At 38.1% G+C, this 72089-nt stretch overlaps 1 protein-coding gene across 1 annotated transcript; it reads left to right on the top strand.

Moving 5' to 3' along the window:
- Positions 1-28607: 28607 nt before the first annotated feature.
- On the top strand, positions 28608-56252 carry LOC143661752 (sulfotransferase 1C3-like). The gene is given in 9 exon segments (XM_077135127.1): positions 28608-29164; positions 31290-31489; positions 49032-49160; positions 49809-49906; positions 51892-52018; positions 54212-54306; positions 54516-54696; positions 56010-56039; positions 56042-56252. Coding segments are annotated over 8 exon segments (807 nt in total). The 5' UTR covers positions 28608-29164; positions 31290-31419; the 3' UTR covers positions 56119-56252.
- Positions 56253-72089: the final 15837 nt, after the last annotated feature.

Below are 72089 nucleotides of genomic sequence, written 5' to 3' on the forward strand. Positions count from 1 at the left end.
ATGCAGCTGACGTGATCATGATCTAATTCTATGAAATGTCCTCATCGCAACAGACAGGCTAGCACTTGCCCAACCAGACAAACAGGTACCACAGCTTGGCCAAGTTGACACATGAACCTGACCATGACAGCACCAAACAAAAGTAGTGGCTTCTACGCATAACAGCCAATCCATGACATGGGGGATTCAAAAAGAGAAAGAGTTTAACACTTGGTGTGAAGCAGGAGAGCAAATGCCTATCCGCCCAAAAGTTTATCTCCCCAATTCTAAGGAGTTCAGGGTTTGTATGGATTCCAACAAGGGGGCATGGAGTTGTCAGCATTACAATAGTAAGAATACACAAGTCTGAGACTAAGCTATAGTAACCATTACAGTAGTAAATATAAACAGGGCTAAGACTAGCCACAGATAACCATTACAAAAGTATAAACAGGGCCGAGACTAATGAGTTTCAGTAATTTCAGGTATTAACTTCTGCCTGTTCTACAATACAGAGAGAAAAACATCTATATAAATGATTCAATAATCATAATCTTTGTTAATTTTTAATTTCTCAGCTACAGTTTAACCTCATGTAATTAGAGAAAATGCTGCAAAGAAAAATTGGGAACAGACCAAACTTTGGGGCTTGACTGCTCCTACAGACTTTATCTACAGGCCACAGAGAACACTTGAAGTTCCGGGGACAGAAAATGAATGAATAGCTGATATCTTGGAAGTTCATTATTCACAGATTTCAAATTTGCAAGTCGGTCTATTTGCTAAAGTTTATTTGTAATCCCCAAATCAAAACCAGGGTACGTTCGTGGTCATTCAAATATGTATAGAGCAGTGAAAAAGGTAGTTGCCTGATGCTCACGTTCCTCATGAGGTCAAACAAGGCAGTGCTCTGACTTCTGGGTTTAGCTCTCATACTATCAAGTGCACCTTTTGCAAACTTCATAGCGATGCTGCCTCTCCTCTCCCAGCGCATTTCCAAGGGCCTTGGTGGATAGTGTGTCCTCTGGGCTCTCCTGCAGGTCATACTCTTCTGTCGGCCTCTGGCCTTCCCTAAAGCAGCTGTTCTACAAGCCCACTTTCCTTAGCCCCTTCATTTCTTCCTGTACCATCTGCCATGGCCACTCAGGCATTCCCACTCCATTCAACATGGGTGACACCGTTCTCTGGAGTTCCGAGTTTACCCCATTTCCTGCAGTCCTTGACAGGTAATAAATTCCTTCTTCTCCCCAAATCATCCTTGAGTCAACGAATTCTTGCTTATCCAGTCTTACATTCTGGACTCCCTGATCAAACACCCTCAAAATCCAATCCAAGAGCCCTACCAGTACATGCTGGCAAGTTCTTTCAACTTCATCATCGTGTGACCTCTTTCCCTCTCTTACCAGCCATTTACCAGTGGGCCATGCTCTGAGAATTTGACTCCGCAGAACCAAAACCCTCAAATAACTCCATCTAGATGTCCCCTTTCACATATTTCAGGGTCCCAGGTTTTAACCAGTAGCCCAACCTTAGCATGACAAACTTGCCTTGGCTGAGTATTTAAATGTATCTGGAGTTCTTGCAACTGTGTCAAAATTTCTGAGTCTGTTCCACAACTGTGTTCACGATTCCACTGCACAAGGTAAGGGCCCCCTTTGTAAGCTGCCAAGGAGACTCTCTGGCTCTCAGTGTTTGACACTTTGTCAAATCTTACTGTCCTTCTATAGGGCATTTTCAATGTCCAAAAGCCAAATTCCACCAATAGCACAGCTGCAGTTGAATAAGCTGAGTTTATTATTCTTCTCAGAGAAGAATGCATACCATGGAGTAAGAAAACGTTAGAAAACATTAGAAAAGATCAATCAGATTTGGCTTTTGTTGGGTGATTCTGAAGAGGGTTCAAGAAAGCAGGGGTTTGTTGTGCTTGGGGACGATCTAGAGAGCAGGATAATTTTATGATTGACTAATCTTATCTATATAGAGAGAAGACTAGATAAAATGATAAAACTGTAACTGCTAAAGAAGCCGTATTTCTATTATGAGAAATAGCCAGGAGAAAGCGATATTTGTAATTCTGGGGCTTGCACTGTGACCTTGTTTTTATCTGTGCTGAGAAAAATTTATGAAATGGCGTTAGCCTGGCTCACTTCATCATGGTCTCAGAACAACCATATCCGATGTTGGTGTTCTGTGAGATTACTTTTGTCCAACAAGAGAACAATGTGGCTTGAGCACCAGGTCAGCTTCTTGCAACACTGGGACCCAAATGAACATATCAGATCAGTGCCTGGGTATTAGGGCCTACATCAACACAATCTTCAGCCAACTCCACTGGACTCGTAGGCATTGTTCCCCTTCAATGTCTGAATCATCACACCCCAACTAAAGTATTTCCCCAGGTTACCCACAGCTTAGACAGTTAGTAGCTGTGTCATTATTAGGGTGACTGGCCGTCCCAGTGTGCCCAGGATTGAGGTGATTCCTGAGATGCCCCTGTAAGGGCTCATAAAGGAGAAAGTCTGGGCAAACCAGGACAAATGGTCACCCTTGTCACTACCTTGTGTCAGGGTCTATTTCTGACTCACATTCCACTCAGATAGGCTCCTCCTTGCTAGCCAGGTAGAGTATGAGAGCATTTCCAAATGCCATCCTACCACCTGTTTGTTCATATCAACTATATCAGTTCAAATCTTTTAAGAAGCAGACACCAAGATAGGTTTAGAGGTGTAAGAGACTAGCTGGGGAAAATGCCTAAGAAGGGTAAATGGGGTAAGGGAAGGAATAGGAAGGGAGAGACTCCATATCACGGAGAGGAACTGACATGCAGAAGGAGAATGGGAAGGAAAAATTGAATTAGAGCTCCTCAGACTACAGGGCAGTTCTGAGGTAGTCGTGATTATGCTGAAGGGATGACGTGAGCCAATTGCCCATTGGACCGGTCCTGTGTTAGAAATAGCGCAGTTTGTCCCTGAGTACACTCAGTTATGGAGTAGGAGCAGCCAGAGGAAAGTGTGACCTTGACTTGAGCCCTACAATTGACCCAAAGGTAAAAGAGCTCAAAGCTGTCAGTCAACTGTACACCCAAGAACAGGTTCATAAAGAACATCTGAGATACGCAATAGTTCACTATTTACCAAATTAACAAAACTGATAAAGCTAAAATACTATCCTGCAAAGATGGCATGGTACATTCTGAAGAAGGTAAACCAGATACCCTACAAAAGTACATGCTGTTCTTTGTGACTCCAGCAAATGTATGTGGATTTTTCCCCTACTGTTTGTCTAAAAGTTGCTAAGCCTTTTTAAGTTTATTGAAAAGTTAAAAAACAAACAAGCTCAATACCATATCAAGGTTCGTTTTTTGTTTGTTTGTTAGGGCTTTTTTTAATCCAGTGTTGGCCAGTTATGGTAATAACTAGAAGAGGGGATAAAGGGTAAAATTTGAGAAGAGTAATACGAATGACAAAAATTCTAGATCTATCAAGGGTATCAAAATAAGCCCTCTAAGAAATGCATCCCATGGGGAAAAGCCACTACAGATATTTTTTTTCTAAAACTCAATTATACTATGAATTGTTTCTCATTGTTTGAAGGCAAAAGAAAGTCACTGATAAGAAAAAAAAACCCAAATCTTCACATGACAATGAGAGGGGAAATTATATTATTTGGCATGATTAAGATGCAGGATCTTTTAAAGCTTAATTTATAAATATGCCTGATGTTCCATCATGTTCTGTCGAGTCCTTGGGCATGGTAGGCGGCGAGCATTCTTGCCTGCTGAGCCACCATGGCCCGCCCTTAGGTGAATTTCTAATGACTGAAAAATGCCTGAGCTGACACTATGTTGAAAAGGAATAGCTTTGCATATGATGTTGACAGTTATGCTTTTAGAATTAGGAGGAAAGTCTATTTCTCGATTATTTGTCAATTTCCGCAGATTCCAATCAGAAATTAATATACCAACAAAACCATAAAATATAAACTTATCATGCTTTGGTACGTGTCTGAACAAAGTCAGTATGGCTGATAAAATTTATTTGATTGGGCGGGCCGCGGTGGCTCAGCGGGCAAGAGTGCTTGCCTGCCATGCCGGAGGACCCCGGTTCGATTCCCGGCCCCAGCCCATGTAAAAAACAAACAAACAAACAAAATATAATAAAAAAAAAAAAAACAAGAAAATGTTTAAAGATGTTTCCCTTCCTTCCTTCCATCCTTCCTTCCTTCTCTGTCTTTCCTTCCCTTCCTCCCTCTCTCAAAAAAAAAAAAAAAAAAAAAATTTATTTGATTCAACAGAAAAAAATGAGAGAATAATAAATTATTTCTCCAAATTTTCACATAACCTTTTAAAGCTTTGGGAGCCCGTGAAAAATAACCATGTTTTCAAAACTGAATTTGGATTAGAAATGCAGTAAGGTAGTAGTTCTCAAAGGCTAATTAAAGCACCAGTTTTAAAGATATTTCCACTGCCTTCAGAATAAGATTCAATTCCATTTTTCTACCTTAAAAGCTTTACTTACATCAGCAAAACACAAGTGTTGTGGAAAGTGAAGGCTTCACATGGTGTTTTAGGTGAATCTCTGAAAATAACTTTATTTTTATTTTTAAAGTAAAACCTTAAAAGGAGATTAAAAGCTAATTCCTTTTGTTTTCTTCTAATTTCAAGAAAATCTGACTAATCCGTTTATACACGTTGAGTAAATTAAAGCTATAGAGAATGATTTGACCCATGACTGACGGGTAAAATCAGCATCTCAAGAAGAATATAGCTTACAACTTTCAATGAATATACAGTTTTCTACAATTAATAATTCAACAAATGTAGTTTCCTATAACAAAGATATTCTAATAAATAAATGTTCATGACAAACATTCAAAACCAAGCGCACTGACTCATAACTCTCTCCCAAAGGAAAAACATCAAGATTAACAGCTACCTTCCATAAGGAAATGCTCTTTCCTTCTCGAGCAAGAGTTCTACAGAAATTCACTAAAATAATGACAAGATACAGAAAAGGTATAAGCACCATAGCATTTATTGTAGCTTATGTAGCTTATGTGGTTTACCTTTCTATCCAATAAGTTAACAACTAGCTCAGTATCTATCAACTCACAATCCCTATGTCAATAACTAGTCTAAGCTAAATCAGCTAACCTAAATAGCTATTAATAACTAACTGGGTAATGAGTGAAAGGATAGAAATGGAGACGTGCATCCTTCCTTAAAACCTTTGCAATGCCCTTAAAGCAGAGCACAAAAATGATTTGAAACATGAGGTATTAAGGAGAGAATGCACAGGACGCAGCATCTGTGGAATTATGGGTAAGTAATTGTAGATGTCTTAAGACATCAAATGTCACTTCTTGAACTTCAAGCACTTCAGGAAGGCTTTGGGTATGGATCTATAATATCAGTGGCCACAACAACACGCAACAGATAGAGTTTTGATAGCCTTACATCAGAACTCTTGACTTGTCCTCATTGGTGATGTAAGAAGCCAGTCAGTAGCCCTGACACCTCAAAACCATGAGGTGCTGGGGAGGGTGTTCTGGAAGCTAAATCAATGGAGTATATAGCTGGCAGGGTGGGGGGAGACATCCCCAGACCCTGCTCTATTCACAACTGGTAGATGGGAGAGTGACCTGGGCCTTTGTAATGTCATGAAAGAAATTATAACTCATGCCTCATCCCACCTGGATTAGTCATAAGGTTCCCTTTTGTGCAACCAACCCAATTAGCCCTGCCCGGGGCATGGCCACAACAAGAGAGGCCTGAATGAATGCCCATAAGGTCTGGATGATAACAGCTGCCCCTAGCTTCTCCCAACAGCCCCTGCCACATCTTTTCTGAATCACCTCTTGCCCTTCCGCCCTTTGACACTGCTTAGTTTACTAGCAAGACATGTATATCCATATGGCTTGAATGACAAGAAGATGTCCTCAGTTTCTCCCAAGGAAACTTGCTGCTTCTGCTTTTTGCATCATATTGTGTTAAACTGCCAATCCCCAGTACCTGCAGGAAAGCCCTGCCCTTTCCCTCTTGGGAACTTTGTGTCCCTCTGGCCCATGGTGTGCCATGCTATTCTGGTGAGAAATATTAGCTTATAAGCCAAGAACAGCCTGAAGGCATTTCCCTGGGCTCCTATCTGAAGCATCAAATCACCCTGCTCACTGAGCCAGTTGTTTTGGGTGTTTTGTGGAAGCCCTTTGGGTGATGAGATGCAACTACAGATAGCCAGCCAAGAATGCATGAAAAGACAGCATGATTGTCTTTTCATGCTGGGACCCACATGTGCTCCTCCTCCAAGGAACCCGGCAGGAACATAGGTTAGGTAAGCCCCATGCTCCTCCACCACCCTCATTCTCCCCTCTTGCCCCCCAGTACCTGTGAGCTACCAAAGCTGTCTTTTCATGCATTCTCGGCTGGCTATCTGTAGTTGCATCTCATCACCCAAAGGGCTTCCACAAAACACCCAAAACAATTGGCTCAGTGAGCAGGGTGATTTGATGCTTCAGATAGGAGCCCAGGGAAATGCCTTTAGGCTGTTCTTGGCTTATAAGCTAATATTTCTCACCAGAATAGCATGGCACACCATGGGCCAGAGGAACACAAAGTTCTGTGACTTGTATGTTGCTGCTGTCTTCACTGCTGGTACTTTTTGTTTCCTGACCCCATGGGTTATAAGGGCTCCAATCCTTGGCTGTGGACCCTAAATCCCTCTGAGGTCAATTGGGACAACTGAAGAGAGAGGTAGCAGAGTATGAGACAGGAAGGAGGGACTCCCCAAGCTTTTCCAGCAACAACTTACAAGGTCAAACAAATGCCAAAGAGGCAGGAAACTGGAACCCAAACCAGAAATTTTACCAGGTTAGAAATTCAAACCATTCTTAACAATTTCATTCAGCAGGAGGGAGAAAAGGCACTGGCTGGTTGCTAAGGGTATTCAACCCAGGGTCTGAGTCATTAGCACCCTTCCCAGGAGATGAGACAAATAGTAGGCACTGCCAAGGGCCAAATTACATAAATAATTCCAGGACTTCCCAGGGCTCATGATCGCCAGGATCCCACTATATTGAAAGAGAGTAGAGCTTACTCTGTACCTGGAGTAAAAAGGCTGATGCTATATAGAAAGTAAGGGACTTCCTGAATGAAATAGGAATGGTACAATGAGTTTATCTTTTCTTTTTTAATAAATCTTTTTTTTTTAATTAGAGAAGTTGTGGGTTCACAGAACAATCATGCATAAAATACGGAATTTCTCATATACCACCCTATCATTAACACCATGCCTTAGTGTGGAACATTTGTAAGAAGTCATGAAAGAACATTTTTATAATTGCACTATTAACTATACTCCATCATTTACAACAGGCTTCTCTGCGTGTGCAGTCCAATGGGTTTTTTTTAATTTTTATTTTAGTAACATTTATACAACCTAACATTTCTTTTGACCAAATTCACAAGCATCATTTAGCGTTATTAATCACCATCACCACCATCTATAAAATATCAGCTTTAACTCTCGTTCCCTACCCCCACCATGGCCCCTAGTAACCTATATTCTAGATGCTGACTCTAAGGTTCCTTATGCTAATATTTTAGTATCATTGAGAATATAAACAGTATTCGTCCTTTTGTGCCTGGCTTATTTCACCCAACATGATATCTTCAAGGTTCATCCTTGTTGCACGTATCAGAACTACATTCACTTTTATGGCTGAATAATATTTATATATGACTATTCATATTCATATATGAATATATATTCATATATATATACCACATTTTATTTACCCATTCATTGGCTGATGGTCATTGGGGTTGCATCCATCTTTTGGCAATCAGAATAGTTCTGCCATGAGCATTATTTTCCAAATATTTGTTTGAATCCCTGCTTACAATTTTTGAGGGTATATAGCTAGAAGTGGGACTGTGGGATTATACAGTAATTCTATACTTAACATTCCAAGGAAGGTCGAATTGTCTACTACAGCAGTTGCATCATTTTACATTCCCACCAGCAATGAATGCGTGTTCCTATTTCTTCACATCCTCTCTAACACCTGCAATTTTCTCTTTTTTTAATAGTAGTAATTCTTGATGAAATGAAATGGTGTATCATTCTGGTTTTGATTTGCATGTCCCTAACAGCTAATGATGTTGAGCATCTTGTCATGTGCTTTTTGGCAATCTGTATATCCTCTTTGAAGAAATGTTTATTCAAATCTTTTGTCCATATTATAATTCGGTTGCTTGTGTTTTTATTATTGAGCCGTAGGATTACTTTATATATTCTGGATATTTCACTCTTTTCAAAAAAGTGATTGCCAAATATTTTCTCTCAATGGGTATGTTTTCTTTTCACTTCCATGATGTTCTTTGATGCACAAATGTTTTTAATTTTTATTAGATTCCATTTATCTGTTTATTCTTTGGCTGCCTATACTTAAGGTATACAGTCTAAGAGACCATTCTCTAACATAAAATTTTCCAGATACTTCTCTACGTTTTCTGTTAGGAATTTTATAGTTCTAGCTCTTACATTTAAGTCTCAACCCATATTGAGTTAATTTTGTATACAGTGTAAGATGTGGGTCCCCTTTCCTTCTTTTGTATATGGATAACCATTTCTCTCAGCACCTTTTGATTAAGAAACTACTCTTTCCGGGCGGGCCGCGGTGGCTCAGCGGGCAAAGTGCTTGCCTGCTATGCCGGAGGACCTCGGTTCGATTCCCGGCCCCAGCCCATGTAACAAAAACGGAGAAACAGAATACAATAAAACAAGAAAATGTTTAAAGATGTTTCCCTTTCTTCCTTCCTTCCTTCCTTCTATCCTTCCTTCCTTCTCTCTGTCTTTCCTTTAAAAAAAAAAAAAAAAAAAAAAAAAAAGAAACTACTCTTTCCCAATTGACTGGCCATGGCCCTTTGTCAAAAATCAATTGGCTGTAGATATGATGGTCTATTTCTTTTTTTTCTTTTTTTCTTTTTTTTTTTTTCTTTTACATGGGCAGGCACCAGGAATCGAACCCGGGTCCTCTGGCATGGCAGGCAAGCATTCTTGCATTCTTGCCTGCTGAGCCACCGTGGCCTGCCCTGATGGTCTATTTCTGAACTTTTCAGTTGATACTCTAGTTCTATATAACTATTCTTGTGACAAACCATGCTATTTGACCAATTTAGCTTTGCAATAAGTTTTAAGGTCAGGAAGTATGAGCCCTCCAACTGTGTTTTTTTTTCAAGATGGTTTTGGCTATTTGCAGCCCTTTCTCTTCCAAATAAATTTGATGATTGACTTTTCCATTCCTGCAAAGACTGCTTTTGGAATGTGGATTTGGACTGCATTGAATCAGTAAATCATTTTGAATAGAATTGGTATCTTAACTATATTTCATACCCCAATCCATAAACATGGAATGCCCATCAATTTATTTAGATCCTTTGATTGTTTTCAGCAAAATTTTATAGTTTTCTATGTATAAGTCCATTACATCCTCGGTTAAATCTATTCCTAGGTATTTGATTCTTTTAGTTGCCATTGTAAATGGAATTTATTCTTGATTGCCTCCTCAGATTGCTCATTACTACTATTGATTTTTGCATATTGATTTTGTACCCTACCACTTTGCTGAGTTCATTTATTAGATCTAGTAGCTTTGTTCTACATTGTTCAGGACTCTATCTATACTATCATATCATATGTAAATAAAGGAAGTTTTACTTTTCCCTTTCCAATGTAGATAACTTTTATTTACTTTTCTTGCCTAATTGTCCTGGATAGCACTTCTAGTACAATGTTGCATAACAGTGATAACAGTGGGTGTCCTTAAATGACAGTGGGCATTCTTAACTTGTTCCAGGTCTTAGAGGGAAAGCTGTCTTTCCTCATACCACTGAGGATGATGTTTTAAGTGAGTTTTTCAAATATGTCCTTTATCCTGTTGAGGAAGTTTCCTACTATTCCTATTTTTCTAAGTGCTTTCATCAAGAAAGAGTGATTTTGTCAAATGTTTTTTCTGCCTTTTCCTTCATCTCCTTGATTTAGGAGATATGCTTGAACTTCTTTTATAAATTGTTCCAAAGTCTGCAATTCCTCTGAGGTTTTAATTTGTTCCCTTGACAGAGCCAAATCTTCCTGTTTCTCAGTACGGCTTGTAATTTTCTGCTGACATCTGGGCATCTGATTATCTTGATGTGCTAACTCTGAAAGTTAGTCTCTCCCTCTTGGATAGGGTTTTATTGTAGTCTGGCTCTGCATAAAGGCTCTTCTTTGATGCTTGGTCCAACTTATATAGGACGTTATACTGGCCTGTGTTTAACTGTTCAGATTTTCTTGGGTCTTCTGCACCTAATTCTTGCCATGAATGTAATATAACTTTTAAGATTGCCCTTTTATGTTTAAATGTTTCCACTCTGAGAGAAAGCTTCTTTTTCCTCTGTTCCATTTCTGGGAATCTTGATCTATTCTCTTTATTTCAGTGCAGAATTTTCTCTCCAGCTCCTACCATTTCTTTAACTTCTCTCCCTCACCTAGTACCCCCTTTTATTACATTTTTCAGTTCTCAGACCTGTCCTGCCTTACAGTAGTTTTTATTCCACCCCCACCCCTGACCCCAGTTTTTTCTGTGAGGCTTTTCTGCATCTGGTTACTGCCCTATTAGGGTATCCTACCCTGGAGAGCCAGAAGAGATCAATGTTCAAAAAAGACCATTTTTCATTAGGTGGTCCAGCAATCAGAGACTGGGTCGAGTGTGTATACTTTTTGCCAATAATTTTGCCAGTCTCTCTGATTTCCTTGGAGCCCTTTTGCACACAAGCACTCACATACCACTTGCTTTCTATCCTGGGTCTCTGCAGAATCTGTTCCCTGTGCCTGGATATGCATGGTGCTCTAACTCACTCCTGTGAGTTGCTCTATGGTCTGAATCTGTAGCAAGAAAGGCCCAAGCAGAGCTGCCTCTGTGCCACTCTTAAGCCTCTCAGGACCAAGTGTGGGGAAGGGATCCAGACTGGCAGGTCTGGGTTGTAGATCTCCTTCCTTTATTTTTTGTTGGTTTTGTTTGTTTGTTTTTCTCCAATTCAGCTTCTGTGGAGCCTTTCTCCAGTCTCTATCATTATCTAGAATTCTAAGCAAGTAGAATATGTCCTTTATTGATTGTTTCTAAGGAGATACTTTTCCAAGGGATGTCTTACATTGCTATGTTGATGATATCACTCCATGGATATATTATTTTGGTGCCCAATCTGATAAAGATTTTGTTCAAGGGGATGAGAAAAAAGGGGAAGATTAGTTGCTGATAATCTTGAATATGCAGTCCAAGTTTGTTCTCATCCCCAGAAAAGAAAAAAAAAAAAAAAAAAAGATGAGGCAACTGGATGTTGCCACTAAAGAATCCAAGCCCCTTCTCTCTCTATTGACTTACAAAAAAAAAAAAGGCCCACCTGTCCAGAGTGAGTATTATTGTCAAGGCAGATGCTCATTGACAAGCCCTGAGGCCTGACTATTACTTAGAAAGATTGAGATGATGCAATGGGCATGACATTTCTTTGAACATTCAGACAAAAGAGATCCAGAGGTTGGTTCCAGCTCCGAGGAGGACTACTTTGACACCAAGTCTTGGAAAATCATACTACAGGAAACCCTCAACAAATCAACTTTATCAGCGAGCTTAAAACACTCAGCCAAGCTGTGAACAGGATTGACAGGATGTGAAGGAAACTCACATCAGAGTCACAGATCCTGGTCTGTAAGGCTCTGGGGCCAGCCTTGCATATCAAAGGCCAAGTCCCCTGCCCACCTGGGAGATATGACTATTGGAACAATTCTGATTAAACAGCTCCCCCTAGTAGTAGTACTCTTATGTTCCTGACTATAGTTATTGATCCTTTAACTCATCTCTTGGAATAAGATCAAATCTTTGGCTCACTTGGTGAGCCATCCAAATGAAACTCCTTGGAGATGCCCTTGCCAGTCAAGGTGATAATGCTACATTATCACATGATACAGGTATTGTGGGGCTCTAGCCTATAATCCAAGATCTCCTGACCTCAAAGAGGGAGTTATTCATTATACCAACCATCTCCCCATACTGTAGTCCTATTAAGCCAGTTATTAAAGCCTCCACCCATGAAGGACAATTAGCCATCAATTATACCAATCTTGATGCACAAATCTGGCCAATAAAAGCTCCTGTTCCTATCATCTAATTAATAAAAAATATACCCAGGAGTACAGGCAATTGATTTGCTTTGACTGACTTGGCCAACATGTTTTACGCAGTGCCAATACTTAAAATTAAACAGACAAATCCCTAACCACTACTGCCAGGATCTTAACAAGTGTTCTTTCAAAAATTGCTAATACTGGCACTACATAGATATCACCTGATTAAGGGACAACTCTACAGAAGGCCTCTGAGAGGACCTCATCATACTCACACATCATTTACAAGGCTGGGCAATGGCATGCCATAAAATACAAGGGTCATTCAACTCTCTCAACTTCCTGGGTATCATCTGGTCCCCTAAGAGTAGACAGATTACCACCACCATCAAACACAAGCCTCAGACACTAACATACACAATACCTATAGAATTATTTATGTTCTGGAGGTAAAATATCCCACATCTCATTCTCATTACAGACCATATGCAAAATCACAGGTGTAAATGATGGTGACTAAAGGTACAAATTAAAAAATGTTTTTGCATGAGGTAAAACAAAGGAATGTCAATATTGCAGGGTATTGAAAATAGATGGTCACCCATATTTTAAAACTCCAACTTCTGTGTGAGACTAAGGGGAAAAATGTTTATTTGGTGCAAGATTTATATTTTGACTAGCACATTTCCTAATTTAACTTGTATGGTCAGTTTAATTGAACACCATAAGTACATGGAACCTTGAATAGGGCATGAGATTTTGTTGGTTTGTCCAGGTTAGTGTAATGCCCCTATAAATCCCAGAGTCACTTGAACAGTGACTGTGTGATTGTGAAAACCTTGTGTCTGATGCTGCTTTTATCTACGGTATGCACAGATGAGTAAAAACTATAGATTAAAAATAAATAATAAGGGGAACAAAGGTTAAAATAAGTTGAGTAGATTGAAATACTAGTGGTCAATGAGAGGAAGGGGTATGGGGTATGGTTTGTATGAGTTTTTTCTTTTTTATTCCTTTTGCCAGAGAGATGCAAATGTTCAAAAAAATGATCATGATGATGAATACACAACTATGTGATGATATTGTGAGCCACTGATTGTACACCATGTATAGAATATTTGTATGTCAAGAATGTTTGTATGTTTCTTTGTTAAGGGTTGACAATAAAAATATATATATTTTTAAATCAGATGTATACCTGCTGCTTTCCACTAGCAAAATCACCAATATGCCTTAGAATTGACACAATAGGTCATTTCCCAAGACATGCCCGTGTCCCATGGAAATGGATTTTGGAATAGAGGCCTTGCCTACTTCTGAATATGCCTGTTGGAGTTCTTGAACTAAGCATGGCAAATCCTGGCTGCTTCTTAGAAACTCTTCTAAAACTGGAGGTGTTTACAGGACCACAACGAGTCAGCCTGTGCTCACAGATTCCCATGCCATGGGTGAGAGAATTCTCAGTAGGAACTCAATAAGACCTTTGAAGCCTCACAGGTAAAAGGAAATGGAACCTATAGGGGAGGCTTAAACCTGACAAAACAAGGCTTTCCAAATTGCAGGAGCATGTGACCTCCCCTATGCTCACCCCATTGCCCACAGGTCTTGAGACCCTGGTAATGGTGCTCCCATTGTCCCCTCCTCTTCCCAAGTGGGGAGCCCCTTGGGACCAGCTGTCTGACATGGAGAAGAGTTGATGTATCTCACTAACTCAAATGCTATCATACATAATGCAGCTTGCTGGAGGGTTATGGCATATCACCCAGCCTCAAGAACTCTGTGTACCCGAGGTGGCTGTTGGGGTCTACAAAGTTAGCAGAGCTGGAAGTCATCAGATAGCTCTTCAGGACGTTCTGTGCCCCAATCTCCAAATTTTCACTGATACTTGGGCAGTGGCTAAAGTACTAGCAGAGTAGAGGGCCGCATTCAGAACAATGGAAAAAGATATTTTTCTCATTAAGAAAAAAAGGCTCTTATTGGGGGCTCCACATTTGGAAATAACTCACAGCCTCATCCATTTCCATAAACATTCAACTCACCATACCAGAGTCTCTGTTCAATGACACTGCCAATAAGCTACCTAAAATTCACTCCTCAACAGCATATCTGGCAGATATTTCAGACACTTTCCACTTAGATCCACCAAGCTTTGCCAACTGGCGTTCTGGGCCCATAGCAGATCAGGGCTCAGTGGCTCCTCTGACCTGGTGAAGTGGACACATAAAGGGAATTGGCTCTAGGCCCCTCACAGGCCAAACTAGTTACTAAAGGCTGGGACTTGTGCTCCAAAACCAAATATTGGCATCCCATAGTGGGGTGAAGTTAAACCCTTCTCCAATTGCCATATTAACTACATGGGACCACCTTCCTTCATTGGTGGAGCCACCAGAAAGCAGACATCATAGATAGACCTCAAATCAAGCAGAGGAAAGGTCTGGGCCACCTTTAGAGGTGAAACAAAGCTACGTCTGGTGGATACAGTCACATCAGAACATGACCCCCTTTGCCCTGTCATGAGTGCACATCACCCCACAAGGCACAGCACCAGGCTGGCAAACACCAGACTAGAGCAAGCCCTGAAGCATCCTGCCCCTCTCAGCAAGGGAGACACAGCACCAGGGCCGGCTGTTGGGACACAAGTAGCAGCCCCAGCAGCAGGTCCTTGCCCACTGGCATGATGTCAGTGTCTACTTTGGCTCTGGGTTGTAGTATTTTTGCTGGCTGCATGGGTCACAGGCTTACTTACTGACCCACCAGGCCTCGCCAGGCAGGCCTGGGAATGCACAAGCAATATTCAGCTAATCCTAAAATTGTACCAAGAGACGGAATGGAGGAGATTCCTGACTGCTGCTTCTCAGTCACCTGTGCCCAGCATGCTACCAAGCATGGCTAAGGACCCAAACCTCTCCAACCTATCTATCACATGGTCCACTGGCACCAGTGCCCAAATGATTCTCAACCCAAGTATGACCTAAATAAGATTCTCATGCAGCACCAATGGCCTCACCAGTGTAATTAAATCAAACCTGTAGGGCTAATTGTTCTCTACCCAAACCTGCCAGATATGCTTTCTTAAAACAGTGGCTTAGATTGCAGAGGGAGCCAACAAAAAATTGGCTCATATAAGTGTGAACAAAACTTGTTCTCCCTTTGGAGGGGCATGCAGGGGACCAGGGGGTAACACACAGCCAATGCCTTTGTAAAGTGCATCCTTGATGACCCCCTGTGCCAGTTTGAAACTTTTGTGTACCCCAGAAAAGCCATGCTCTTCAATCCTGATTCAGTATATTGGGTGGGATCTTTTTGATTAAGCTGTTTCCATGGCGATGTGGCCCACCCTTTCAAGTTGGTATTGTTTACTGGAATCTTTTAAGAGGAAACCATTTTGGAAAAAGCTTTAGAGCTGACAGAGTCAACTTGAGACCTAAATGTTTGGAGGTGCAGAAAGAAAACACCCCAGGGGAAGCTATTTGAAACCAGAGCCAAAGACTCCAGCAGAGCCCACCCACGTGCCTTCCTAGCTGACAGAGGTGATCCAGACCCCTCAGCCTTACTTGAGTCAATGTATCTGTCCCTGATACCTTAGTTTGGACATTTTTATAGCCCTAGAACTATAAACTTGCAACTTAAAAAAAAAATCCCTTTTTAAAAGCCACTCCCTTTCTGGTACATTGTATTCTGTCAGCTTTAGCAAACCAAAACAAATTCTGGTTCCAGAGAAGCAGGGTGCTGCAGCTTGCAAACACCAAACATGTTGGAACAGCTTTTTAAATGGATAAGAGGAAGATTCTGGAAGATTTCTGAGGAGCTTGATACAGAAGGCCTAGAATGTTTTGTGTTTGTAGAAATGTGAACTCTAAAGATATTTCTGATAAGGCCTTAGACAGAAACGATACACGTGTTATTGCAAACTGGAAGGAAGGCAATTTTTGTTTTAAAGTGGCAGAGAATTTAGACAAATTGTGTCCTGATTTTGCATGGAAGTTTGAATTAAAAAGTGGTGAATTTAAAAGCTGAAGAGTATTCCAGACTAACTGTGGAAAATGCAGATTGGCTTCTCCTTGTAGCATATAGTGAAATGTCACAGGAAAGAGATAAGCTGAGAACAGAACTCTTGGATACAAAGAAACTAGAAACTATGGTCTGGAAAATTCTGGGCTTCCAGAAAGGGAGATCCCAGAGCATAGTGCTCCTTGGGAGTATGTGACCAAATATGGAACCAGTCAGCCATTTCACAAAAGCCAGGATTGGAGATGGAGTTATCCAGAAAGGATTTGTGGAAAGCCCTATCGTCTGATGGGTATGATTCCATTATACTGCATAGAAAACCTAAAGAATGTTGTGTTATCTATAAAACAGAACCTCTGCCAGTCTGGACTAAGAGGGGAAAATTTAAGGAAAAATATCTTCAAAGGCAGAACCATGGAAGCTAAGATCTGAAACCAAGAAACCTCAGATCTGGAAAGTGGATGCACCCATGCACTTGGAGAGGGTGGAATGTGCCAGTTTGAAACATTATGTACCTCAGAAAAGCCATGTTTTAACCTTGATCCAATCTTGTGGGGCCAGACCTATTGTTTAGGGTGGGAAACTTTGATTGGATTGTTTCCATGGAGATGTGACAAACCTAGTTATTAGATGGAGATGTGACTCCACTCATTCAAGGTGGGTCTTGATTAGTTTACTAGAGTCCTTTAAAAGGATAAACACTTTGGAGAAAACTAAGATGCAGATGCTTGAAGAACAGTTGCTTCAGAGTTCACAGAGACATGGGTTTAGAAATACTTGGAGTAACAACACAGGGAGCAGATGCCTAGATAGAGGCAGAGCCCATCAGATGTCCTCATATGCCTTCCCATGAGATGCCAAACAAGCCAAATTCCAGAGTTGTGTCCCAGAGGAGCTAAGTGAAGGTCCACATACACTTAGAGAGGAAACCACTGGCATCAGAAGCTGGAAGCAATGGAACTGGAAACAAGGACCAGCAGACGTCAGCCATATACCATCCCATATGACAGACATCAGCCTTTCTTGTGTCAAGCTATCTTTTACTGGTTGCATTAGTTTGGACATTTTTCTGGCCTTAGAATTATAAACCTGCAATAAATTCCCTTTATAAAGGCCATTCCATTTCTAGTATATTGCATTATAGCAGATTGAGCAATCTAATACAACCCCTAAAAAAATCACAGAGCTCTGCGGCACGGCAACCTTCTACAAAACCTAGAGACACAACATGACCAGAGCTGCCCAATGATATTTAAAAGCCTATGACAAAATTCCCTATCATTTATACATTGCTACTTGAGAGGGATACCTGCCCCTGGGTTGGCTCCCTGTGATCATCACCTCAAACAACATACCCCCTGCCCATGACCTCATGACTGGAAAGAACTTCCCCTCTGGACAAATTCTGTAATCTGGAATTTGAGTATAGGACTTAAAGTACCACTTGCAGCCCTGTGATTCAGACGTGGAATCATACCCTACAGAGATTGCCAACTGCCTGCCCAGTAAGCCCATACTGTACCTTAAAGCCTGTAAAACTGTTAGCCACAATCCTACAAAAACAAAAAGATATTCTCTAATAGCGCAGCTATTACACCAATCCCTGGACCACATACAACCACAGCATAGCTCCTGAGCTCAAATGGTCTTTGACAATAGCCTAGCACTGGACTATCTGTTAAGGAGGGGGCAGTCTGTGCTATGACCCATATGGCCTATTGCATGTAAATCAACAACGCAGGAAAGTCCAATATAATTTACAAAAAAAATGCAGTGACAGGTACACATTATTAATAATAACAATAATAATATTGTTAAAAATATTTAACAATAACACCATTGTTAAAATGTATGATTCCTCCCTTCAAGCCTGCTCCCAGGAACTTTTCTGGTGGCTAAGCTCCACTATCTAGGGAGATTGGTTCTGCCAGGTGTTTCAGTTATCAGTCACAGGACTAGTTCTAACTATGGTTATGGTGTCTTTATTTAGGTTGATCATTTGAACTATCATGAACAGTTTAAATATGTCCTTAAATATCTTGACTACAAGTCATAGTCATCTTTAAAATTTATGCAACTCCATATTTCTCTTTCTCTCTGACTCTCTAGCCCTCTCTGTCTCTCTTGACCTTTTGGGAGAGTAGGAGGCGAGTTTAAAAAAAACAACAACAACATCAAACAAAAACAATGCCAAGACATCATAGGGTTGATTATAATATAATAAAAGAAATTATAATTGGTGCTTCATCATCCTGGCTTAATGATAGATAAGTTTCCCTTTGAGCAACCAACCCAAATAGTTCTACCCTGGACATAACCACAATTAGCAGGGCATGTAACTCATATAGTTTTGATGGTAAGAGCCACCTCTACCTTCTCTGAACAGCCCCTGCCACTAGTTCTCCAAATGGTCCTTGCCATTTCTTCTCTGAAAGCTCCTTTTGTACCACAAATGTACTAGCAAGGCATGTATCACTCTATGGCTTGGATAAAAAGATGTCCTCAGCTTCTCCAAATGGCCCTTGCTGCTTCTGCTTTTTGCGCTGGATATTGTGAAACTGCCAACCCCCAGTATCAACAGGAAAGCCCTAGCTTTCCCTCTTGATCACAATAAAGGCAAGTGCCTGGGTCCCAGATGTGCTCCTCCTCCCACGACCCTGGCAGGAGCATAGTTTAGGCAAACCCCCTGCCCCTCCACCAGCCTCATTCTCCCCTCTCCTCCTCCAGGGACTTTGATCTTCCAAAGCTGCCCTTTCATTCACTCTTGGCTGGCTATCTATCTGTATTTGTATCTCATCACCCAAAGAGCTTCAACAAAACATTCAAGAAAATCATCTCCTAAAGTTAGGACTTTCCTGTTGATACTGGGGGTTGGTAGTTTCACAATATCCAGTGCTTATAGTATCTGGATGGATAGGCTAACAATGATTATTTCAAAGCTAAATAATTTGCCAAAATACTTTTAGTTATGTTAGCATAGACATAAATAGTAGATTACAAACTGGAAAAAGCAGGCTATGTGGAAACCCCCAGGTACTGTTCTAATCATTTTGAAGTCAGAAAAATGCTAAAATTGATCAAAACAAGACAAAAGAAGATGCACAGATATTGAGTCATATTGTCAAATATGTGTAGTGAAAAGAAACCACAGGGAGGGATAAAGAGAAACAGGTAGATAAGGCACTGTCACACAGGGTTCCAAACAGGAGACAGGGAAAAAAATCAATGATGCATATGCAGATGTTTTGTGAAACGCACAAAATTCAGACTTTATTCAAGGCAAAGGGATTCCAACTACAAAAACATCCAAGTCTTCCACACATGTAAGAGCTATAGACCAATTATCAAAATTTTTCTTAGCCAGTTTAGTTATGATAGAGTGACCAGATGTCCCAATTTGACTAGACCTGTCTTTGTTTGACCAGAGCAGTCCCACTTTATATCTGATAGCCCCATATAATTAAACAACACCTCCTTCTGCTCTCACAATATTTCCTATTTCAATACATTCACCCTAAAAAAAAATAAAAAGCCCTTCAGGAAGAGTGGTCATCTTTTATGGCCAGAACATTCAAAATTATGTATACAAAAGGACACATAAGGGAGCATCTTGATCCCACTCCCAGGAGCTTTCAATGACAGATGTCATTAAAGCTTTCTATAAGACCATCAGCTCAGCAATCCAAAGTAAAAATAACATTGACCAGCACATCTATTGCTTACATTGGACGAGGCCCTATTCTAAATGTTCTGTGAGTATGAAGTCACTTATACAATCAGTTTACAAAAAAATAAACAAAAACAGTTTAAACCCTGGCAACAACCAGTGATAGGCAAGTACTAATATTACCATGCCCATTGGATATAAACATTTTGAAGTCACTTAAAATAGAATAATGCTAAAATTGATCAAAAGAAGGTACATAGATATTGAGTCATACTGTCAGATATGTATAGTGAAAAGAAACCACAGGGAGGGATAAAGGGCATTCTTAGAAAAACTAAGAAATCTCCCCCAACGTCTTAGCTAGTCAATGGAAGAGTGAGCTTTTGAACCCAGCTACTTGGCTTCAGAGGTCATGCTCTGAACGGTCATACTCAACTGCTTCTTATTTATAATCTAAATTTAAGAAAGAGAAAAAGAGCCATAACTTCATTCCAGAAGAATGATTAAAGTTGCAGTTTGGCAATGGTATTTGGGAGTTTTACTAAATGGAGAGCGGGTAAATGCAATCATATAGAATTTTAATAATGAGTTCTATAAATATTAATTTTTGTGTGTGTGCTGTATGGTGGGGGTCACATTTCATTCTTTCTCCATGTGACTATCCCATTATTGCAGCACCATTTGTTGAACTGCGGGGTGGGCAGTACACGAACATTAATTTTTTAAATATGGGACACGGGGTAGTACTATGTGTAAAGAGGAGAATAAATTCAGCAATTAAATAAACTGAATGAACTGAAATTTAATTAAGGACCAAGTGAGGGAGTACAAGGCTGGAAACCCTGGAGACTATGTTCTATTTTCATTACCTGATTAACAGCCATAGGGTTTCTCAACAAATTACTCCCCACTAATTCCAACATCCTTTCCATGAAAATAAAATAAAATGCACACACATTGGGAAATGGAAAACACTGATTGTTGTTTTTTTTTACAAGCCTTGTAACTTACAAAAAAATGGACTTTCTCCTCAACCAATTCTAAGGACAGAGGATTTTAAGGGGTAGCAGAGCATTTGGAAAAGAGAGACAGAGGCAGGGGTCATGAGAATGAACCGAAATAAATATGTAAAAATTCAGGTACTGGGTATCAAGTTCAGGTATTCAAAGTCCTTTGGAATTTGTGTGTGACTCCCACCTCAGGTAGTTACTGTGATGGTGAATGGATTACTGACTTTTATTCAGCCCTATTAGACATGCTCATACAGACTTTATAATTTTCAAAAGCCACAGGAACAAAGCCAAGCGGTTTCTCCACCCACCCTCTGGCTTTAAAAGCTCTGGGCCATCATATAGGCGCATTACTCACTTGTTCCTCATCTATCAACCCTCCAAATACATCTAACCCAAGTCAGACTTTTTGGTTCTAAACTTAGACCGCAATCAAGTTTGGACTTGCTATACTCCAGGATTTGACTCTGAATTTTCATGAACCAATTTTGATTGAGATCATTGTGCTGCTTCTTCAGCTTCCTGAATTCTTCAGGTAGGTATTGCCAGCTTTTGAAAATCTCACTCTAAGTAACCTGCTGACCACAAGGGTATGGGAAAGTGTTTGAGGTCTTCAGATGGCTGTCAGCACTTGAAGGCTCTAAATAAAATGGTTAATTTTGCACATAGTAGAAAAACCACATCAGACATGATCTGGAAAGCCTTGTGGCTTCAGGTCTTGGGTCCTTCTCACTAAGGAGAAACTTCTAAGCAGAAATGTAATCCTATTGAGGTGCTTATCTGAAAGCTGAAAGGATGGTTATGTTTTGTAATTCCACTTGGCTGTAGCAGCAGAGTGGAGAAGCTACTAACTGGAAGGTCATTTAGAACTTAACCTCAGGAGAGAGATAGACGAGCTTTATCACTTATCAGGTGAATGGCTTAAACTCCTTAAATCTTAGATTCCTTATCTTAAAAATGGGCACCAATTTCAGGTAGTTATTGTAAGAATTAAATATAAGAATTTCAGTAAACAATTTAACAGATTAAGCCCTTTAAAAGTTAGAGTGTTTGTGTTGTTAATAATATTTGAAAGCAAATCATCCTGAATTGAAGAAAAAATATCAGTGACTTAATGGTAATGTTCAATTACCAAGTCTTAGCGTCAGAGTAGGCTGGGACACCTGACAGGCAGAAAAGGAGTTGACTTCAGAGGTCAACTGAAGGCTCTCTCCAACACAAGTTACTGTGTATTATAATATCATCTGAAGTGGCATTAGAAAACTCATAGGAAAGAAATATCAGATTGGGGAAAATGCCTATTAAGCATAGCTGCATATTAATTTTGGAATGCAATTCTTCTGAATGGCTACTTCATAATTTGAGAACAAGTCTCAATAATCACATGTTATATCTATTAAAACAAACATGTAAACTTTGGCCTCCATTAGATATGAAATCTTCCTCTGAGGCCTGCTGGAGGGAAGTTCAGCAAACATCGCCTTGGGACAGGCTTGTACAGTGACTGAAACCAACACAACTGGGCTAGCGAGAGAGATCTGGCAGGTTCTCATTCCAACAGGGTTTGTTTCCCGAGAGAAGCTTTTTGTCTGGGAGCTCAGATTTACCCCGCTTAGCTTCTGGGCTTGTCCATCTGCCTGATACATACAGTTCCCTGATCTTCTAGCACCTTAAGTGGAACAGCGCTCAAGGGAAGAGATCCTCATTCATACCAGAGTTTGGGTCTGGGGTAAAACGGGAAGAGAGAAAGCGGAGGCAGAGTGATGGAATGGATCTGGTCCAGACCAGGAGAGGGCTCCACTGCCAGAGCCTGGGAGCTCCGGGTCTTTGAAGGTCTTCCCAACTGCTCCATTGGCAAGAGCAATGCTTCGGGATCCTCCAAGCCAGAAGATCTGCTTCTAACCCCAGGTTTAATAAGTCACTTATCCTGAAACTAAATTTATTTTAAGTCATTTTAAAAGATCTTATTTATAAATGAATTCGCGACCACAGGACCAGGAGTTGGGACCTGGACATGTGCTTATGGGAGACACGATTCAATCCCCAATAGGGAAACTAAAGTTAGTCCTTATCTTACAACTGCTATAAAATTCCAGGTTTTACTGAACACTCCTACTTTATGATCTTCTACCTCACTTAGTGTCATGATCCCACTTCACAGACACTACTTTTTCCAGCATTCTTCTTCCTGATTGTCCCAGGTTCAATTACTTCCTTGGACTCCTCTCCCTCTTTTTAAGCCCTCTTTGTTTTGCTGATTCCAGGAAGACTCCTGGCCATTTCATCCACCCCTACCCTGTCAGCTCTCACTTCAGCCCAAGTGACTCCCCAGTCAGTCTCACCCAGCCAAGTCAGCTTCCTAATATTCAGGAAATAACCATTAATGTGTCTGTTTGTCCTCCTGCAGGGCACTCAAAATGCCCAAAAGGGACCTCACCTCGAATCCCCATCCTGCCCCACCCTTTGCATAAACAAAGTCCTCTCCCACTGGACCACTGTCTCCTACTTTCTTTCAAGTCCCAGCTCAGGGATTACCACTGCTAAAAGTATATATATACAGTATATACAGAAAAGCATATACAGAAATTGCCACTGGGGACCACTCAGAGACAAAAATAAAACCAAAAACAAACCAAAACAAAAAAAACTGTCATAGATCCTCTTTGAACTCTCTATTGAGTTTCTTCTTGAAATCTTTTGAAATTTGAAATCCCTAACAAAGTGGTCAACCTCAGTAGCCGATCCAGCCATTAGTTAGTTAGGTTTGACCCAATACAAAATAAAGCCCTGTTTGCCTTAAACCTACCCCTATAAGATGGGCAAAACCCCACCCATTCAATATGATTTAAGCTAACTTCCTTTTTATGTTATAAAAAGCATTTGCCAACACTTAAATCCCAACACCACTTTTTTGGTAAGCAATCAGCTTCCTTGCTGCAGAACTTTTGGTGCCCCAAATAAAAATGCTATAATCCACACATTCAACTCTGATTTGTTTTTCAACACCACTTAGAGCCAACTTCCTTAAGTGCCCCTTGAATTTATTTCCACAGTACCATGTATATTCCTTTCTAATGCATGTCATTTTTATACTTGATTTTTGTGTGTTGGGTGCACTTTTGTCTTAACAGACCAAGAATATAAGAAAAAAAAATTTTTCACTAACCTTTGTTTGAAATTTAGCATATCCTCCCATTATGAGATTATGAGTGTGTTTTTAGCAGTGCCTGTGACTTTATCTCAAATAGAATAGAAATCATAGATTTTTCATATCACATCACAGTTGTAAAATACCATTTATGCTCATCACTATTTCTAAATTATGATCATTGTAATAGATATGCTGCTAGATATTGTTATTTAAAGTATTAATAAAGGAGCATTTTTAAATGTTTTGCATGTTTGATACATTTGGTTTTGTGATATTATGAAAACGTATTTCAGTTGGTTTCCTTTGAGATGTTGTACATTTTACATCAGGCATTTAAAAACATTATTGACCAGACCTGCCAAAGAGTTCTTTGGCACACAAAAATTAAGAAATTTTGTCCTGGAATCCTCCAGATTTGGAATTGGTTCCCTTCTTTAGGATAGGTTTTATTTTCGTTCTTTTCACTGAGTAAAATAAAAGTTTTATGATACGAAGCAGAGACCAAACATGGGACTTTTACTGTTGAACCATGAAAAAGACACTGTTTAGCAAAAGTTGGTCGTCTATTGCCCATGCTATTTATAATCCTTTGCCTGAGCTGGCTTAGACTGTTGGCAAGGCAAGGGGAGATACAGGGATAATACCCGGTATGTACAATTGAATAACTTTCCAAGGATGAGGATTTGAAGTGTTCTGACCTCTTCAGTCACTTGGCCAAAGCAAAGATTGGTGGTTTAAAGGCCCAATCACTATTCTGTTTACTAAACAAAAATAGAGAAAGCTATCTCAAAAAAATAAAGATCTTTAACAGAGATTTGCAAGCAATATCTGCTATACTACAATTTACTTTTTCCTTGAAAGGTACATAGACAATGATATACATTTATAGCCTTTCTAAAAAACCATTCTCACCATCCATAAACTCCATTTCTTTCCTATGAGAAATGAAAAATTACTACATACAAGAGTAGAGGGTTACAGAAAGCCTTACCCAGAGTCTCCTAACTGTCCTCTTCCTTACTAATTATATTCTCAGATGTTAACCCAGTGCCTGGCCAAATATAGATGTCCAGTAAATAAGCTGGTGAATGAATGGGAAAGAAATCCTTAGGAAAAAGGAAGGTAGACTTCTGGCTCCTCCAATTTGGCAATACAAATTATGTGAACAAGCTCTTGTTTGCAAATATCTAGAAATTCTGGGATTATCTCTATAATATCTTCATTTAAATATCTCTTTAAATGAATAGCTAAACTCAACAGAAAACAAAATCCCAAATTGCCAGTAACAAAGAAACAACCAAAACCCAGAATGGCAAAGGAGTAAAGGAGCGTGGGGTAGGGACTCTTCATTGGTGCTTATCTCACTCACCTAAAGCAACAGAACTCCTGAGGCATCTTGGTAAAATGCAGATTCTGATTTAGTAGATATGGGACAGGCCCAGGAAGATTCCTCATTTTCTAAGAATCTCCAGGTGGCCTGCCTTCAAGTAATAAGGATATAGGCTTGGTTAATTTGTTTGTTGTTGCTTTATGCCAATTTTTTTATTGTGAAAAATAACATATATACAAAAAAAGCAACAAATTTCAAAGCACACTGCAACAATTAGTTGTAGAACAGATATCAGAGTTTGGTATAGGTTACAACACCACAGTTTTAGATTTTTACTTCTAACTTCTCCAAGATACTAGAGACTAAAAGAAATATCAATCTAATAACTTAGCAGCTATATTCATTTGTTAAATCCTATCTTCTCTGTTATATCTCTACCTTCTCCTTTGATCCTTCTCCCAGTCTTTAGGGGCATTTGGGTGTTTTCCATTTAACTTTTCATTTGAACTTTCTCAGCCACTGATACCATATTTGTTACAAATTTTTCCTCCTTTTTGTCAGGAAGGCATTGTCAATCCCACAATACCAGGGCCAGGCTCATCCCTAGAAGTCATATCCCTCATTGCCAGGGAGACTTTCACCCCTAAGTGTCATGTCCCACATAGTGGGGAGGGCAATGATTTCACTTGCACAGTTTGGCTTAGAGAGGAAAAGGCCACATCTGAGCAACAAAAGGGGTTCTCTGGTTAAAAAGAAAGAAAAAAAAAGATTCTCTGGAAGTGACTCAGACCTAACTATAGATAAGCTTAGCTTTCCGGCTACATAAATAAGCATCACAAGAGCAAGCCTCAAGATCAAGGCTTGGCCGATTGACTTGGGAGTCCCTAATGTTTGAAACATTATCAGGTGTTTCCCCAGTGGTAAAGTTTAATATTTTTTCTCCTGTCCTTCAAGGGACTTTGCCAACACTTTTTAATTATCTGGTCAACATACTCTGGGATGTATCTGGGCATTGCATTAAGACATACAGAATTATAAGCCCTCATTTCCAATCTGGGATTCATGTGTTTGGGTTGTTTAAATGACTTATCCAGAAAATTTACGTTCTGGACAAAATAAACCTCTTTTCTTTTGGTCTCATAAAATAGGTGAAGTTGTAAAATACAGACTATGTCTTCCTTACCCCTGTATTGTGATTTACCTTAGTCCTGACCCAATCAGCTTTATTTTTATCTCTAATTGAAGCCTGATCTCTTTAGTTGTAGTATGTGGCAATGCTGACCTTCAGAATGGCAGAGCTTCTACTGAGTCTTAGATGTCACACAGGTACCAAAAATTTCAGGCAAATACCAGGTGTAGGCTTAAATTTTAAAGATGATGCAGACATGGGAGAAAAGACCTGAGGCCCAAGGAATTTATATAACATTAATTAATATAATTTTTATTTATATAATTTATTTATAATTTAATTTAGGAGTTAGAACTGGAAACCCTACATTTTGTTAGACCTGTCAAAAGATTTGCACCCTCAGTAAAAAGGTGAGTTAGAAAAAAAGTCATCTAGTCAGTGTATGGAGATGACAGACTCTCTACACTTGTTTCTTTCAGTACCTTCGCTTCTTGATATTCTCAACTTCAAATTTTATGTCAGTACTCTGTGATTAAATTCTGTACTTCTTAAAAGTTCCCCTTGAACTCTACCCTATTAATATAATAGCTATCCACTCTTCTATTTGCCTTTTCTATTGTTCCAGCTTATACGATCATTGAAGATGTTTTTTCTACACTTTGTCCCCCACTGTCTGGTTAAAATTAATATTATCAAAAACAACAATATTAGCAATTATTAAGTAAAAGGTAATATATTTAACATTTTCTATGTGCCAGTATTGTGCTCACTTCCTTATTTACTTATGCAATCTTTTTAGATTAACAGATGAGGTAAATTAGAAAAATTAAAAATGAATAGCTAAAATAAGTTAACCTGATATTTGAACCCAATTCTGGCTGACTTTATGCAAAAACCTGAATTAACAAGTGCCAGATTCTAACCCCTTTTCAAAAGTTTAACAGATAGAGTAATTCATTGGATGGCCACCCAAAAGGAGGGGATACAGCATGGAGCAATGGAAGGACCCCAGTGTCGGCAGCTTCCCTGGCTGCTACTTCTCTAAGTAGGTAGAGAGCTAGCAGGAGAGAGATAAATAGATAAATCACTTTATTCAACAACTATTTTAGTGAGCACCTACTCTGAGCTAGGCACAAGAGATGAGACATGGCAGAAAAGAAAACCAAGTCTCTATCTTTTAGTTCATCTTAACAATAAGCAAATTAACAAATAATTGTATCATATGTAAATGGTACTAAATACTATGAAGAAAATAGAAAGCAGAATACAGGGGGGGTTACTATTTTAGATAGTGTGGTGGTAGAAGAACTTTCTGGGAAAAAAAAGATGTTTGGTCAGAAACTAAAGAAGTGAGATTATTTGAGAGCAGTTTCAAGGAGGCCCACCTGGCTGGAGCAGACTAGGCAATGGGGGGATTTTTGCAAAATGAGGTCAGAACAGGCAGGCTTCAAAAGCACTGCAAGGACCTTGGAATCTACTCTCAGATTGGAAGATTTTAAGCAAACCATTGACATATGTTTCTTAATCCTCATTAGGAATATTCTGATTAATGTATGAAGAATACACTATAAGGGAGTAAGGGTGGGGGCAGGGCAATAAGTCTTGAGGCTATTCCACTAATATAGGGGAGAGATAACAGAGGTTTGATGGGAAGCAAGCAACCTGGTAGTAATATGTAAAAATATTCTGAATATATTTTTAGAAGGAAAGAGTACACAAGTGGACATTAATCATCCTTCAGCCAAAGAGGCACCTGCAGACCTGACCACTAGCCAAATTCCTTGTGACAGAAAGTTCAAGAAAGTATAGAACTCTATCATATCCCAGGCAAATGAGGGTTCTACTAAGGTCACTATGTACTATCAGGGCAGTCTATACCTGGTCTCAGAATTGTTTCATGTAAAACTGGTAATTCATGAAATGCAGCTGCAGTGAAGAATGGGGATAAATGACTAGCCAAGTACTGAAGCTAAGAGATCTCTTAGAACTGATGGTGTCACTGAGCTTTAGTGTTGCACACCTGCATTCTCAGTCCCATTTCTCATGAGCTTCACATGCCCACACATAATGTCAGGAACCTTAGAAGCCTCACAGAGAGGACACAAGCCCTCTACTGTGAGGTCGCTGATATATGCTGCATTACTTTTCCTGTGCTGTTTTTCAAAGGTAAAAAATCTCAGTGCTTGGAAAGACTATGTATCTGTGAGTTTTATTCTCAATCTAAGTCTAAGACCTTCTTTGGTTCTTGTGCCATTTTGAGGGATGGGTTAACAGAATTTGATGATGTATTGGATTTAAATGAACAAAAAAAAGGAGTCCGAATGACTCCAAATTTGTTGGCATGAGTACAAGTGAAAGTACGAGGTTGATACTTATCAACATGGAAAAGATGCAAAGGAATAGGTGAAGCAGGGCATGGAAATCAGTAGTTTGGATTTAACTATGTTAAACTTGAAATGCCTATTGCACATTCAAATAGTTTCCAAACAGGTGATTGAATATAAGAATCTGGATTTCAGTAGATAGAAGATATTTAGTACTGAATACCTAGTCACTTAAATGTTTAAAGATCAGGAAGGAGAAATTAGCAAAAAAAAAAAAAACAAAACTAAGAAGGAATGGCTGAGGAATGGGCATTAAAGCAGAAGAGAATGTTGCCCAAAAATCCAACTAAGCATAAATTTCAAGAAGAAAAGTGAGATCATCTCTGCCAAATACTGATGATACTACAGGTAAAGTAATAGTCATTAGCTTGTCATTAGAAATTGTTGGGTGAAGTCATAGACAAACTACCAGATTGGTGAGGATAGAATTTCTACAAAACATATTATATATATTTATTATTAAACTAAAATGAAACTAGAGTAAAAGTTCATCACCATGAATAATAATTATTCTCTAGATATCCAGTGAAGTTAAGAAACAAGGTCATAAGACACATTAAGCAGTTTGATGTTTCTTTTAAACTACACATTCGTTTTTGTTAGTTAAAAGTAGCTGGCAGGCCATGGTGGCTCAGCAGGTAACAGTGCTTGCCCGCCATGCCCGAGGACCCAGGTTCGATTCCCAGTGCCTGCCGATATAAAAAAAAAAAAGAAAAAAAAAAGTAGCTGGCTAAATCATTGGTTTTACAAAGTAAAAGGCATATAATTTTTTTTTCTTTTAATCATAATTCTTATAGCTATTTAGTCTTGAATCTATATTCAAATGGACTAATGCTTATCAACCCTTGTCCTTTCACCAGGGAGTCACCACACCCAACTTCAATGTGATTCATCTCTTACTGGCTAGATTTGATCATCAGATTTGTTTGTTTATTTGAGAAAGACCAGAGGATGAATTTCCTGAATTTTTATATGGTTCATCATTTTTGTTTGTTTCCTTATATTTGCAATGCAAGGAAACTATGTATAATATTCTTCAGCTGTACTTTCTTTTAAGTTTTGTAGACATTGCTCCATTGTCTTCTGGCACCAGGTATTGGATGAGAAAACCTATAAGCAGCCTAATTTCTCCTCTTCATAAAAGACTTGCTTTTCCTTGCTGGATCTACATAGGGTTTGTTCTTTATTTTTGACATTTGGTAACTTTATCAAGTTATTTCTTGGAATTGTTCATATCTGGCTCCTCCTATACTCTTCTCCAGACAATGCTATAGCCAGATCGAACAGTTTTTTTCCTTGAGCACTTGCCACATTTCCTGAGTAGAACCTACTTCCTCTTTCTCCCTCATCTGGATAAAACATATTCATTCTTCAAGTTTCACCCCAAATATCACTTCCTTCAGCAAAACTTCCATGACCCCATTCCCAGCCCTCACTTGATTTGCAATCTAGCTTTAAGCTTTGCTAACACATTGGATTTTAACCATTATGATATTCCTCTCACTTTATGTAATCATTTTAGTATTATTGTATAATTTAATATGTTATTTAGGATTTCTATGTTTGCATTTTTAAATGAAATTATGCTGATTTGGGAGCAAAATCTACCAGCCTTCTAAAAGGAGTCGTTACTATTTTTCAAATTGTTGAAACTTTATGAAATCAAGATTAACTGTTTCTTGATATTTAAGTATAACTCAACTATAAAATCATCAGACCTGGGGATTTTAAGGTGAAATCGTAATAAGAAGAAGAAATTAAGTCTTTGAAAATCATATAAATGTCCTTTAAAATCTTCAACTGTTCTCAGTTATAATATTATTGGAATTAAAACTAATATTGTCATTCTGAGTTTGTTGCATATGCACTGCAGGAAAAGCAAATGAGTGATTAAGCTAGAGTTATTAAAATCCATAACTTTTGGCATGAGAGTAAAATGTTACTACTATAAAACTGAGGGGGTTAAATTAAGCCCTGTAGTTATGGACTTGAAATGGCAGCATGAGTGTGAACTCCATGTATTTCTTATCATATTCTGAACTATGACCACTGGAAAGGCATATTTTTTTGAAGATTTACTCTAGAAACTACAACAAGAAAATCAATTCTAGAATGTCTTCAGAACCACTGCTTTGAATTTGCTTCCGATAACAGCCACATTTTTATATTATATTATAATTATACAAGATAACATTTTGAAAATTATGAGTCAATATATAATTATGAGAAATTAATATAATTTTAGCTACTAATACAAGAGGTAATATGGTTGGTAAGAACATGGATTTGGAAACAATTTGGGGTAATTTCCCTACTTTATGGGGTTGTTGTGAAGATTGAACTAAATAATATATAACATATCTTGTTAGTATTTTATAGGTTAGCTTTCATTAATTTATATTATCCCAATTAGCAGCAATAATTAAGATGTTAACCCTACCTATAAGCTATAACATATGTTTATTCTAAATAGGGTTGAAGATATCAATCTCAAATTCCCAGTGGCGCAGATTGAAAAGAATGCTCATAGTACGGAAAAGAAATCATTAGAATTCAGTATACTGGAAGTGGATGAGATCCGTTTGCCACTATTATCCAAAGAAATGTGGGATAAAATCTGTAATTTTCAAGCCAGGTCTGATGATCTTATTCTGGCAACTTTCCCGAAGTCAGGTAAGTATACAAAAACATAAAACTGTTCAAGATTAGAAATGAAACAACCAGGTACAATGTATTGATCAGTGAAGCATGATTGGCATTTTGGGTGGACCGATTATTTTGTAGACCTGAACTTAGTATTGCAGTATATTTAGCATCTCTGGTCCCTACAGCACAAATTATCAATATGTTTCTCATCAATGACCAGAAACACATTTCTAAATGCCTTGAATGTGGGGCTGATAATGTCTTCATTTGAGAACCAATAAGTTGAAATAGGTTTAGCTTTCCTTTCAACATACATCTTCATCCAGGGTAGCCTTCCCTTTAAAAGGTGCCATGCTCCAGATACTGCTCCATCATTCCAGCTACTCAAACATGGACTGTCAAACCCCCAAAGTTCATGAATTATGCCAACCAAGAACTTTCTATTCTGTCCCAACTAACGCTAATGCAAAAGAAACACAAAGATTTGACCCTAATTTTAAAATGACCTGAATTTCTAACTCTGTCTTCTGTAAAGTCCTAGAAACAAAAACATCCCAATGAGCATACCTAATGCCAAGGATTTGTTTTTCAAATACCAATTCTTGACCAAAGGGAACTTTGGATTTTGGAGAATAGTTGATCCCAGTCCTGGGCAGGGAATGCAAAAGGTGAGTCTGCTTTACTGGAAAGGAAGCAAATGTCCAAAAACTAATGAGTGTATTCAAAAAAAAAAAAAAACCACAAGGATCAGCTTAAAGGAGATCATATTGGCCAAGCCTGTGAGCATTCAAAAGAATAATATCTACAACTGACAGGTAAGAGTTTTTGAAATACCTACTTCCAGCTCTCATGGAGGGATTAGATTGGAGTTTCTCTCTAACCATAAGCAACTAGAAGGCTGGACAAAATATATGGCACAACTGTTATTAGACATTGAACAAAAATTGTCCCAGCTTCAATCTGGAGATACTTTCTGGACAAAGATGACAGCTTGGAGAACTTAAGGAAAACATGACAGTCTCACTGAGTTGAGAAACCAGATATAGGTGTTCTGGGAGGCTGAGATGGCTGGAATGTGCAGGGCAGAGTAACACAAAGAAGGAAACTGCACAAAGAAAGAGCTCCAGATATCTGTATAACTGACTCCTTGAGTCTATTGCTGAATAGTAAACTGCACTAGTATAGAGAAAAACTCTGTGGTGTCAGGCATGGAACTACTGGAAATTTGTCAGCCAAATAATTCCCCGAGATCATATTGGGTTGAGAGACTTTTGTGTTACAGCCAGCCTATCGTTGGCCCCAATGACTTTCGTCCTCTGGTGTCACGCCTGTGGTTATCTTATGTTATATGCCCAAAGGGATTTTGAAAATGTAATTAAAGTTACTAATTAGCTGACTTTAAGACAGGAAGACTATCCTGGTTGAGTAGGCCCAAATGGAATCACATGAGCCCTAAAAAGCAGAAGAGGTATTCAAGAAATATGGAAGAGAAGAAAGTCAGAGAGATTCAAAGGACAAGAAAGATTCAATGCATGATTGTTAGGTTGGAGAACAGAGCCATGTAGCAAGGAAATGAGTTCATCAGTCCTACAACCACCAGGAACTAAATTCTGATGACAACTAGTAAGTCTGGAAGAGGACCTTGAACCCCTGTGAGAAGGCCCCTAGATATCTTGACTTTAGCCTCGTGAGACCCTAATTAGAGAATCCAGCCACTCCTTGCCTGAATTCTGACCCACACTAACTGTGAGATACAAGCAAATATTGTTTTAAGCCATTAAGTCTGTGCTTATTCGTTATAGCAGTGCTAGACAGAGCTGCAAAATACATAAAGCAAAAACTTGCAAATTGAAAGAAGAAATAGATACAGTGACAGTTATAGTTAAAGATATCAATATTCCTCACTCAGTACTTCATAGAGCTACTGACAAGACAAGAAATCAGTGAGGCTAGAGAAGAATTTCACAATATTATCAACTAAATTGGATTAATTGGTAATCTTAAAACACTACAAAAAAACGACTGGAATCCACATTCTTTTCAAATGAACATGGAACACTAAAGACATAGACTATAAGATGGACTTCAACAAATTCTCAAATAAACCTGAAAGTATTGAAATTATATAGAACATGCTCTTGACCAAAATGAAATTACATTAGAGAGCAATGGAAAAAAGATATTTGGAAATCCACAAATATATGGAAATTAACACTATTTTAAATAGCATATTGCTCCAAGGGAAATTAGAAAATACTGTGAGTTAAATAATAATAAAAGTCCAGAATATCAAAACTTTGAGATTCAGCTAAGCCGTGCTTAGAGAGAAATATTTTTACATATGCTTTTACTTTTTTAAATTATGAAACATAACATACTTACAAAAAAGCAATAAATTTCAAATATATTTTAACAAGTAGTTATAGGACAGATTTTAAAGTTTGGTATGGGTTATAGTTCCATGATTTTTCATTCTTTTTTTCTAGCTTGCCTTCTAGGAGACCAAGAGAAATATCAGGGATCCAAGATGGCGTCTTAGTAAGGTACATGCGTCTTAGTTCCTCTGACTCCAAATCAACTAATAGGTGAACAGAAACAGTACAGAACAGCTCCCAGGGCTACAGCAGGGAATGGACACACAGCATAACCCAGTCTGGGCTGGTTAGTCTGACTGCGAAACTCGGCTGCGGTGAGTGAGATCCCCGAGCGGCGGGCGATTTCCCGAGCAGCCGCAGCTGCGGCGGTCCGAGCTAATCCCTCCCTCCTTCCCGGGCTGGCTGAGAGACTCAGAGAGACAAGCTTCCCAGCCAAGGCGGCCGGCGCCACACTTTTGCGGGCGGCTTCGAGTCTCGGCTTCGAGTCCACAGCTACGAGTCTCGGATCAGAGGGCTATCCAAAGTCTGGGCTGGCAAGTCTGACTGCGACTCTTGGCTGCGGCGATACCCCCGAGCAGCGCGTGATTTGCCGAGCAGCCGCAGCTGCGGCGGTCCGAGCTAATCCCTCCCTCCTTCCCGGGCCGGCTGAGATTATCGGAGAAGCAAGTTTCCCAAGCCGAGGCAGGCGGTGCCCTTCTTCTGCGGGCGGCTTCGAGTCTCGGCTTTGAGTCCGCGGCTACGAATCTCAGATCAGAGGGCTATCCAAAGTCTGGGCTGGCTAGACTGACTGCGAGACTCGGCTGCGGTGAGACCCCCGAGCGGCGCGTGATTTCCCGATCAGCGGCAGCTGCGGTGGTCCGAGCTACTCCCTCCCTCCTTTCCGGGCCGGCTGAGAGTATTGGAGAAGCAAGTTTCCCAAGCCGAGGCACGCGGCACCCCTCTTTTGTGGGCGGCTTCGAGTCTCTGCTTCGAGTCCGCGGATACGAGTCTCGGATAGGAGGGCTATCCAAGCAGCGGTAGCCCCCCCCCCACGGGAGGCTTCCTGGTCCGGTGGGGAATCCCCCAGGCCCGCTGCGACCCGCAACCAGTCACAGGGTCCCCTCAAGCCGAGGCAGCTGACGCCCCCACCACGTGCGGCCCCTGAACCAACGGAGAGAATTGGATCCGAAATCCCCAGGCCACGGAGATCGGTGACTGGGGGAGACCCATTCCAAACACTTGAGACAAACGTGTGCCACGTGCGCCACATACTGGGCAAGATAAGAAAAACAGATCCCAGAGATTTCACAGAAAAATATTACAACCTTGCTGGGTCCAACACCAAGAGAAATCTGAATAAATGCCCAGACGCCAGCAGCAGAAGATAACTGTCCACGCTCAAAAGATTGAGAATATGGCTCAGTCAAAGGAACAAACCAATAGCTCAAATGAGACACAAGAGCCGAGACAACTAATGCTGAATATACGAACAGAAATGGAAAACCTCTTCAAAAATGAAATCGATAAATTGAGGGAGGACATGAAGAGGACATGGGCTGAACATAAAGAAGAAATAGAAAAACTGAAAAAACAAATCACAGAACTTATGGAAGTGAAGGATAAAGTAGCAAACATAGAAAAAATAATGGATAGCTACAATGATAGATTTAAAGAGACAGAAGATAGAATTAGTGATTTGGAGGATGGAACATCTGAATTCCAAAAAGAAACAGAAACTATAGGGAAAAGAATGGAAAAATTTGAACAGGGTATCAGGGAACTCAAGGACAATATGAACCGCACAAATATACGTGTTGTGGGTGTCCCAGAAGGAGAAGAGAAGGGAAAAGGAGGAGAAAAACTAATGGAAGAAATTATCACTGAAAATTTCCCAACTCTTATGAAAGACCTAAAATTACAGATCCAAGAAGTGCAGCGCACCCCAAAGAGATTAGACCCAAATAGGCGTTCTCCAAGACACTTACTAGTTAGAATGTCAGAGGTCAAAGAGAAAGAGAAGATCTTGAAAGCAGCAAGAGAAAAACAATCCATTACATACAAGGGAAACCGAATAAGACTTTGTGTAGATTTCTCAGCAGAAACCATGGAAGCTAGAAGACAGTGGGATGATATATTTAAAATACTAAAAGAGAAAAACTGCCAACCAAGACTCCTATATCCAGCAAAATTATCCTTCAAAAATGAGGGAGAAATTAAAACATTCTCAGACAAAAAGTCACTGAAAGAATTTGTGACCAAGAGACCAGCTCTGCAAGAAATACTAAAGGGAGCACTAGAGTCAGATACAAAAAGACAGAAGAGAGAGATATGGAAAAGAGTGTAGAAAGAAGGAAAATCAGATATGATACATATAATACAAAAGGCAAAATGTTAGAGGAAAATATTATCCAAACAGTAATAACACTAAATGTCAATGGACTGAATTCCCCAATCAAAAGACATAGATTGGCAGAATGGATTAAAAAACAGGATCCTTCTATATGCTGTCTACAGGAAACACATCTTAGACCCAAAGATAAACATAGGTTGAAAGTGAAAGGTTGGGAAAAGATATTTCATGCAAATAACAACCAGAAAAGAGCAGGAGTGGCTATACTAATATCCAACAAGTTAGACTTCAAATGTAAAACAGTTAAAAGAGACAAAGAAGGACACTATATACTAATAAAAGGAACAATTAAACAAGAAGACATAACAATCATAAATATTTACGCACCGAATCAGAATGCCCCAAAATAAGTGAGGAATATACTGCAAACACTGAAAAGGGAAATAGACTCATATACCATAATAGTTGGAGACTTCAACTCACCACTCTCATCAATGGACAGAACATCTAGACAGAGGATCAACAAAGAAATAGAGAATCTGAATATTACTATAAATGAACTAGACTTAATAGACATTTATAGGACATTACATCCCACAACAGCAGGATACACCTTTTTCTCAAGTGCTCATGGATCATTCTCAAAGATAGACCATATGCTGGGTCACAAAGCAAGTCTCAACAAATTTAAAAAGATTGAAATCTTACACAACACTTTCTCGGACCATAAAGGAATGATGTTGGAAATCAATAATAGGCAGAGTGCCAGAAAATTCACAAATACGTGGAGGCTCAACAACACACTCCTAAACAACGACTGGGTCAAAGAAGAAATTGCTAGAGAAATTAGCAAATACCTCGAGGCGAACGAAAATGAAAACACAACATATCAAAACTTATGGGACGCAGCAAAGGCAGTGCTAAGAGGGAAATTTATTGCTCTAAATGCCTATATCAGAAAAGAAGAAAAGGCAAAAATTCAGGAATTAACTATCCATTTGGAGGAACTGGAGAAAGAACAGCAAGCTAACCCCAAAGCAAGCAAAAGGAAAGAAATAACAAAGATTAGAGCACAAATAAATGAAATTGAAAACATGAAAACAATAGAGAAAATCAATAAGGCCAGAAGTTGGTTCTATGAGAAAATCAATAAGATTGATGGGCCCTTAGCAAGATTGACAAAAAGAAGAAGAGAGAGGATGCAAATAAATAAGATCAGAAATGGAAGAGGAGACATAACTACTGACCTCACAGAAATAAAGGAGGTAATAACAGGATACTATGAACAACTTTACGCTAATAAATACAACAATTTAGAGGAAATGGACGGGTTCCTGGAAAGACATGAACAAACAACTTTGACTCAAGAAGACATAGATGACCTCAACAAACCAATCACAAGTAAAGAAATTGAAGCAGTCATTCAAAAGCTTCCTAAAAAGAAAAGTCCAGGACCAGACGGCTTCACATGTGAATTCTATCAAACATTCCAGAAAGAATTAGTACCAACTCTCCTCAAACTCTTCAAAAAAATCGAAGTGGAGGGAAAACTACCTAATTCATTCTATGACGCCAACATTACCCTCATACCAAAACCAGGCAAAGATATTACAAGAAAAGAAAACTACAGGCCGATCTCTCTAATGAATATAGATGCAAAAATCCTCAATAAAATTCTAGCAAATCGTATCCAACAACACATTAAAAGAATTATTCATCATGACCAAGTAGGATTCATCCCAGGTATGCAAGGATGGTTCAACATAAGAAAATCAATTAATGTAATACACCATATCAACAAATCAAAGCAGAAAAATCACATGATCATCTCAATTGATGCAGAGAAGGCATTTGACAAGATTCAACATCCTTTCCTGTTGAAAACACTTCAAAGGATAGGAATACAAGGGAACTTCCTTAAAATGATAGAGGGAATATATGAAAAACCCACAGCTAATATCATCCTTAATGGGGAAAAATTGAAAACGTTCCCCCTAAGATCAGGAACAAGACAAGGATGTCCCCTATCACCACTGTTATTCAACATTGTGTTGGAGGTTCTAGCCAGAGCAATTAGACAAGAAAAAGAAATACAAGGCATCAAAATTGGAAAGGAAGAAGTAAAACTATCACTGTTTGCAGATGATATGATAATATACGTCGAAAACCCGGAAAAATCCACAACAAAACTACTAGAGCTAATAAATGAGTACAGCAAAGTAGCAGGTTACAAGATCAACATTCAAAAATCTGTAGCATTTCTATACACTAGCAATGAACAAGCGGAGGGGGAAATCAAGAAACGAATCCCATTTACAATTGCAACTAAAAGAATAAAATACCTAGGAATAAATCTAACTAAAGAGACAAAAAGCCTATATAAAGAAAACTACAAAAAACTGCTAAAAGAAATCACAGAAGACCTAAACAGATGGAAGGGCATACCGTGTTCATGGATTGGAAGACTAAATATAGTTAAGATGTCAATCCTACCTAAATTGATTTACAGATTCAATGCAATACCAATCAAAATCCCAACAACTTATTTTTCAGAAATAGAAAAACCAATAAGCAAATTTATCTGGAAGGGCAGGGTGCCCCGAATTGCTAAAAACATCTTGAGGAAAAAAAACGAAGCTGGAGGTCTTGCACTGCCTGACTTTAAGGCATATTATGAAGCCACAGTGGTCAAAACAGCATGGCATTGTACATAAAGATAGATATATCGACCAATGGAATCGAATAGAGTGCTCAGATATAGACCCTCTCATCTATGGACATTTGATCTTTGATAAGGCAGTCAAGTCAACTCACCTGGGACAGAACAGTCTCTTCAATAAATGGTGCCTAGAGAACTGGATATCCATATGCAAAAGAATGAAAGAAGACCCATATCTCACACCCTACACAAAAGTTAACTCAAAATGGATCAAAGATCTAAACATCAGGTCGAAGACCATAGAACAGTTAGAGGAAAATGTCGGGAGATATCTTATGAATCTTACAATTGGAGGCGGTTTTATGGACCTTACACCTAAAGCAAGAGCACTGAAGAAGGAAATAAATAAATGGGAACTCCTCAAAATTAAACACTTTTGTGCATCAAAGAACTTCATCAAGAAAGTAGAAAGACAGCCTACACAATGGGAATCAATATTTGGAAACGACATATCAGATAAAGGTCTAGTATCCAGAATTTATAATGAAATTGTTCAACTCAACAACAAAAAGATAGCCAACCCAATTACAAAATGGGAAAAAGACTTGAATAGACACCTCTCAGAGGAGGAAATACAAATGGCCAAAAGACACATGAAGAGATGCTCAATGTCCCTGGCCATTAGAGAAATGCAAATCAAAACCACAATGAGATATCATCTCACACCCACCAGAATGGCCATTATCAACAAAACAGAAAATGACAAGTGCTGGAGAGGATGTGGTGAAAGAGGCACACTTATCCACTGTTGGTGGGAATGCCAAATGGTGCAACCACTGTGGAAAACAGTTTGGCGGTTCCTCAAAAAGCTGAATATAGAATTGCCATACGACCCAGCAATACCATTGCTGGGAATCTACTCAAAGGAATTAAGGGCAAAAACTCAAACAGACATTTGCACACCAATGTTTATAGCAGCGTTATTTACAATTGCAAAGAGATGGAAACAGCCAAAATGTCCATCAACAGACGAGTGGCTAAACAAACTGTGGTATATACATACGATGGAATATTATGCAGCTTTAAGGCAGGATAAACTTATGAAGCATGTAATAACATGGATGGACCTAGAGAACATTATGCTGAGTGAGTCTAGCCAAAAACTAAAAGACAAATACTGTATGGTCCCAATGATGTGAATCGACACTCGAGAATAAACTTGGAATATGTCATTGGTAACAGAGTTCAGCAGGAGTTAGAAACAGGGTAAGATAATGGGTAATTGGAGCTGATGGAATACAGACTGTGCAATAGGACTAGATACAAAAACTCAAAAATGGACAGCACAATAATACCTAATTGTAAAGTAATCATGTTAAAATACTGAACGAAGCTGCATCCGAGCGATAGGTTCTTGTTTTGTTTTGTTTTGTTTGTTTTGTTCTTATTATTATTACTTTTATTTTTTTTTCTCTATATTAACATTCTATATTTTTTTCTGTTATACTGCTAGTTCTTCTAAACCAATGCAAATGTACTAAGAAACGATGATCATGCATCTATGTGATGATGTTAAGAATTACTGATTGCATATGTAGAATGGTATGATGTCTAAAAAAAAAAAAATGGTCAGCACAATACTGCCTAACTGTAATGTAATTATGTTGGAACGCTGAATGAAGCTGCATCTGATCTATAGTTTTTTTTTGTTTTTTTTTTCTTTCTCTGATATATTTTTGTACTTTTTATTTTTATTTGTGTTTTCTCTGTGTTATCACTTTATTTCTTTTTCTGTTGTCGTGCTATTTCTTTCTCTAAATCGATGCATATGTACTGAGAAATGATGACCATACACCTATGTGATGATATTAAGAATTACTGATTGCATATGTAGAATGGATTGATTTCTAATGTTGTGTTAGTTAATTTTTTTAATTAATAAAAAAAAAAGAGAAATATCAATACAATGATTCAGCAGTCATAGTCATTTGTTAAATCCTATCTCCTCTGTATTACTTCTCCTCTTTTTTTTGTGAAAAATGGCATGTATACAAAAAAGCAATACATTTCAAAGTATATCACAACAATCAGTTGTAGAGCAGAACGGATTTCAAAGTTTGGTATGGGTTGCAATTCCATAATTTCAGGTCTTGACTTCTAGCTGCTCTAAGGTACTGGAGACTAAAAGAAATATCAATGTAATGATTCTGCAATCATACTCATTTGTTAAACCCCACCTTCTCTGTATAACTCTACCATCACCTGTGATCTTTCTCCCATTTTTTAGGGGTATCTGGGCTATGCCCATTCTAACTTTTTCATGATGAAGGGGGCTGTCAATAATATGGGATGGGGGATGGAACTTGTTGGTTTTCTGGAGAGGCTGGCCCCTCTGCATATTTTTCCTTATTTCTCAATTGTATGTGTTTGTATGTTTATATACGTGTGTAGATACATGAAAGAACTAAAATAAATGATCTAAGCTACCAACATAAGAAGTTCAGAAAAGTAGAGGAAATTAAATCCAAATTAGGAATGTCCTCTACCTAATAAGGGACATCTACGAAAAATCCACACCTAAAATAATCTGATGAAGGACTGAATGCTTTATTTTTTTAAATTTATTTATTAATTTTAAAAAAATCAACAAACGAAATAAAAATTAACATAGATAATCAGTAATTCACAATATCATCACTTAGTTGCATATTCATCATTTCTTAGAACATTTGCATCCATTCAGAAAAAGAAATAAAAAGACAATAGAAAAAGAAATAAAACAAAAACAGAATTAAAAAATTATACCTACCATACCCCTTACCCCTCGCTTTCACTGATCACTAGCATTTCAAATTAAATTTATTTTAACATTTGTTCCCCCTATTATTTATTTTTATTCCATATATTCTACTCGTCTGTTGACAAGGTAGATAAAAGGAGCATCAGACACAAGATTTTCACAATCACACAGTCACATTGTGAAAGCTATATCATTATTCAATCATCTTCAAGAAACATGGCTACTGGAACACAGCTCCATTTTCAGGCAGTTCCCTCTAGCCTCTCCCTTACATCTTGAATAACAAGGTGATATCTACCCAATGCATAAGAATAACCTCTAGGATAACCTCTCAACACTGTTTGGAAACTCTCAGCCATTGACATTTTGTCTCATTTCCCTCTTGCCCCTTTTGGTTGAGAAGGTTTTCTCAATCCCTTGATGCTCAATTTCAGCTCATTCTAGGATTTTTCTCAATCCCTTGATGCTGAGTCTCAGCTCTTTCTAGGATTTCTGTCCCACATTGCCTGGAAGGTTCACACCCCTGGGAGTCATTTCCCACGTAGACAGGGGGAGGGTGGTGAGATTGCTTGTTGTGTTGGCTGTGAATCCTTTATTTTTAAGATCAGAAACAAGGTAAGATGCTGGCTTTTACCACTTCTATTTGACAATTTAATGAAGATTCCAGCTAGTGCAACAAGGCAAGAAAAATAAATAAAAGGTCCACAGATTGGGGAAAAAAGTAAATTTTTTTTCAACAGAAAGCATAACAATGTATGTGGAAAATACTAAAAGAAATTAAACAGATAACTATTAGACCTAATACATTTAGTGAGGTCACAGGATAAACATTCAATATACAAAAAATCTATATTTAAATATCCTAGCGACAAAAAAATTGGAAAATGAAACTTTCCAAATGCCATTTACAATAAATAGCATAGAAAAAAAGAAGATAAAATACTTCATGGGCCATGGTGGCTCAGCAGGTAAGAATGCTTGCCTGCCATGCCCAAGGACCCGGGTTCGATTCCTGGTGCCTGCCCATGTAAAAAAAAAACTTCAGAATAAACTAACAAAGACATGCAAATATGGTGAAAACTACTGGAGAGATTTTTAAAGACCTAAATAATGGGGAGGCTTACCATTTCTCTAGATCATAAGATTCAATATTGCTAAGATATCAGTTCTTCTAAAATTGATCTCTATCAATGTGATCCCAATCGCAAATTGACAAATGAATTCTAAGATACATGAAAATAAAATTTTCACTGGAAAACCAAAATATATTTTGATGAAGAAAAACAGAGTTGAAGGAATTACATTATCCTATTTCAAGGCTTTCTGTTCAATTTCAGCAATCAAAACAACGTGGTGTTGGCATAAATAAAGACAGAGGATTGACCCTTACCTCATTAACTTACACAAAAAAAAACCAGCATGAAATGGATCAGAGGCTTAAACTTCAAAGCTAAATCTATAAAATGCTAGAAGTACATTTAGTAGAAAATCTTCGAAACTTAGGTTTAGGCAAACAATTTTTTGATAAAATACAGAAAGCACTAACCATAAAAAAAAAAAAAACTAATAAATTGAATGTCACCAAAGTTGAAATTTTTCTTCTAAAGACTCCACTAAGAAAATATAAATGATAAATGACACACTGACTAAGAACATATTCACAATACATAAAATGCCCATATCTAACAAAAATAAAGATCTCTTACAACGCAACAGGAAAGCAATGTAATTTTTAAAAGTAGGCAAAGGGCATGAAAATATACCTCATCAAGAAAGCTATACTAATGACCAATAAATACAGAAAATGATGTTCAATATTATTCAACATGAGAAAAAATACAATAAAAATTAAAATTTAATTTAATTAAAAATTAAAACCACAATAAAATATTGCTACCATGCAGGAGACCCAGATTCAATTCCCAGTCCATGCACTTCCCAAAAAAAAAAAAAAAAAAATACAAACAAACAGAAATTCAACAAATGGTGGTGCAATAATGGAATACTCTCACATGGAAAAATAATGAAATGTGACCCCGCCATACAGCATACTATATACACACACACACATACACACCACTACACACCTATTAGAATAGCTATAAGACTAAAAATACCAACGTTGGTGAGGAGGTGGAGCAAATGGAGCTGCTGATTTTTCAAAAAGTTTGGCAGTTTCTTAATAGTTAAATAAGCAACCATTTAACATATAACCCAGAAATTCCACTCCTAGGTATTACTCAAGAAATATAAAAACCTATGTTCACCTAAAATCTTATATATAAATGATCATAGGAGGTTTTCTCAAAATTGCCCCAAACTGGAAGCAATCCAAATGTCCATCAACATGAATGAAAAGAGAAATTGTAGCATATCCAAAAAACTGAGTAGTTCTCAGCAATATAAAGGAACAAACTACAGATGCACACAGTGTGGATGAATCTCAGACACATTACATTGTGTAAAAAAAGCCAGACACAAAAGAGTACAGTTCTATTTACATGAAACTCTAGAGTATACAAAACTAGTTTAGAGTGACAGGAAATATGTTAGCGACTGCCTAAGGCAACAGGTAGAGAAGGGCATGAATGCTTGTCAATAGACACAAATCTTTGTATTTTGACTGTGACAATGTTTCTGCCAAAACATGTATTTGTTAACATTCAAATTATTCATTTTAAATAGGTTCATTTTATTCTAAAGTAATTTATCTCACAATGAAGCTGATTTTGAAACACCCATGATTCCATCTTGAAGGTGAAAGAAAGAAAAACATTTATCCTCTTATTCTGAAATGGGCAATTAACAAAAAATTCAAAGGAGTTATACTTCCTCACCAGTTTAGAAGAGAAAGTTCTTCTTTACTTAAGATCCATCTAATAAATACGAGAAGAAATGATGGGATTAGAAAATAAGCAATTTGCAACCCACAATAATAACGAATTCAGGCATGCTCATCAACGCATCCTAAAATCACTAAATAAAAATTGGGAAAGCAGTATATTCACATGGTGCCACAGCATCAACGTACAGTTTAATTCCTATCTGTAGGTGGAAAGAGATACCTTTACAATGGTAGATCTGGTAGTCACTTACCTAACCAAATGATCAAACCAAATAACCTTAATAGTGGGAAGTCTAACATAATGTTCTCTTGGCATGATGTAAAACGAAGTTTAAAAACATCACTTGAGAAATCTTCTACCCAAAAAATACTTTTGCTTGAACCTAATCAAGACCAAATTTCCAGTCTACAGAAAATGCAGGGAATAGAGGAACAAATTAAACCCACCATGAGGAAACAATCAGATAAATTCTGAATGTGAAGCATACTAAAATCTGGGTGATAGTTTCAAAAATCAATGCCATAAAAAAGAAAAAAAGGGGGGGGGAATAAAATGAAGCTGAAAAGAACTTCCGGAGAAGATGGCGGCTTAGTAAGACGCGCGGGTCTTAGTTCCTCCTCCAGAAAAGCAACTAAAGAAACAGAAACGATACGAAACAGCTCCCAGAGTCACGACAGAGACCAAAAGGACAGCGTACCCCATTCTGGAACAGCTGAACGGGCAGGGAGAATCTGCTGCGGTGAGATACCCAAGGGGCGCGCGTTTTCCCGGCCGGGGCAGCTGGCGACTCGGGTCCCCTCCATGCACGTGGCTCCCCGGTCTGACTGGGAACGTTGGATAGCGGGGTCCTCCCGTCACGCTTGGCGTTTCGGGCCAGCTGGGCAATTAGGACCGGCACTCTCCCAAGCCGCGGCGGCCAGCGACCCCCACCTCCACGCGCGGTTTCCCGGGCCAACTGCGGTGCAGACAGACAAGCGCCACGAGCGCCACCTACTGGGCAGGAAAAGAAAAACAGAGCCCAGAGATTTCACAGAAAAACCTTTCAACCAGCTGCGTAACACACCCAGGGAAATCTGATCAAATGCCCAGACACCAGCAGAAAATAATGGATGACGCTCGGAAAACTGAAGATATGGCCCAGTCAAAGGAACAAACCAATAGTTCAAATGAGATACAGGAGCTGAAACAACTAATGCTGAATATACAAACAGAAATGGAAAAATTCTTCAAAAACCAAATCAATAAATTGAGGGAGGACATGAAGAAGACATGGGCTGAACAAAAAGAAGAAATAGAAAATCTGAAAAAACAAATCACAGAACTTATGGGAGTGAAGGACAAAGAAGAAAAAATGGAAAAAACAATAGATACCTACAATGGTAGATCTAAAGAGGCAGAAGCTACAATTAGTGAACTGGAGGATGGAACATCTGAATTTCAAAAAGAAACAGAAACTATAGGGAAAAGAATGGAAAAATTTGAGCAGGGGATCAGGGAACTGAATGACAATATGAAGCGCACAAATATACGTGTTGTGGGTGTCCCAGAAGGAGAAGAGAAGGGAAAAGGAGGAGAAAAACTAATGGAAGAAATTATCACTGAAAATTTCCCAACTCTTATGAAAGACCTAAATTTACAGATCCAAGAAGTGCAGCGCACCCCAAAGAGAATAGACCCAAATAGGCGTTCTCCAAGACACTTACTAGTTAGAATGTCAGAGGTCAAAGAGAAAGAGAGGATCTTGAAAGCAGCAAGAGAAAAACAATCTGTCACATACAAGGGAAACCCAATAAGACTATGTGTAGATTTCTCAGCAGAAACCATGGAAGCTAGAAGACAGTGGGATGATATATTTAAATTACTAAAAGAGAAAAACTGCCAACCAAGACTCCTATATCCAGCAAAATTGTCCTTCAAAAATGAAGGAGAAATTAAAACATTTATAGACAAAAAGTCACTGAGAGAATTTGTGACCAAGAGACCAGCTCTGCAAGAAATACTAAAGGGAGCACTAGAGTCAGATACGAAAAGACAGAAGAGAGAGGTATGGAGTAAAGTGTAGAAAGAAGGAAAATCAGATATGATATATATAATACAAAAGCCAAAATGGTAGAGGAAAATATTATCCAAACAGTAATAATACTAAAAGTTAATGAACTGAATTTCCCAATCAAAAGACATAGAATGGCAGAATGGATTACGACCCAGCAATACCACTGCTAAGTATCTACTCAAGGGACTTAAGGGCAAAGACACAGACGGACATTTGCACACCAGTGTTTATAGCAGCATTATCTACAATTGCAAAGAGATGGAAACAGCCAAAATGTTCATCAACAGACGAGTGGCTAAACAAACTGTGGTATATACATACGATGGAATATTATGCAGCTTTAAGACAGACTAAACTTATGAAGCATGTAATAACATGGATGGACCTAGAGAACATTATGCTGAGTGAGTCTAGCCCAAAACTAAAGGACAAATACTGTAAGGTCCCACTGATGTGAACCGACATTTGAGAATCAGCTTGGAATATATCATTGGTAACAGAGACCAGCAGGAGTTAGAAACAGGGTAAGATAATGGGTAATTGGAGCTGAAGGGATACAGACTGTGCAACAGGACTAGATACAAAAACTCAAAAATGGACAGCACAATAATACCTAAGTGTAATGTAATTATGTTGGAACACTGAATGAAGCTGCACCTGAAATATGGTTTTTTGTTTGTTTGTTTGTGTGTTTGTATCTTTTGTTTTTGTTTTTTTTCTTTTTCCTTTATATATATATATATTATTAGTATTATTATTTTAATTCTCTTCTCTATATTAACATTCTATATTTTTTCTGCTGTTTTGCTAGTTCTTTTCCTAAATCGATGCAAATGTACTAAGAAATGATGATCATACATCTATGTGATGATACTAAGAATTACTGAGTGCATTTGTAGAATGGAATGATTTCTAAATGTTGTGTTAATTTCTTTTCTTTTTTTTGATTAATAAAAAAATTTAAAAAAAAAAACTGCAAAAAAAAAAAAAAAGACAGGATAGAATAGATGTAAAGATAGACAAGTGGATAAAAATCTATGACAGACAGGACTAGATGCAAAAACTCAAAAATGGACAGCACAATAATACCTAATTGTAAAGTAATCATGTTAAAACACTGAATGAAGCTGCATCTGAGCTATAGGTTTTTTTGTTTTGTTCTGTTTTGTTTTGTTTTTACTATTATTACTTTTATTTTTTTCTCTATATTAACATTCTATATCTTTTTCGGTTGTGTTGCTAGTTCTTCTAAACCGATGCAAATGTATTAAGAAATGATGATCATGCATCTATGTGATGATGTTAAGAATTACTGATTGCATATGTAGAATGGTATGATTTCTAAATGTTGGTTTAATTTCTTTTTTTCCGTTAATTAAAAAAAAAGAGAAGGGGTAATTGGAGCTGAAGGGATACAGACTGTGCAACAGGACTGGATATAAAAACTCAGAAATGGACAGCACAATACTACCTAATTGTAATGCAATTATGTTAAAACATTGAATGAAGCTGCATGTGAGGTATAGGTTTTTTTCTCTCTATTATCGTTTTAATTCTTATTCTGTTGTCTTTTTATTTCTTTTTCTAAATCGATGCAAATGTACTAAGAAATGATGAATATGCAACTATGTGATGATATTAAGAATTACTGATTGTACATGTAGAATGGAATGATTTCTAAATGTTTTCTTAATTTTTTTTAATTAATAATAAAAAAAAATCTATAAAAAAAAAAAAAATGAAGCTGAAAAACTAAAATAACTTCAAAATAAATGCAGTGCATGAACCTTAATTGAAAAAGACATATGGGCGGGCCACGGTGGCTCAGCAGGCAAGAATGCTTGCCTGCCATGCCAGAGGACCTGGGTTTGATTCCTGGTGCCTGCCCATGCAAAAAAAAGAAAAAAGAAAAAGACATATGACATTGTGAGGAAATTGGAGAAAATTTAATATAGACTGATAATTTTATGATAATAAGGAAAGATTACAAGTCAGAAGTAACAAGAAACATACAGGAAACATAACAGGAGAATGTCATTTGTGGGAAGATGCACGCTATAGTATTTAGGCATGAATTATTATGATATTAGCAACTTATTCTCAAAGGGTAGAGTAAAACTAGACAGATTGGTAGATTGCTAGATAGATTGTAGATCAATTGATCAATCAATCAATAGATTAGCTAGATAATAGTCAATATAGCAAAATTATTTAATTTGAAAATATTTTGAGTGCTCTTTCTGTTACTTTTCGAAGTTTCTCTACGTTTAAAGTTTTTCATAATGAAAGTTGAAAGAGTCAAAGTCCTACTAGGAAGAACTTTTGTAATGCTCTTAAATTTAACAAGGAGGGCTAATGCAACAAAGTTTTCCTTTCTGCCTCCACAATATTAATGTAATTTTAAAGTGCTCTCCTGTTGCTTCCTGTCTTTATTCAAAATATATAGTCAGTTACTTAACATCAAAGACATTTGACTCAAATTAAAGAACTACTTCTAATGTTTGCAGGGACAACCTGGATGCAGGAAATTTTAGACATGATTCGAAATGATGGGGATATAGCAAAGTGCAAACGAGCTGCCTCTTTAGAAAGACACCCTTTCATTGAAGTAGCATTTCCCCATAAAGAAAAAACTGGTAAGTAATAATCAACATCATAGTAAACGCTTTGGCTGCAAGTCACTGAAATAATGTCCAGTGCCTTGGAAAGGAGATTCAGTGGAAGAAGGAGTGAGCCTGTGTGTTACTCGAGGACTGCCTGAGCCTGGGTCAAGAAGTCAAATCCCTCTCTGTTTTTAGTTAGTGACCGCTAGCTTCCCAAGAGGTTCTTCTTTCTATTTGTTTTCTTTCTCCTTCCCAATGAGCAGATGGTGACAAACCTCCTCCCTTTTTTCTACTTCCTGTATTTGGGTCATGGAAAGGCCAGACATTAGCGTTAAGCTACCGTAAAAGGATTAAAAGGATGGGAACGATTCCTGAAGAAAAAGGATGAGGGAAGAGGGGAGAGGAGGAATAAGGTCCCCTCCCCCCTCCACAGTAAATCATGGACATTCACAGAATTAATTAAGGGAATTAAAGAACTTTCCCAAGAGTTCAAATTAAAAAAAAAAAAGAAAGAAAGAAAAGCTGACTGGAAGAATAGGAAGGAAGCAGTCTTTCACATTTTCATGTGAATATACAGCTATAATCTCCAAGGGAGGAAAAAAATGAAATAAATCACTCTTTAGACTAATGCACATTTTGTAAGTGTGACAGCAAAACTAAAAAATGTGAACTGTTTTTTAGATTTGGAGGAAGCTCTTGAAATGCCCTCACCACGAATGCTAAAAACTCACCTTCCTGTACACCTCATACCACCATCTATCTGGAAACAAAACTGTAAGGTAAAAAGAGCTGGCTTTTCAAACTACTCTTAGCCTTGTGATATATATTATTTAACTGAAGACATTTTTCAAAAGGATATATCTGTTATTTTTCTTAGACTTTAAGCTCTTAAAATTAAAGATTACATAAATGTGGAATGTTTGGACATCCATGTTTTTGAATCTCTTGTTTTCTCTGATCCCAATTCCTTGGTCACATTTTCCAAAGCAGAGTCTGTTATATTTAAACTAAGTGAGTACAAAGGAGAGCTGGGATAGAAGGAAGAAAGAATATTTCATGTGCAAACACATTTCTAAATAGAATGTGTTTTTGCTTTGCTCTGCTAAATAGTAAGAGGATATTTTTCTGGCCTCAGAAACAAATGTGCAAAATCTGCTTCTTTCTAAGGCTTCCATACTTGCATAATCTACCCAACTGACAAATGTAAAAAACCATCATTACCTCTTTCACCTTCATATCTGATTTCACACAAAGTCCAGTTAGCATCTTTCTTATCTGCCCAATATGCATTACAACCATCTGTTCTCTTGCCTCCCAACTTCTCTGCCTTCCTTGTCTTGCCACTTCCAAGCCCTCCTCATTACAGCCAGTGATCTTTCTAAAACACAAATCTGATTAAGGCATTTCCCTACTTTAAACCTTTATAAAGACAGATTGAAGATCAAGTCCAAATTCCCCATATGACTTTTCAAGGCCTTGAATTCGACTTTGCCTCATCTCCAGTCCAATTTCTTCACACTTGCTACAATCATCCCAAAAGCATTCCAGGTCCTTGAGCACACAGTGCTTTCCCACACCCTGTATCTTTCCATATGCTGTTTCTTCTGACTCAAGAATCCTTCCCCATTCATCTTTACCTGGTTAATTTCTATTTATTCTTCAGATTGCCATATAAATCACATCTGACAACTCATGGCTGGATGAGTTTTACATATACACAAAGGCATAAGTGTAGTGTTTTTGTCCCTTTGTTGTATTCAATGCATTATTGTAATTTTTCTTTTTGTTCTTGCCTCTCTGATAGACTAGAAAGCTCTGATAGAGTTCTTTGAAACAAAAGACTAGGTTATGCCCTATTTTGTGCTCTCAATAATGTGTGGCACAGAGTGGGGTGGGGAGGGGTGCATACCAAATATTGGTTGAATTGATGATCATTGATTAGGCAATCCTCATCAATTGATTGCCATGCTGGTCTCCTCATTTTATCTGAATTTACAGAGAGAAACCAAAAGCAATCTAACTATTGAAAAAAAATGTATCAGTAAAACCACTCTAACTTTTGAGAAATGCCATTCGAGATAATCATCATAAGCATCTCATGGGTATACCAAGGCATTATACCTGCAAGGAAGGAAGCTCTGGACTCAGTCCTAATTTCTGAGTTCCATGCCTGATTCTACCATGTACTAACCATGTATGAGTGCAGAAGTCACTCAAATTCTCTAAATCTCAGTCACTTTATCAATTAAAGGAAGATAGAACTCCTTTCTCTGCCCAATCCTAACATTTAGGGGAGTCATAAAAGATGGTCCTTATAAACAGGCCTTCTCATTCCCCTATCTTATCTCAATTTTGAAGCTGGAAAATTTCTACTTACATTTACAGCTGAGATTCACCATTTCATGGCTCCTTTTCTGGATGCCCAGGAATGCTCTGTCTCTTCTACCTATTATGAGCACTTAGCATATTATATTTCAATCATTATTTAAAGTATTGTCCTAAAATTATGTTCCTTTTCCTATATAAGATATTACCACTCTATCAACAAAGGCACTCTCATTCATCCTTGCATCCCTCACATCCATTAGTCAGGAAGTCAAAGAAGGGGCTCAATTTGATTATTTAATATTTTTAACTAATGTCAATAAAATGTATTAAAATATTGTATACTTACAACATGTATTTTTCTTTGTATCGGAAAACTCTTCTACAATATCCAATTTTTTTCTTTCTCTGGATTCTTTCTCTTTCTCCTTGATTTTAGATTATCTATGTGGCCAGAAATGCCAAGGATTGCCTGGTATCTTACTTCCACTTTCACAGGATGACCTCATTATTGCCAGACCCAAAGAGCTTAGAGGAATTCTTTGAGAATTTCATGTCTGGGAAAGGTGAGTAGAAACTGATTTTTTGATAGGCTATTTTTCAGGAGGTTCTGACAATAAGAAGAACCTCTAGAATTCTAGTAGAATATGGTACCAAATGCCATTCTGAGCTACCAGGTCTTCTCTTCTCCCACAGTGGACTTGGGAAGCTGGGTAGAAGAGATTCTTTTCAAACCTGAATAGAAATGTAAATGAAGTGATGTGAGGTGTAAGTGTGGCAAGGGTGAAATTCCCCAAATCCTGGATTTGTACTTCCAAATCTCAACTTTAAGAATAAGGAGAGGAAACAGTTCATATAGAAAGCCCTGGGGCAATGGAGTGGTAATGAGATGACTCTGTGTTAGTTTTGGTCTAACAGTGTTCAGAGGCTGCAGGCGCCACTGTGTATAGATACAAAACTGGTGTTTTGCACAACCACGGATAGTGCCATTTCCATACACCTCAATGTTAATGGCACCCTCTGCAACTGGTATCTATCTATGGCTGTTCAATAACTAGGGTGATCTTAGACTTCTCAGGCAGAATCTTCAAATTCGAACTAGCACTTATGGCACCGTGTCCTCAGTCCTAATGAGATCACATCTGGATAGCTTAGGATAGCAGTGAACCCTTTAGGGCCACAACTTTCAAGAAAGCAATTGACCAGAAGTCAAATCAGACCAGTAAGGACCTCACAAATCTTAACAGAAGAAGAACAGTGAGAAAATAGAAGAGAGTAGAGGTTTATGGAAATTGCTTGAGGATAGAGAGCTTTAATAATGAAAGATTTTAATATTTCATTGTAGCTGAAGTGGGCAGAATTCAGACAAATGGATGAGAGTTCCATGGTGTCTATTGCATATCCTGAATATCTCTCAAATAATTAGAGCTTCAATAATGAAATGACTGCTTTGTGATGTTGAGAGCTCCCAGTCCTTGGGCAATATGACTGTCCCTGAGCAAGCATCCAACAAAGTATTGGGAAAAATGACTGACTTCAAGTAGGAATTAGGACCAGATGGCCCTTAACAGCTCAACCAGTCCTAAGAGCAATTAGAGACAGCTGAGACAAAAAAGACATTCCAAAAAAATCAGGATAACGATATTTCAGAGCCCCTACTAACAACCTGACCAGCATTATTCTCTCCAGAAAAGCAAAAGATCAAAATGAAATGACGTCTTCAACACAAATTGGATAAAAGCAGAAATCCCTGGAAAAGCCAATTAAAAATAATCCACCAAGCATGTTGCTCAAGTGAATCAAAGGAGTTAATTCTGTTGGAACAATTTCTCTAGAAACAAATGAGATGAAAGAGGAGAGACAGATGACCACCAAAAAATTACAAATCTAGGCAGAACTCCACCTGAATGAACTTCACAATATTTGCATAAAGAATTTTTGAAAGTAGGCAGGGGAGGAGGAAGTATGGGGAGAAAAAGGAACCAAGGCTTTTTAATGATTCCACTCAAGTCCTATATATATATATGGTAAAAGTCAGCTAAAATATACATCTCTGCTCATGTCAATTCCAAAGAGAAATTTTACCCACTTGCCTATTTGGTCTGTGTACCTTTCACCACTGGACAATTTTTTTTTTTAATCATCCTTCAGATGATGCTTCATGTCCACTTTATCCAATGAGTAAACACTCAATATAGAGCACTACTGCTTCTATAACTACTGGCCAGACTAAAATCAGGAAGATTCAAGTGTCTAACAGGGACACTAAAACATCACTGGAATGAATTGAAAATATGATACTGGCTAATTCAGGTTCCCACACATTTCTTTAACACCTGGTTAAAAGGCAATTGATCCCACTTTTACCAAGTATACAAAATCCTTAAATGGAAATTAAAATTGACACTGGTACATCTCTGCTGCACATCTTGTTATTTGCACTTACAAAGTGCACAGCACAGCTATGGGGTAAGACCAGAAGGTCTCTAGCCCTTAGACTAAGCTGCCCGGGTCAGTAACTGAACAGGAAATTAAGTGTTGTTTAATCACCTAATGGTTTAAGGTGAGTCCCAAAAAGTGTTCTATGTAGGCAAAGTCATATATAATAAATACATGTTATAAATCTCTTTTTTAAATTGTAAAGATGGCTACAGCTGAATAAAAGTTATGGAAGACAATTTCAAATGGATAATAACTTATTTTCCTGCTTTGGGATTGGTCCCTGTATTGAAAACAAATGGTGCTCTTAACTCTCGCAGTGCTTTATGGCTTCTGGTATGACCACGTGAAAGGATGGTGGGCTGCAAAGGACAAGCACTGCATCCTCTACCTCTTCTATGAAGATATAAATGATGTAAGTGAGGGGAAATTTTAGGTGTGTTTGTGTTTAGAATAAAAATTTTTGAAAGGCAAGTGATTCTGAAGGGTTGTTGTTTCAGAATCCAGGAAAGATCACTGGCAATTATATCTTATGCAATAAGCTGTCTTTTAAATTGGGCAGTTTAAGAGTGTCCCTTTTTTTTTTTATTATATGAAAATGATATCATTTTCCTCTATGGTCAGAATCCAAAACGTGAGATCCACAAGCTGCTGGAATTCTTGGAGAAAACTTTATCAGAGGAAATTATAAATAATATCATCTACCATACCTCATTTGATGTGATGAAGGAAAATCCTATGGCCAACCAAACTTCTGCACCTTCCTACATATTTGATCACACCATCTCAAAATTCTTGAGGAAAGGTCAGCAGTGTCTCTTTTATTTAATTCAATCCTAAAATACATTCTGTCCTCTAAGTCAAAATAATTTTGAACTTAACTTTCAGTCAAACTGAAAATCACTACTTCTTTCTCTCTGCCTGCTTGGTGAAATTCTAGGACTGACATTTTTAAACTTGAACGTGCATCAGAAGAATCACCTGGAGGATTGTTAAAACACGGGTTGCTGGACCCTACCTTCAGAGGTTCTGAATGATTAGCTCTTTCTAGCAAGTTCCCAGGTGATGCTGAAGCTGCTGGTCACTCTAAGAACCACAGTCCCATGAAAATATGAAAATCCAACTTAAGCATGTTCTTCTCTCTGAAGTCTTATGTATCTTCTGAGCAGCCTATATAATTTCTCCTCTGGTTCACCACTGTGCTGGTTCAGAACTCTAGTTTATCACTTAGTTTTTTTAGCATTTATATGTTCTCATTGTCTGTCTCCATAGATTAACTATGGATTGCCCAGAAGAGAGGATTACATCCGGCTTTGTTTCACTAGTACCTAGCACAGTAACTCATGCAACATAGGAACTCAATAAATGCCTGTTGAGTGAGTGAATGAATGAATGAATGTATGAGTGAATGAATGAGACATTATTTCTGTCCTCAAGAAATTAACATCTAGATAGGAAAATAGATGCAAAAGTTAATTATAAGAGAGTGAATTGGGGACTACACTAGTGGGTCCCACACTAATGGGTCCCAAATACTGCTTCACTTGATTGAATCAAAGTCACCTGAGAATCTTTAAAAACAGCCCCTCTCATTTAATGTATTGGTTCTGGGTTATAACCTAAAATTCTACATTATTATCAAGTACTTTGGGTTAATCTGCTGTACAGGAAATTGGGGTGTGGGGAAGTAGGAAACCACTGGAAATAAAGTATAGGGAACATTTAGATAAAAGTTTAATTCATTGATTAATTACTTCTGCATTGGCTGGACAGCCAAGGTACGACAGCTAGCAGAAGATCACTATTACATAAATATAACATGTGAAGAAGGAAGTGTCTTTTATATTATTTCGCCCACAGGAAACATTTTGTCAAATAAGGTAACTCATAAGACTTTTCACCATCCCTGACAAATGGCATAGTAACCAGTTGTGAATTCTGTGTTAGGTGGCACCATGACCCAATAGTGGACAGGAATTGGAAAAAAATATAGCCCAGGCAGAGCACCTGTATGGAATTTAAAACAGAAAGCATGAGTCCCCAGGTATGATGTGCCATGTGGTTGGAAGTGCAGGCTGAGTGATGATCCATCCCAGACCTTTCTTTGTTGTCCTTCAGGGATGCCTGGCGACTGGAAAAACCATTTTACGTGGCCATGAATGAGAAGTTTGATGAGCATTATAAGAAGAAGATGGAAGGGACCACATTGACCTTCCACACAGGGTGAAAAAAGTGGGGGGGAGAACAACTATGTCAAAAACCCTGCCTTATATTACATTGGGCAGGGAGCTGTAGACTGAATCTAAAGTTTATAAGCATTTAGTGTCTCCCCCCCCCCCCGAGGCTATTCTGGTAAAACACTAAAACATAATTTTAAATGTTGATAGATCTGTTCCTCCATTAAAGAAGAGGATTAGAGAGCAATGGCTGGGATCACAGGAAATCTTGAAATATGGGTGTCTTTTGCTGTTCATGATAGATATAGGGGGGAAATATTTTATATGTTGCAATCACATAGGTAATATAATCTTGGTTTCACAACAAAATAAGAGGCAGGTATTATAATCCCTATTATTAAGAGAAAGGGGATTACATATGCATGGAGCTTTTACCACTAAGCTCCTTACAGGTGGCATTTATGTTTAAAATATTAACTTGCAAGAGAAAAGAGTTGATATATAGTTTTCAGAATCACGTAATGTGGCTACATATTTAAAGACATGTCAATAAAATAACTCTGAATCTAAAAACAAATCAATGACAGTGAATAAAAAAGTATTTGCAAAGTCCCGTTCAGGGAATGGTGAGAAAGGGGAAAAATTCAACTTCCCCAAGTTGAATTCTTGATATTCTCACAAGCAGTGTGGACAATCAAAGCTGTAGGCTGAGCCCCCAATCTTGAGGTTTGTTCATATGAAACTTAACCCCACAAAAGATAGGTCAAGCCTACTTAAAATTAGGCCTAAGAGTCACCCCCAAGAGAACCTCTTTTGTTGCTCAAATGTGGTCTCTCTCTCTCCAGCCAACACGACAACAAACTTACCACCCTCCCCCTGTCTACATCGGACATGACTCCCAGGGGGTGTGGACCTTTCTGGCAATGTGGGACAGAAATCCTAGAATGAGCTGGGACTCAGAATCAAGGGATTGAGAAAAAACCCCAGAATGAGCTGAGACTCAGCATCAAGGGATTAAAAAAACTTTCTCGACCAAAAGGGGGAAGAGTGCAATGAAACAAAATAAGTGTCAATGGCTGAGAGATTCCAAACAGAGTCGAGAGGTTATCCTGGAGGTTATTCTTACACATTAAATAGATATCACCTTGTTAGTTAAGATGTAGTGGAGAGGCTGGAGGGAACTGCCTGAAAATGTAGAGCTGTGTTCCAGTAGCCATCTTTCTTGAAGATGATTGTATAATGATATAGCTTTCACAATGTGACTGTGTGATTGTGAAAACTTTGTGTCTGATGCTCCTTTTATCTACCTTATCAACAGATGAGTAAAACATATGGAATAAAGATGAATAATAGGGGGAACAAATGTTAAAATAAATTTAGAGTGAAATACTGATGGACAGTGAGGGGGAGGGGTGGGGGGTATGGTATGTATGAATTTTTTTTGTTTTCTTTTTATTTCTTTTTCTGAATAGATGCAAATGTTCCAAGGAATTATCATGATGATGAATATGCAACTATGTGATGATATTGTGAATTATTGATTATATATGTAGAACTTAATGATCAAAAATTGCGAATGTTTGCATTTGGTATTTTTTGGTATTTTTAAAAAAATTTAAAAATCAATGGGAAAGGAAGTTCACTTTTCTAAAATTTTATTTGCATCTAGTTTTTTAAGCTCATGAGCTCCAGGTGAAATATCTACCCAAATATAAATAGCAACTGCTTAATTTATACAATCTGTAAAATGAGATTTGGGATGAAATCACCATGACTATGCATTGCCATTTCTCTTCATAATGAGTTTCCTTTGTGTCTACTGACAATAAGCATGATCTCAGATTATTATAGATTTAGTACTTCAACTATGTTCCAGTGAAGAGGTGACTTTTTGCATGACCATGTAAAATTGCCTTGCTTGAGGAGAATGGTCCCATGAGGCTTAGTGGCAAAGGTTATTGACATCTGGGAAGATGGCCTCAGAAAGGCAACTGGCCCACTAGAGACAAAGGAACACCTATTGTTCACCTCTTCTAGGAAAAAGCCTTTCCCCAAAAGAACAAAGAAAGCATCAGAAGCAAAGAGGAACTGGAGAGTTTCAAGTTCAAAAATAAAATTAGAGAAATCCAAAAAGGCTTTTCAGTTACCATCTCAAAAGGTAATCAGGAACAATATACAGAAAGTATAACACAAAGAACAAATTAAGCTCCCTATATTTGTGATTATTGTGCCCACCTGATTCTCTGTATTAGCATAGCAGTGTTCTATTTTTCTGCCCAGGCAAAAGGAAACTGTGAAGGCTGCCTCTCATTCTCTAGCACATTTTGAGAGGGAAACCAAGCTTGAAGTTATAAAGTTTATGATGACTTCTTTAAATAAGAAAGCAGCTAGGTCCCTAGGGCCTGTTGTAAAGAGGAAAAGAGAATGAGGATAGAGAGTTCAAACCAGCTGAGAAGTGGCCCTTAAAGAGAAAGGAAGATCTGTGAAGCTTCCCCATCAGCCATTACCCCATTGTCTCCATTCCATCCTATAACCTGTTACCTGAAATAGGACCATTAAGTCTTGTCTGTGATCCAGAGGAGATTTTCACTCTTACTCCTTAAAGGCATTATAAGAATAAAAGGGATTCATTGGTCACCACTCAATTGTGAATGCAGGCTGGGACATAAGACTAGGACATTTTGAAATCTAAGAAGTGAGAAGACAAAATGAATCAAGAGCTTTGTTGACCAAGGCACTGTCCATGTCCATAAGTGACCTCAGGAGCACAGGAGGAGACCAAAGGAAAAGTAACCCTAACTGCCTGCCCAGCACATATTCTGTATTAACTGAAAATCAGTAAAATGACAAAAATAAAGACTTTTTTGCACCACCGTTTAGATTCCTTGAGTGTTCAAGAGAACTATTGAAAAGGTTGTTTTGTTTATGGGTGGATTACACCTGCACACCCTTTCAGATATTAAGGGGCATAATGTTGGCATTCCAGTGGTGTAGCACGGGCTGATATATATGGGACAAAGCATTTGGCTACGTAACTCTAAGAATTGGTAAAATGGTTGGGAATCCTTTGGTAAAGACTTATAGAGGACAAGCATAATGCTGCTGTGTATATTTAACTTGAGACTTTGAGCTATTCTTCATCTTTCAGAGTTAAGTCTTGGCTATAAACTGGTGAGGTTTCATAAAATTGATAGATACAGCACCAGACTGCCTTCCAGAAATGTTTTTCCAATTTATCTTCCTACCAGGTGTGTATAAGTGTGCCAATTATCCCATACCTTTGTCAGCGATTGGAATTATTATCATTGCTATTTAAATTTTGCTAATCTGAGAGGGAAATATTTTTCCTCGTTACCTTGTTTTTCTACATTAGTGTTGTTGGGTACGGTTCTTGAGGTGGAGCTTGCATGTGTGTGTATTTGAGAGAGAGAGAAAGTGATTTGACTGTTCATAGCTGTCGCTTCTTCTCTTTTAACATGTTCATCTTTTTCTTGTTGATTTATAAAGTGTGAATATGTTTATACATTAAAGGTTTGAGTGTGTATAGCTATGTACACATACGTGTGCATTTATATATAGTGACCACATTACCAACCTTCTCATTTATTCTTATAGCTTTTAGTTCATTTTCTTGGATTTCTTTGAAGTTCATTTACTTGGAAGAGAATATGAACTAAGCTAGCTCCACAGTGGACAACTGCATATTCATTCCACTGAGAAACACTGGGAAACCCCATAACACACAAATCTGAAAATTCCAAAAGCTTCAGAATTTTTGTGTTCAAGGGTTTAAGAAAGGTAGGTTCTTATATTGCTGTCAGTTGTTAGTTGAGGGTTATACCTTAGGAACATAAAATCCAAGGCACTTCAACCTGCCACTCATATAGGAAGAACAGTCTTCCAGAAAAAGCCTTCAAAACACAGATGCAAATACAGTCACATACCAGCAATTAGAAATTGTCAAGAGAACAATGAAAATTTGGGCACTTACCAGTGTCCACCACAGTCCTCTCATTGCACCTCTCCAATCTCCTCTGTCTCAAGTTAAATGTGCTCTCTCTTTTCACTTCTTTAAGGTCACTCACAATTTCTAAGAAAGATAAAAATAATAAAATCTTACAACAGGAGGGTTAGTGGGGCAGACTACAGCCCCTACTGCTGCACTTGGTCATGAGACCATAATTTATATTCATCATCTCTCTTCTCTATCGTGCCTTCAATGTCCCATCACTTTGGCCCACACTTCAGAAGATGTTGGGTGGTTTTACAGTAGGAGAGCACAGACCTTCATTCCTTAAAAGCCTGAGATCCCTGGTGACCTCACCTTTTTCAGGCTCTGATTTCTGCAATTGCCTATTCATGCTCACGATAGTTCGGTTCAGGTGTCAGCCTGACCAGGTGATGATGCCCCATTGTTCTGTTGCTGTGGACTTAAATCATCAGTATGTGAAATTTATCTATGGCTGATTACACTTGCAGATGGCTAAGAGGAGTGCCTTCCACAAGGAGTGAGGTTTAACTTCAGTAGCTGGAATTCTTAAAAGAGAAAGTTCAGAAGAGAGCTCAGCAAGTTAGTATACCTCATCTCAGCACTCACTGCTCATTCCAGACATTTGGAGATGCAGAAAGGAATCATCCCAGGGAAAGCCACTGGAACCCAGAAACCAGGAGAGAAGGCCAGCAAATGTTGCCCTGTGCCTTCCCGTGTAAGAGAGAACCTCAGATGAAAGTTATCTGCCTTTCTTCTGAAGAAATATAAATTTGTAACTAAATAAATCCCCTTATTAGAAGCTGATCCATCTCTAGTGTGTTGCATTCTAGCAGCTTTAGCAAACTAAAACAATGTTTAATATTGGAAGTGTAAATGCCAAGAGATGTCTCAGTGACACTCCCAAGCTCCAGACATACTTCTCTATGCCCCCATTATGTGGCACCAACTCTTGCTTTTCATGAATTAGCACCAATTACCCTAGTTGGCATAGTGGCATAGAAACTCCTTTCTTTGGCTGCTATTCTACAGACACGAAGAGGCAAAGTTCACACCAGCAGCAACCATCACTTTAAACTTAGTTGAACCCCTACCATGTCCACTGTTAGAAGTGTTCATCCCTGGGCACCAGGACCTCTAGTTCAATAAAGCCTAAGGTGGAGAGGAAACAAGCAAAAGTTCCCTAGTGGGTCACTGGAAATAATGGTAAGAGAGGACATGCCTGCTTCCTACTTCCCCTGGCCTTGTGAACTGTACCTGTCTTGGAGACAGAAACATGTAATGGCCACTAAAGAGCAGACCATGCCTTGAAAGACAGCCCCTGAAATCTGTGGGGCGTCATCACCACCCTGGCACCATATCTAAAATTTTAAGATTTGGTTCTATGATCCATCAACTCAGCTACTTCTGGATCATCTGGTATATGATGAGGCAGTGGATCTCATGGTCTTGTACACTGTTTCCCACGTCCTTTATGTAAAGTGAGTCCCATGATAGAAGGTGATATTATGCAGGATGCCTCTGAAGAACCTCAGCTAGTGGTGCTGGCCAAAGCACTGCAGACAGGTAAGGCAATCACTGCCCTCTCCAAAATGGACAATGTTCCAAGGTTATCAGCCAGCAACCATGTGTCTGACTGTTTCCTCAAGGGTTAGTACCACAACCAAAGGTTCAGCATCATTCTTTGATGCTATTAAAAGATCAGTTATTTGGTAGCAGCAATACCTACATCAACCTTCATGAGAAAAACCTTGCTGTTCAGATTATGGTGGCCAAGGAGAGAAACTGACTTTCTTCAAATGAAGAGTCATTTTATCTGGCTGGTTGAGCAGGGTTTCCTGTGGTGGAAGCCTTTTTGGTGGGCACTGTAGTGAGACACAAAGATCCATGCACTCTGTGCCTGTTCCTTAGATCCATTCACAGTGCCCTGCCCCAGATCTCTCTGTTTCCAGTACTCTAATTTTGCTTACTGCATGATCTTGATCAACAAGCCAGGCCATTTTCTCACATCTGGGAGACATGTATATCCCTTCTTCAAACCACTTCTCCCTCCACACAAATATAATAACCAGATATATTTCTCAAATCTCTGCTCACTGAGAGGATTTACCCTGGTGTTTTCAGCATGACCCAATAATGTAGAAATAGTCTACTTTTGAATCTCACCAATATTTAGAACATATGGGTTTCAACTCCATTCTGTACCCAGGTTTTTCATCCTCTGTCAGTTGATCATAAAGAACTCTCTACAAAGAAATATGTGTGAACTAAAGGAGAAATGCTGGGACAATAGACATTTGGCAATTCTTGAAAAATTTTTAGTTGTCACAATTGGGGAGATATTACTGGTATCTAGAGAGTAGAGGTCAAGGATATGGCTAATGTTCTATAATGTATGGAACATTCTCCTATAACAAAGAATTATCCAGCCTAAAATGTCAAATGATAAAAGACCTAACAAGGAAAACTACAAGAAACTGTTAAAAGAAATCACAGAAGACTTAAATAGATGGAAGGGCATACAGTGTTCATGGATTGGAAGACTAAATATAGTTAAGATGTCAATTCTACCTAAATTGATTTACATATTCAATGCAATACCAATCAAAATCCCAACAACTTACTTTTCAGAAATATAAAAACCAATAAGCAAATTTATCTGGAAGGGCAGGGTGCCCCGAATTGCTAAAAGTATCTTGAGGAAAAAAAGCGAAGCTGGAAATCTCACACTGTCTGACTTTAAGGCATATTATGAAGCCACAGTGGTCAAAACAGCATAGTACTGGCATAAAGATAGATATATTGACCAATGGAATCAAATAGAGTGTTCAGATATAGACCCTCTCATCTATGGACATTTGATCTTTGATAAGGCAGTCAAGCCAACTCACCTGGGACAGAACAGTCTCTTCAATAAATGGTGCCTAGAGAACTGGATATCCATATGCAAAAGAACGAAAGAGGACCCATATCTCATACCCTATACAAAAGTTAACTCAAAATGGATCAAAGATCTAAACATCAGGTCGAAGACCATAAAACAGAAGAAAATGTAGGGAAATATCTTATAAATCTTACAATTGGAGGCGGTTTTATGGACCTTACACCTAAAGCAAGAGCACTGAAGAAAGAAAGAAAGAAATAGGAACTCCTCAAAATTAAACACTTTTGTGCATCAAAGAACTTCATCAAGAAAGTAAAAAGACAGCCTACACAATGGGAGACAATATTTGGAAACAACATATCAGATAGAGGTCTAGTATCCAGAATTTATAAAGAGATTGTTCAACTCAACAACAAAAAGACAGCCAATCCAATTATAAAATGGGAAAAAGACTTGAACAGACACTTCTCAGAAGAGGAAATACAAATGGCCAAAAGGCACATGAAGAGATGCTCAATGTCCCTGGCCATTAGAGAAATGCAAATCAAAACCACAAATGAGATATCATCTCACACCCGCCAGAATGGCCATTATCAACAAAACAGAAAATAACAAGTGCTGGAGAGGATGTGGAGAAAGAGGCACACTTATTCACTGTTGGTGGGAATGTCAAATGGTGCAACCACTGTGGAAGGCAGTTTGGCGGTTCCTCAAAAAGCTGAATATAGAATTGCCATACGACCCAGCAATACCATTGCTAGGTATCTACTCTGAGGACATAAGGGCAAAGATACAAACGGACATTTGCACACCAATGTTTATAGCAGCATTATTTACAATTGCAAGGAGATGGAAACAGCCAAACTGTCCATCAACAGACAAGTGGCTAAACAAACTGTGGTATATACATACGATGGAATATTATGCAGCTTTAAGACAGAATAAACTTATGAAGTATGTAATAACATGGATGGACCTAGAGAACATTATGCTGAGTGAGTCTGGCCAAAAACTAAAGGACAAATACTGTATGGTCTCATTGATATGAAGTGACATTAGTGAATAAACTTGGAATATTTTGTTCATAACAGAGACCAACAGGAGATAGAAATAGGGTAAGATATTGGGTAATTGGAGCTGAAGGGATACAGACTGTGCAACAGGACTGGATACAAAAACTCAGAAATGGACAGCACAATAATACCTAATTGTAATGTAATTATGTTAAAACACTGAATGAAGCTGCATGTGAGAATGATAGAGGGAGGAGGGCTGGGGACATATTGAAATCAGAAAGAAAGATAGATGTTAAAGATCGAGATGGTATAATCTAGAAATGCCTAGAGTGTATAATAACAGTGAAATGTACAAGGTACAATTTTAAAAATGTTTTTGCATGAGGAAGAACAAAGGAATGTCATTATTGCAGGGTGCTGAAAATAGATGGTACTTAATATTTTAAAATGTTACCTTCTGTGTGAGACTAAAGCAAAAAAATGTTTATCTGTTACAAAATTAATATTTTGACTAGTGCATTTCCTAATATAACTTACGTAGATAGTTTGATTTAACGCCAGAAGTACTTGGAATCTCAGGTAGGACATGAGATTTTGTTGGTTTGTCCAGAGTGATGCCCCGATGAATCCCATCGATTAGTGAGTGGAAAAGTATCTGCAAAGCCCCCTTCGGGGAGTGGTGAGAACAGGGAGGAATTCAACTTCCCCAAGTTGAATTCTTGATATTCTCACAAACAGTGTGGATAACCAAAGCTATAGGCAGAGCCCCCAGTCCTGGAGTTTGTTCATATGAAACTTAACCCCGCAAAGGATAGGTCAAGTCTACTTAAAATTTAGGCCTAAGAGTCACCCCCAAGAGAGCCTCTTTTGTTGCTCAGATGTGGCCCCTCTCTCCAGCCAACACATCGAGCAGTCTCACCACCCTACCCCTCTTTACGTGGGACATGACTCCCAGGGGTATGGACCTTCCTGGCAACGTGGGACAGAGATCTTGGAATGAGCGGAGACTTAGCATCAAGGGATTGAGAAAACCTTCTCAACCAAAAGGGGCAAGAGGGAAATAAGACAAAGTGTCAATGGCTGAGAGATTCCAAACAGAGTTGAGAGGTTATCCTGGAGGTTATTCTTATGCATCAAGTAGATATCATCTTGTTATTCAAGATGTAATGGAGAGGCTGGAAGGAACTGCCTGAAAATGTAGAGCTGTGTTCCAGTAGCCATGTTTCTTGATGATGATTGTATAATGATATAGCTTTCACAATGTGACTGTGTGATTGTGAAAACTTTGTGTCTGATGCTCCTTTTATCTACCTTGTCAACAGATGAGTAGAATATATGGAATAAAAATAAATAATAGGGGGAACAAATGTTAAAATAAATTTAGTTTGAAATGCTAGTGATCAATGAAAGCGAGGGGTAAGGGGTATGGTATGTAAAATGTTTTTTTCCTGTTTTTGTTTTATTTTTCTGTTGTCTTTTTATGTCTTTTTCTGAATTGATGCAAATGTGTGGGAAATGATCATGATGATGAATATGCAACTATGTGATGATATTGTGAATTGCTGAGTGTATGTGTTGGGAATGTTTGTGCTTCTTGTAATTTTTTTTTTAATTAAAAAATTTCAAAAAAAATGTCAAGTGATAAAGTTTAGAAATCTTGCTGTACAACATACTTTTTCAAGCTTTAAGGGGCCATGTAAACAGCAGCAGAGTAATACTGGATCCAGATGTCCTGTTCAGAATGTTAAGTTTTGAATCATGGATGATTGTCCCTATATAAATAAACTCTTCCTTTTCCAGCTTGGTATCTATCCACCCTTGTCCCAGTCAAGCACGCTTCAAATCCATCACCTAGTATTTTCCATCCCTTTCTGACTGTAAGTTAGCTTGGTCCTGAGGCACTTTGGGTGAATAATCCCTTCTCTGAAAACAGTGAGCCATGGTGAGTCCACTTTTACAGGCTCCGAGACTCTCAAGGTAAACAAGGGGCTCCAGGTTCACAAACTTCCACCTAGACATTCCAAGTCTCAGAGTCCCAGTTCTTCCCTTCCAGGGCTCCAACTTCAACAAAGGAGAAAGGTCAGAGCTGCACATTTTGTCTACTTTGTAGTTTGGTTACCCTCACAATTAAATCCTGGGCGGGGATTTCTTCTGTGTTCCCTCTGGCAGAAAATGACTTTCTTTTTAAATGCAGATGAGGAGGCTTTCTAACGTCACAGCATGCCCTGAATTGGTAATTGGCAAACTGGGTCATCATTTTAGTCTTGTAGCTTGCAGATGGCATTTAATAACAACCAAACATTTCCACGTTGCTGCTAATTACTATTTTTATTTATAGTTGATGATTGCACCTGTAGAGAAAAGCTACTGATATTTTATATTGAGCATACACATAATCATCAAGTAAAAATGGATATGGAAAAATATATTCTGTTTACAATAGCAATATAAAACAGTAAAGTACTTAGGAATAAATATAATTTAAAAGGGAGAAAACATATTGGTTATCATTAAAATTTGCCAAAATAATTAATATGAGAAATATGATATGATAGATCATGTTCTTAAAAGGAAAACAATATTAAAAGGTTAATTCTCCCAAAATTCACTTCTAAATTTAATGTAAATTCAACCTTACAACTGAATTACATAAAAATTACATTAAATTCTTTTAAATTTTAGATGGAAGTATAAGTGATCAAAAAAACACAGAAAAATTTGTAAAAAGGACACTGGGTAGGAATCACTGTCTATAAAGCCATAGTCACTATGTCATTGGGATAAAAATGGGTAAATAGGTGAATAGGGCAGTGTTTCAGAACACAGGAGAATTTAATATACTTTATAATGCTACTAAATTTAATCATTTGAAAATTAGTTACTTAAGAAATTGTGCTAGTAAAATAGACCCTCAAGCTTAAAGAAAAACAAATGAGAAAGCTAATTCACATGATATTCAAAAATAGCTCTCAGTTAGATTAAAGACCTAAGTGCATAAGAATAAAAATATTAGTAGAAAAATTAGGGAATTATATGTATCATATAAGTTTGAGAAGAGACTTTTTACCAGGGAAGCAAGCCAAATGTAATAAAAGAGAAGATAAACATATTTAAATATATTTTTAAATACGTGAATCAATACACATGATATTTAGGGAACAATATTCTCGGATAAAAGATTATTAACTACAATGTACAAAAACTGAAAAACCAATTACAGTAAAGGCAGACATCTCAATTGAAAATGAATAATAGCTATGAATAGACAATTCACAAAAAAAGGAAAGGTCAAAAGGCAAAAAATTGTATGAAAAGATTCTGAATTTCACCCCCCAGCAGTCAGGGAGTGCAAATTAAGGTAACAATGAGCAATGATGTTTATCCAACAGAGCAGCAAAATTTTAAAATATGGAAAGAATGACAACACTTTCTACTGATTAGGGTGGGTGAGCAGGGGAGAACTATATTGTGATATATGCTTGGAGAAACCAAATTTTTACAACCCTTTTAGAAAACAAACTGACAATATCTATCAAAAATAAAATATACTACTCTTTCACCCAATAAACAACTTCCTCCTACTGGGAAATTTGCATAGGAAAAACATGGTGTGTATATATATATGTGTGTGTGTGTGTGTGTGTGTACATGTGTGTGTGTTGCCTTTTTGTTTGTGGGGTAGTAGCTATAATTTGTAAACAATGTGAATATCTATGAAAAGGGCAGGAGTTAATAAATTGCCAGGCATCTGTTGAGATTTTTATATTCATCTTTATTAGTTTTATCCTGAATGCACACAGGTGATCTGAATCAGAGACAGATGCCTTACAAATTCCCATACCATAAATACATAAGTGTGTCACTACCCTCCTTGCTAGGCATTACCCATGGGGCGACATGATAAAAGTCAGAAGAGAAAAGCTCTACACTTTGTAGCAGGACACTCCACAGTTAAGGAAGAGGAATAAAAATGTTTTTTTCCTGATTATAAAGGAGAAAGAGACAGCTGTCCCCCTCCTTTCCTGAAAGGGGTAAATAAAAGCTATCTAGCAGCCAAGGAGCCCCATGTATCTCGGCTTTTCTGACCTAAAAATGTCTTCAAGTTCTGTGGCCCATCCTCCTTGAAATGTAAATACTTAGGAAGACAGATGCTCCATTCTTCCCAGCTCCCTGGGACTTAATCCGTGACATAGTCCAGGCTATAACCATTGGAAGAAATATGAGTTTTATTATACTTTCATTCTTTTGAATTACACCAATTAACTAGACAGAAGACTACAAATCTAATTCTCATAATGGGAGGAGTCTCAAGGGACTAGGGTTCTTTTTCTCACAGGAGCCTGAGAAACCCAAAGAAGTTTCATTTCCCTACACATCCACATCATAGAATGTTACTCAGCCATTAAAATAAATGAGCTCAGCAAGGCATAAATAGAGATTTCTTCAGAATGCAGACTAATGTATAAAATGTAAGGTAAGTTTTAAAAAATAAACAATAAATATATACATATACGCATTACATAAAAGTGTTCAAGCATGAAAGAGGCCATATATCAGGTTATTAGTTAATTAAAGGATTATGGAGAGGTAGTAGAGGAGAGAGGAAGAAAGTACACATACATACACAATACTAAATTTTAAAAGGGTGAAACTATAAAAAATCTCTCTGTGATATACCATTTCTATAAAGCTAATAATATATGTATAAATAAATATATGTCAATATATTTGCATGGTATAAATTTAGATATCCAATATTTATGTTTGAACGCATGAATAGAGAAAGAGAGACACAAAACGATGGTCACCAATGTATTATTGGTGGTCCTCTTTGGATAGTGAGATTTTAAGTGGCTATCATTTTTTCCTTAAATCTCCATATACTCAATTTTTGAGACAACAAATGTGTTATTTACAAATTCAGGAAAAAATATAATAAATCTGCTTTTATCCTCAGCGAAGTATTTATTTATTTAAAAATTAAAGAAAATGTTTTTCTTTAATTTCTGAGGTTGTGTGATGACACTCCAGTTTGCCATGAGCCCTCCCACACCTATCCCCCTCACGCAATTACAGCCTGATCTTTGAAGTATTTGAGTTAATTTCCTGCCCTACACCTGTCTTAGTTTGCCAGGGATGCTATGACAAATACACAAAACTGACTGGCTTAAACTACTGGGATTGATTGTCTCTCAGTTTTGGAGGCTAGAAGTATCAAATGAAGTTCTCCACAGGCTTGCATCTCTGCCTCTGTCACATGCCAATCTGCCACATTCTCTGGTTTCTCCTGTATATTGGCACCTCCAGAGTGACTGTGTCCACTCCCTCAGCTTGAGGACTTCAGTCCTATGAATTAAGATCCACCCTGATTCAATTTAGCTTCATCTAAACAGGATCTTCAAATACCCCACTCCCAAAGGAGTCCACACCTAAACTAATAATAAAATCTTCAGAGGTCCTATTTACAAAAGGGTTCACACCCATTGGACCAGGGGTTAGGACTTGAACATGTCTTTCTGAGGGACACGATTAAATCTCCCAAATTGCTCTTGTTTATTTCCATCTATATGATTTCCCAAATTCAGAAAAGATGTGATAAATTCTATGGAAGCGTCGTTAAGCCATCAACTTTTACTCTGTATTCTTTAATGCAGTGTTCTTTCTTATGTAAACATTCATGAATATTACATTATGTATTAAAGATGTCTTGACATTAAAAAAGAGTTACATAACTTTTTAAAATTACAATGTTTTTGGGCAGGCCACCATGGCTCAGCAGGCAGAGTTCTTGCCTGCCATGCCGGAGACCCAGGTTCCATACCAGGTGTCTGCCCGTGCAAAAAAAAACATTACTGTGTTTTGGATAGAAAGACTCCTTTTTGAAAATTGGTCAATCAGTTCTTAAGTTAACCAAAAGGTTGATGTAGTCCAGTTCCATAATTTCAAACATCAACAAGATCTCTTTTTTCTTTTTTTTAATTTTCTTTTGCTCAATTATTTTAGCATTTGATAAAGCAATCCTTTATCAATAAATGTATGAGAATAGTAGGGAAATTGCTGAAAAAAAGAGGAAGAAATAGACTTACAGGTAATAGAACACAATGATGATACATGAATATTAAGTTTTACCACAGAGAATTAATAGATCTTTGGAATGAAATAGAGAGTGCCAAATTCATGTGGAAATTTAGTTTATGATAAAAGTAGCATTTCAAACCAGTGGGGGAAAGATAGATTATCCAATAAAATACACTGAAGCCACTGATTAATATGGCCAAATAAAGCTAAAGCTTTATCTCAATTTTTCCATCAAAGTTAATTCCTGTTGAATCAAGGAATTAAATGTAGCAAGAAATCAAAAAGTTGAAGATGAAAAAGGGTGGGAAAAGATAGCAGCACAGTGAGGAGCAGAATTTAGTTAAGCCTCTAGGGCAGCAAATAAATAACTAGAAACTGTATGGAACAACAGTTTGGAGGTCCTCAGTGACCAGGCACATCCTACACCAGTCTGGAATGGTGAAATGACCAACATCCCACATAGAAATGCAAGTTTCCCAAGCCACGGAGGCTGGCATTCCTCCCCCATGGGCATAGCAGGCTAGCTTCCAAGGGAATGAGAAGCACTGCTTTGCCCACCAAGACTAGCTCCTCTGCTGGGCAGCATGAATAGCCACACCACTGGGTATGAGAATGGCTCTCCTGACAGGCACAGAGAATAGCCACACTGCCAGGGGCAGAGAATAGCAGTCATGCCAGGAGCCAAGAATAGCCACACCACCCCACCCCACGCCATCTTGCTCAACAGCTCCCAAATTTGGGGAGAGGTGGAGTTGAGGCGACAGGCAGCTCAAGAGTACCACCTGCTGGGAAGTGTCATGTAGCACTGCATCCACTTCATGAGATCTGGGCCTTGGTTTGGCAAGTAATTACTGACAATCAAGTGCAAAAGGAGAATTTCAAGGCAAACCCAAGCAAATACTAAACTTTAGATGAGTCAAGGAAATTAAATTGCAAAATAATCTCATCAAGATAAACAAATACCCCAGACACAATAGAAAATCACAAAACATGTGAAGATTCAGGCAGATATGGCCCAGCTGAATGACCAAATTAAAATATCAGAATTTGGAACAACTAATCAAGGACATTCATAACGACATAAAGAATATCAATAAGACACTGGAGAAGCATAAAAATGATTTAAAAGAATACATAGAAAAATGGTGGCTCTCACAGAGAAGGAAAATACTGTAGACCAAATAAAATACGCTAGAGACACACAACAGCAGATTTAAAGAGGCAGAAGAAAGAATAAGAGAGCCTAAAGATAGGACAATTGAATTTGAATGCACAAAAGAACAAATGGCAAGATGGGGAAAATGGAACAGGATTTCAGGGAAACAATAGACAATATAAAGAGCACAGATAAAAGAATCTTTGGTGTCCCAGAAGGAGAAGAGAAAAGTAAAGGGCTAGGAAGTTCAGTTGAAGAGATAATGGGGGAACTTCCAAAATCTTATAAAAGGCATAAATATGCAAATCAAAGAAACCCAATGAACTCCAAATAGAATAAATCCAAATGGACATACTCCATGACACATACTAATCAAACCGTCAAATGTTAAAGTAGAGTAGAAAGTCCTGAAAGCAGCAAGAGAAAAGTAATCCACTAAATATAAGGGAAACCACATAGGATTAAGTTTGGACTACTCAGCAGGCCCAATGGAGGCAAGAAGGCAGTGGTATGGTTTATTTAAGATCCTGAATGAGAAAGACTTCCAGTTAAGAATTTTTTATCTGGCCAAGTTGAACTTCAAAATTGAGGGAGTGTAAAATCTTCTCAGACAAACAAAGGCTGAGAGAATTTATCAACAAGATACCTGCCCTATAAGAAATTCGAAAGGAATTTCTGCCAGTTAAAAAACAAAACAAAACAAAAACACAGGAGAGGGAGGTCTAGAGGAGGGCACAGAATTGAAGTGTACCAATAAGGGTAACTTAAGGGATAAAAAGAGAGAGAAGGAAAATAATATAAAGGTCTAACAAATAAAAACCAAAGGATAAAAGGGTGGATTAAAAAATTGCCTTTACAGTAATAGTTCTAATGTTAACAGACTAAATTCACCAGTTAAA

Source organism: Tamandua tetradactyla, chromosome 17 (genome assembly GCF_023851605.1).
Source record: "Tamandua tetradactyla isolate mTamTet1 chromosome 17, mTamTet1.pri, whole genome shotgun sequence".
Taxonomy (NCBI): Eukaryota; Metazoa; Chordata; class Mammalia; order Pilosa; family Myrmecophagidae; genus Tamandua; species Tamandua tetradactyla.